Source organism: Oreochromis niloticus, linkage group LG17 (assembly GCF_001858045.2).
Source record: "Oreochromis niloticus isolate F11D_XX linkage group LG17, O_niloticus_UMD_NMBU, whole genome shotgun sequence".
Taxonomy (NCBI): Eukaryota; Metazoa; Chordata; class Actinopteri; order Cichliformes; family Cichlidae; genus Oreochromis; species Oreochromis niloticus.
The window spans coordinates 20,483,687-20,555,775 of record NC_031981.2 but is presented as its reverse complement, the minus strand read 5'-3'; the positions used below and the strand labels follow the sequence as shown (position 1 = coordinate 20,555,775).

Below are 72,089 nucleotides of genomic sequence, written 5' to 3'. Positions count from 1 at the left end.
CCTGGGAAGCAACAAAGTACAAATACTTAAGTACTGTACTTATGTTGCTGTACAGGAAGTTGACTTGATTATTTATGTTTCTGACTTTTTTACTTTTACTCCCTACATTTTACAGCAAATATATGTACTTTATATTCCTTACACTTTTAGACAAATATACTAGAAGACAATCCTATTAGTGTGTCACTATGTTGTATGGTATCACATGCAAAGATGTAAAAGACGCTAACCTATGTAATTTATGCACAATATATAGCGCCATAATTAGTTGGTTAAAGTTAGGCCAGTGTGGGTGGGTTTTTTTTTGGTTGGTTTTTAAATGAGTGCAGATTGCCATAAGCTGTGAGTTTTCTGCTCAGTCCTTGTGCCTGAAGAGGCATGTTTTTTTGTTTGTTTGTTAAGCGACTTAAATGAACCTAACAACTGGTTTGTGGAGTGTCCTAATGGATACTAATTGAAAGTTTTTGCTCAAAATGTCATTAATTTGTATGTAGGGGTGAGAAGAGAGCGATGAGTGTCTACATTTTCTCCAGCCATCTGTAAAACACATGGAAAACTCTGTCATCTTTTGGGCCTGCTTTTCAGCCAATGGTGTTAATCCACTATGCCCTCCCCTTCATACCATCGCAATCAAAAGTTTACCTTGAAAAATGTCAAAAACTCATATTTTGCATTGTTGAATCTTAACAAGGTTCCAGGTAGAGCTTCAACATGCAACATGAACAAATGGGAGTGAGACAAAAGTCAAAAGTGGAAGACCCCCAAAATTTCACCAGTACTAAAATGAGTACTGAGGATCCAATTGGTTGTCTGTCAAAACACTGGACAGTCCTCGACCCAAAGTATCTTGTAACCAGTAACCATCAGACATTTGAGGCTGAGAGGCTTCAAAAACGAATAAGCATCTTTAACAGCCTCGTCTCCTTGAATGCCACAGAACTAACTGTTTGGACTTTGCAAAACAGCACCAAACATGGGATTGAAAGGTGGAAGAAAGTTTTATTCTCTGATGAGAAGTATGGCGGCACAGTGGAGGGGGCACCATAATGGTCTGGGGTGCTTTTTCCTTTAGTGGAACAATGCAGCTTCAGGAGGTGGAGGGGCATCAAACGCCACTGGCTATGTCTAGATGTTACAGAGAGCATCCCTCGTGACTGAGGGCCCTCGTCTGTGTGTTAACAACTGGGTTTTTCAACAGGACAACGTTATAGTATAGTATTGTGATATCCTATGACTGAGGAACCATGGAGACCCAGAAGCTTGTGCAGTGGGGCCAACACTGTGGACAAGTTTGGCAAGAACGTATTATAGAAGTTGAACAACCCCAAATAAGCTTTGAGCTCTGTCACTGATTTTGGGGGTGGCGCCTTCTGCACTGCTTTCACTTTTGCTGGCACTGGATGTAAACCGGTCTTATCCACCCGATGTCCTAAAAATGTTACTTCCTTCTCCATGAATTGACATTTGCTCCTTTTTAAGCGTAGGCCCGCCTCCTCCAAGCGCTGCAGCACTCCATCCAGTGTTTGAAGATGTTCTTTGTCATTCTTTCCCATCAGGATGATGTCATCCAGATACACTGCGACATTGGTCAGACCTTGCAACACACTCTCCATGGTGCGCTGAAAATTCTTGGAATGGGGTATTGTTCTACAGGCGACACCTTGTTAACAGTCACTTTGTTGTCACCACAAATTCTGGCGCTGGAGTCTGGCTTTAGTATGGGTATGATGGGTGTGGCCCACTCTGAGAATTTCACTGGTTGGATGATCTTCTCCTCCAACAGTCACTCCAGCTCCTGCTCCACTTTCTTTTTCATAGCAAACTGAACTGATCGGGGCTTATAGAAGCACGGTTTGGCATCGCTGGCTACATGTATCTTTGCTGCAAACTCCTTCAGCGTTCCCAACTCATCCTTAAACACTGTTTTATGTCTGGCCAGTATCCGCTGTAAGGCATCATCTCTGCCTTCTATCTTATGTACAGGTTGCCAGTCTAATTGGAGGGCCTTAATCCATCCCCGACCCATCAAACTAGTTCCAGCCCCTTCAACCACCACCACGTCCAGTTTTTTTTTTACTGTCTCTGAATTCCACCTGCACTTGGGCTGCTCCCCACATGGGTACCTTGTGGCCTCCATACGTTCTCAGTTTGATTCCACACTTGCTTACTTTGGGTGCATTACTGCCTTCAAAAAGTTTTGTAAATGACTCCTTCGACATGATAGTGTAGCCACAGCCTGTGTCTATTTCAAATGTCACATTCTGTCCATTTACTTTTAGCTTCTGTCTGATGGGTTCCTCCCTTGGGATGCTAATCTCCTCATGAACATTATACATAGTCACACTACTTGCCTTTATGTGGTGCATTTCAGCTCCTTCCTCCTCACTCTCCACATTCTCCTCTTCTAAGAAATGTGCTTGTTTACCTTGTCTGCCACGCCCTCCTATTTGTTCCATTTTCAGTCGGCAGACCCTTTTTATGTGTCCCACCTTTCAACAGTTGTGGCATTTTTCTGAAACAAACCTGCAGTCCTTGGCCACATGATTTAGCCCTTCACATCTGTAGCACTTCCTGAAAACCTGTTGTGACGTCGAGCCGCCATCCTCCATCTTGTTCACCGCTCCTAATCCTTTAGTGAATCGCGACTGTTCCGTCATGCTCTTCAAGTCCACAATGTCTCTGTTAGCATCCTCCATTGCTTGAGCAAACTTCAGCGACTTTTCAAATGTTAGTGAATCCTCTGCTAACAATCTGCGCTGTATCCTGTTGTCGCTTATTCCGCATACTAAACGATCCCGCAGCATCACCGTCAGGGAATCTCCAAAGTTACATTCCTGTGCAAGCATCCTCAGCTCCGCTACATAATCGCCCACACTTTCCTCCAGCCTTCTATTCCGTGTGTTAAACTTCCTCGATGCACAATTTCACTCGGCTTAGGGTGAAAATGATTGTTCAACAATCCCACCAACTCAGCATAAGAACGATCCCCTGGCTTGACTGGACTGAGTAGGTTCCTAATCAGGGCGTAGATCTGTACGCCCACACAACTCAACAGTACCGCTCGCCTCTTCTCCTCCTCCTTAATATCATTCGCCACAAAGAAGTAATCCAAAATCTCACAATATTCCTCCCAGGATTGCAACTCGCCGTCGAACGGCACCACCGAGCCCACTGTGGTAGCCATTATTCCACACCGAGGGTTATGCTCCGCTTCCAACAGATGCTAGCGCTGTACCACTTGCCAGCCTCACTTCATAAGTCACTTATCACGGCGTAACTTCACAGCAACACCTGGCTTTTACCCTCGTCGCCATATGCGATATCCTATGACTGAGGAACCACGGAGACCATGTTTAGCTCACAGTTACTTCTTTTATTGAGAGGGCCGGGGCATGCGCCACACACACTGAAAACTCTCCAACAACTGTTGCCCCCTGGTGGACAAATCCCTGCCACAACATAACAGTATACAAGGGACTTCTTCCAGGAGAATAACATCACTCTTTTTGACCATCCTTATGTTCCCCCCCCCCCCCCCCCCCGACCATACATACATAGCAAAGACATGACGTGGGAAGACAGGTCGGAGGCAGGTAGTAATTTGGAAAAAAACAAAACAATGAAATGTACAATACAATGGGCAAGTGGAGGAGGGAAAAAATAGACCTCTACTCATACTGGGCTCCTTATGGGAGGTCAGCATGAGAACAGAAAACAAAAAAACTCCTCTGCACAGAGAGCACATAAATCTCCACATCATAACACCATAAACCACATGACAAGCAACTGGGGTGGGTAAGGGGGTGAGAGGTGAGCCAATGTAGACACAGCCATCTTGCCAAGCGTTATTAATCCAGTGCTGGGACTTAGACCTGCCGTCTGATTTCGGCCTTGGAGATAAGCGTTCGAAGGCGTTTGGAATCCAGGATGGGGGATGCGTAGGATGGGAAGGAACAGTCTAAACACTGTTATCAGGGTGAGAATTTGTTTTTGTTCAGGTCTAGCCTTGAGACAACTGCTGGTGCCGATATGGTAGCCGCATGAAATGATGGTGGTTTTCCTTTAGTGCGAACAACTGCATGTCAATTTTACATTTGATCTAACAGTCTGTCACTGGTCTCTCAATCTCCCATTGGAGAGCCGTGAGCTTCTCTGAGATTTTATCAATTTTGCGCTCAAAGAGCATAGTCTGAGTACTCACAACCGCCGTGAGCTTCTCCAAGATGTTATCTGTGCTGCGTTCAATGAGCCAATTTTGAGAAGTCACGACCCGTCCCATCGTTTCAATCACAGCAGGCAGCCTTGTGGGGTTTTGAACAGCTGATTCCACTTTCTTTAATCTTCGATAAGCTTCGATAAGATCCCCTTCGTGCGGCCGTCTTCACCACTTGGAGAAATGTTCCCATTCACCTCGTGAAAACGCTTTGTGGTCCTAAAGTTTTGATCAGCTGTAAAACAGCCTGTTTGATTTTAAGCATTGTTTTCAATAAATTGCAGGCTCAAAAAATGTTTTGTTTCACTCCCATTTCTTCTTGTTGCATGTTGAAGCTCTACTTCCAACCATGCAAAATATGATTTTTGGCATTTTTAAGTGGTCTTAAACCTTTGCTCAGGACTGTGTAAACTGTATTATAGGCAACAACTTCATTTTTCAGCTTGAGAGTGATCCCAAACACACACAAAAAGTATACATGAAACATTCATGGAGTGCCCTCCCTTGAGCCCAGACCCCAATATTTTGAAGCAGTGTGGGATCATCTTGACTGGAACCAATAACAGTCAACATCTGAAAGTTTTTCACAAGTTCAGACTGTGTTAAAAATTAAAGGTTATACCAAATATTGATCCCCAAGCTCTATTTTTATTGAAAGCCATGGGTGCCAAAATGAATTAAATAAATACATCATTAAATAAGTAATTAAATGTTAATTAATTATTTAGTCCAAATTTCCAGGGACAGTCTTTGTTTTCCTGATGAACATCAGTAATGTACTCATAGACACAAATTTCTTCCTTTTTCATGTTGACTGCAAACAATTTTACATATATATGATCTTAAAACACCTAAACCATAATTGATGACCTCATATCAAATTTGTACGTAGACTGAGACTGTACCTAGACTGTTTGAATTTTGTTATACTATCTAATCTTTATTCACAAACTATTAAATATCAGAAATTCTGCAGCTGAGAGAATAAAAGTTCAACTGTCGGGAGCAGGTTATATTGCTTCAGTTTAAAATCAGTTGGAAGCGCAACATTTTTAACTGATTCGTTTACTTACAGGATGTTTATGTGATCACAATGAAGGGTTTCTTTTGGGCTTTCATGTTCAGAAACATATGTAAATAAAAACCAGTCTTCTATCTTGCTTATTATGATTCTGATATAATTATAGAATCTCTGAAAAAATGTAAAAGTATAGATATACAGAGTGACAAGCTTAAAATGAATGTGCCTCCACAATATTGCCCCTGATGGATTCAAAAGACATTGCCATCATTTTTCCTAAATACTGTTTAGTGGCATACATCACAGATAACAGATATCCTTATGGTCAAAGACCAGCTGAGGACCAGCCAGATGGACATTCTAAGTGGCTTTAACTATAAGGAACATTTGACATTCCAGTTCAATTTTATAAAACCAACCTGAGGTTTTGATGTGCATTCATATCCTCTTGAAGACCTGCATTCACAAGAATCAGGGTTTTGGTCGTGCCAGTCCTTAGCATTCACTATTCTGCAGCATTTGAACTGTTAGCAAATGAGGGAGGGACTTTGATAAATGAAAATAATCAACAAAATTCTACACTACTGTGTTTTTATTAGTATGATGAGTATAAAATCATTATCACTGCAAAACAATTAAATCCAGAAATTAGTGAATATCTGTATTACATGCAATCAAACATTTCTTTGACTGCAACGGTGAAAAAATTATCTAACTCAAATTTGAAATTGCTGGATAGCAATGTGCATCTCTGGGGCCTTCCAGTGCTACTGCTAAGTATGAACAGACTTGACTTTTCAAATGTGAGACCTCGCTCTTACCCAGAAACCAAACAGCAGTTTCCAGTGGAAAAGCTGACAGAGTTGAAAACATGACCAGGAGTGTGGTTGTCTTTTGTTTTATAATAATGCACTTGTGTAAGACTGGCAGCATCAAATTGTTCTGACCTGGTTTCTTTCAACAGCTGCAATGATGCCAAAGATCATCATGATGATCATTCCAGTCCCCATGAGGCCTGCGAACTGTACGTGGAACAATACTTAGAACATTAACCAAATCATCATTTTGTTCTACTTTTGTTCATTGTAAAATTAACAACAAAAAATAAACAGGTATCAATTTCTTTGTAATGTTGTTTAATGTGGACTCTTGTACTTACTATTGTGAGCATGTGGACCTTCTCAGAACATGCAGCATAGATTCCCAGGATGGAGACACCTAGGGCGACAATGGCAAACAGAAATATCCAGCCCAAACCTGGCATAACCATATTTGACATGTCCTCCGGGAAAATAGGGAAACAACACAAACAAAAATAAACAAAGCATCATTTCTTGGAATGAACAACGTCAGATAAAAACTTTGGTTGTAAGATTCAGATAAATAAAAAGCTAGACATTTTAAATGAGAATAAGAAAGAAAAGTATTTCTTTGTGCCCCCCTTTCCCTGTTAATGCCCTACCTGGCCCCCTGGCAAAACTTTGCTAGACCCGCCCCTGCACAGTTACCAGCTTTTTTTTTTTTAATACAGTCAAATAATCTCTAGCTGTTTCTAAATTGGTACAGGTGGATTCAAAGGTCATGTTGTTGTTGTTTCTTACCTGTGTGCTGCTGGCAGTGCGCTTTACTACCAAGGGAATAAGTGTACATCCCAGGATCTGAAGAAACAGAATCACAGTATGTTAGAATATGTGACCAACTTGTTTGCTTATTTTTCAAACTGTGAATAAATAAAACCGTAACTATCAAATTTGATTTTCATACAGAACATTTAAAAACTGAGCTTTAAATTTTACATAACTCTTAAAGAAAAAAGAGTTAGACATACATTTTCTAATGCTCATAACTTTTTAAGGTACGTGTCATACCATCAGTTAAGAAAGCACATGATTTTTCTTTTTATTCCTCGTGGTTGAGATCAGAGCTTTTGTCATTCCAGCTCTGCGACACTTGAGGGAGCCAGAGAGCTAAAAAATGGCTCATTTGCTGGCCCAAACACCCACACACAAAAAGTGTCTTACATTTATTCAGATTAAACTCTTCAAACTAGATTACTAATCTATATAATATGATTAGACTTTGTCAAAAAAATTCCACAAACATGAAAATATTTCTATTTAGAATTTTGTATTTAAAGATTAAAATAAATAAAAAATATGGAAACTGAATATGTTATTGTCTAAACATATTCCTTCCTTCCTTTGTAGGTGTAACACCTGTGCGTTACACCTAAAAAGGAAAAATGTCTGTTTTAAAATTGTTTAAAAATTTAACAGATTATTCTCTTGAACAAAATCTGTTTAATTTCATGCTTTTCAATTAACTTATTTTATGAAAGATGTATTTTCTATAGTTGTTGATTTGATTGCATACATTTTTAAGAAGTTTTTTGTCTGACTGGAGAAATATATATTAAACGCTTTAAACGCTTCACACTCGCTTTGCCTTTTGGTTCCATTACATTTTTTAAATAATGTGATCAAATCTCGGGGTGTTATTTATACATTTAAAATCTATTTGCACTTAATGAAGATTACAAATTCTTTATTTACATCAAGAATTTTAGAAAAAGTCTGTTTTCTTTTCTTTGAACCTTGGCCTGGCTGGGGTTTTTTCAGGGTTTTTTTTTTCCTCTTTAAGCATACCAAAGCTAGTAAAAGCTGAAAATCTTTTTTCTATCTCTTTTTCTTTCAACCCCCAAGAAAAACCACAGACATTGAAATAAAATTAGAAACACACAAAGTTTCCACTTACTGCAAAAAATGAGTTGAAGCCAATAAAAACACGCTTTAGCGGTGGATTAATTTTTCCCATTTTCGCTTTGTACAGGATGACTAACAACAGGTGAAGCAGACTGAATGTAGTGGAGTGTGATGATGTGTAGCTTTGTGCACTCTGATAAACTTACCTGAAAGTGAAAGTCACTGCAGGAAAACACAGAAGTAAACTTCACATGTGAACTTTACCCTTCATGAACTACAACCTGAAAACTGGAAACCATTTTCTTGTTTCATATATGGACTGTTTTTCTTTTGTTACTACTTGATGCTGATGTGGCTTGAAGAAACCTTTGTTTTTTTTAAGAGATTAATTCTTTATAAGACATCATTTAATACAAAGTTTTGTTTTTTAACAAAATGACACCAAATGTTATTTAGATTTTAATTCAAATACCACCAAAAGAATCATGTATAAGAATCCACACAAGTGATCAAACCACATTAAACAAAGAATAAGAAAACATCAAATGAAAAGTGAATATCCTGATGAACTATTTCTTAAGTTCATAGCTAGGATGTGTGATTAACAAACATGCAGAGTTCAAAATGAAGTCCGTGGACACTTAAGATACGATGTAGATCGGGGGCATCAGACTTAAAGCCCAATTCAATTCTATCTGGCCCGTGCGATCATTTCATGAGTCAGTTATTAATGGCTCGTTAGTTTGTGGGAGCCTCTATTCAGGCTTCAGCCCTGTTGAGAATCCATACAGGGATGGATGGGCACACCATATGAGCCAATTATGTGAAACAAGGAAGAGGGCAAATGTTCCACAGCAAGTGTAGTGGTACAGGCCACAAACAAAGAGAGAGAAGGCGCTGGATTAAATGCAAGCGTGTCACAAAAAGTCCAAAAACGCGCAAAAACGTAAAATGGGCATCTGTGTCACGATTTGCAGTGGCAAATCGTGTGGAGAGAGTGAGAAGTGGACCCAAATGCAGGCAAACAGAGACAAAGGAGGATGATAAGAAAAGGCGAGCCTTTATTGATGGCTGAACAAAGCTACAAACATGTGGAATAGTGAAAACTTACCCAAAAACTAAATTGGGAAAACTAAGAATAAAATAACACAAACATGAAACTGGAAACAAGAAACTAGAACTAGCAAACGTGGAAACTTGAGGGGACTGAAAGCAGAGGTAACACAGGGGATGACAAGCAGAGACAAGACTCTCAAAACACAAGACACGGTTAGACACTGAGGGAGGTAAAACATAATCACTAACAGCAAGGAACTAAACAACCTAACATCAGAGAACCTAACCTTAGAATATTGTTTTAACCCGAAAACAATCCAATAGAGACTGAGCAGTAACATAAACACAAGAACCTTAAGTGATACAAAACCAAGGAATATCAACCATACACAAAAACACATGGACACTGGGCCACCAGACCCAGGACCATGACAATCTCGCTGCATTTCAATGATATTGGAGACTGGGCTTTTATGAATACACTGAATTAAGAAATTGCTCCTTTGAAAAAAAATAACTTTATAGTTCAATATTCAATATTAGATAAAATAAACTTATACAAAGTGTCTTAAATGGCTGAAAAGCAGAAATGCTTGCATCTAGCACAGAGCAATGGATCAGGGTCTGAGTTTTTAAATGAGTCTCACAAGCCTGAATGTTCACTTGAAGCCATTTATAATTATAATTCTTAACTTGTTTGATCTGCTGCTCACCACAAACAACTATAAGTAGACATTTTGGACTTTTAAGTGTATTTGTATTAGTTTTACAGCTTTACTGATAATAACCTCCCTTAGGGCCATTCATACTACACAAAGTCATAAAGCAATAAACAATTTCTGTGTTTTGTTTTTTGTTTTTTTTTCTTACAACTGGACAAAACTGGACAGTCTGGGCAATGAGCTCCCAGAACTTTTTCTGTAATTTTACCCATTTATTTCTTACATTAAGTCCAAAAAGTCATGCAGACAGATTTCTTTCTTTGTCACAGAAGCTTTCTTCATCATGTAAAACAACTGTTAAACATGTGACTTCTTTACACTGACACAAAGGGGAGTTTCAGTTTCACACACAGCCCACTCAAGATCAAAGTGGGCTGTGTGTGGCCTATAATGTCAAATGAGTTTGATACCCCTGGTGTAGATGATACAAAGTGACAGACTTCCTGTTCACATCTGTCAAAATATTGTAGTAAAGCCACACTGGTTTACACCAGGAGTGCAACACACTGTGCCACATGCACAAATGCACAAATTGCTATTGTTTTTTCTGTGGGTTGTGTGAGGCTACACATACATATTGATGTCTGACACATTAAAAGCTGTATTTTTACACACATTACAGTTGGGATGTATAGAATGGCTCTGATAGGAAAGAAAAATACTCATGTGCAATACCACTTAATTTCTCATCGCACCCAAACTTCGAAACAGGCCTGCAACAAATACTATGCTTCAGGTTTTATATGTACAAGTAAATTTGTGTGTGTGGCACACTGGTACAAATTTAGTTTAAGTTGATGATAATTGTTTTGGCTGTATCCAGAGGTATTTCAAAGGTGAAAGCCATCCCATTTTAAAGGCATAAGACGTATGACTTAAACAATAGTTGGAACTTAGGAGACCTGGTGTTTTATTTTGAAATCTTTATTTATATACCATGTAGTAATTGTTACAGTGCTTTGTTTTATTTTCATTCAATTCATAAGATAGCAATGGTTTCCAGTTCATTTTATCTTCATCTTTCCTAAATAAATACCTGATCAAGGACAAATTTTGTGTAAGATACAGTTGTAGTGGTCCTTATTAATCTAATTAGAGGTTATTGGTATGTATATAATAGTAGGCCCAGTCTCATTGTACTATACACCCTAGCTTTCACCATAGCTAAGTGGGATCTGGGTTACAGTAACTTTCCACAAAATATCAATATGAGAACTGATTCTAGAACACAACTATCTGGCATGAGAAGAATCAATATTTTAGTATCAATACGCACACAGCTACTAACGAAAAGAAATTACACAAAAATTGCTCTGTGGATGCACTGCTGAGAAAAGCCCTCAATAGTTCACATGATAGGGCAGGGCAAGTCCTCATATCAGTTTCACCCGAAACCTCTAGTGGTAACAACCCATGCCTTTTTTTCACATTTTGACTCATGTGATGATGCACATAGGTAGGTCAATGACCCTCTCAAGGGACAATTTCCACTACAGTTCAAATACCTGGGACTCTCCATCTTTTGGTCTTAGAACTGAAGAAGCTTCTTGAATGAGAAGTCAACAACCTTCAAAAAGTCACCTTCTTTTTATGCTCTCAAGAAACCTTCACTTTCACTCTTCCTGCTATCCCTTTGTCACAAATCATCTCTGACACTTGTTTCCATGCACTTCACCTTGCCTGCACTTTCTTCTTAATCTCTCTTGTGGACTGTTCATTGCTTTGAATGGTTGATCTCAGGTATATAAACTCATCTATCTTCACTACAGTATCTCTATTCTTTGCATATAGACCTTTCCACCTGTCTCCCTGTCATTCACACTCAAGTATTCTGTCTTGCTTCTACTGACTTTCATTCCACTTTACTTTTTCAAGCGCCTTGAGGCAACTGTTGTGATTCGGTATCATATAAATAAAATAAAACTGAAGTTAACTGAATTCTCTCTACTGTATACCTCTACCTCTTCGAGGTACCTTCTATCTGCTTCCTACTGTCACTACAAATCCCTGTCATCTGCAAACATGTTAGCACATGGAGATTCCTGCCTAACCTCATGTGCCAACTTATGCATTATTAACCACTGAGCAAGAAGGAGCTTTTTATTTATCAGTTGCCATGGTGAATCATGGCTCTGTTGATGATGGCCTGCTTTCTCTTCTCTACTGAGTTTAAAAACTCAGTTTGTTAAACATGCTTCCTCGGCTCCAGTTCACCAGCAACCTGGCAAAGTTAAATACAACATGCTGGTTATTTTGGAACTTGTAGGCCATTTAAATTAAAATACACAAAAAGCTTCAAACACGTTCCTACATCAGCTTATGAAACTGTCAAGGTGTTTCTAGACACAAACTCATGTCTTTGTGTCTCTGGAGGTTCAGTTAGATTAGGTATTAAAAACTAGCTGGTTCTTTGACTAGTAACTATCCTGTCAACAGGATAAATTAATGACACTGAAGGTGGTCCTTCAGTTTTTCAGTAAGAACTGCCACTTCCTGGTCACCCACAGAGAAGATGTGGCATTCTCATGCTGCAGGTGGGTGCAAGCTTTCAGTGTTTGTGTGCTGGACTTTTTTATGTGGTTTTTCATACTGTGAGCAAACTGTGTGAGAGTTTAGAATCTGCAAGATGGAGCTGTAGCTGCTGCTCTGCATTTGTAAAGAAAAGCTTCATGGCTAAACACAGCAATGTCTTCATAGAACCACTCATTATAAATGAAGTATGCAGGAGAGTGCCTCTGAATGCACAAAAACATCCAGCATTGAAACATATGGGCAACAGCAGCAGAAAAACACACTGCGTGCCACTGCTGTCAACTAAGAAAAGGAAACTAGAGCTGCAGTTCACACAAGTTTACTAAAATTGAAGAATAAATGATCACAAAAACATTGGCTTGTCTGATGAGTTCCAATTTCTGCTGCAATATTTAGATGGTAGGGTGAGAATTTCATATAAAAATGAAAACATGGATTCAAGGGTTCTTTATTGTCATTCGCATCACATGTTTACATGAGGTGGAATGAAATTACGTGCAAACGGTCCTGGAGCGAAAGAAACAGAATAATGAAGAAACAGAATAAAAAGAAAACAGAATAACAAGTAACTAGAAAGCGAAAATTTCAGAAGAAATTTTAAGTGTGCCTATGCCGCTGCTAATCAGTGTAGTTTGCCATTCATACGGCTACATAGAGCAAAACTCTGCAGAGCAGCCATTCTCCACCATGAACTATGGTAAAAACAAACACCGCTCGCACCTCACAGATGACAGCTTACAGTTTTGGGTAAAGATGAAGTGACTTTGTACAGCCCCGATTTGCAGACGTTGTGTACAGAGGTTCATGAGCAGAAGTCCCATTGTACCACGGCAGACCCGACAATGTTTGCATGAACACGCTTTGAAGCATTACGTTATGGACCACTTTTCACACATGGTTGGTGTACCCACACAGCCGGCTGTAGCTTTTAAACTCACAGCCCGACACACACCCAAAAAACAGCCGAGAGAGCACAGACTACGCCCGAGAGGCGTGATTGCCGATGCCGCTCAGGTGGGTCCACGTCCCCTGCAGGGGCACTGCAGACCACGCCCCGCCACACACATCAAACACGTAAAATAAATATTTATGCACTTTCGCATTCACTTTTTGTTTTTTGTTATTTTTACACAGTGTTCTGAATGATGAACAATGGTCTACAGCCAATCTTGTGTATTATTATACAAACTCTGGTTGTAAGATTCAGATAACTATTTAATAAAAGCTAAATATTTTATATGAGAGTAAGAAAGAAAAGTATATCTTTGTGTCCACCTTTCTCTGTTAATGCCCTACCTGGCCCCCTGGCAAAAGCTTTGCTAGATCCGCCCCTGCACAGTTACCAGCTGTCAGCTACACAAAAAAAGGAGCTTGGTGTTTATTTGTCTCTCAGAAACAGTTCATAACTTCCCTTCAACTCATTCATGTCACCTAAAGGGTAAACCTGTTTCTCCATCACCAGTTCAGCTCTGATGACTCAGTAAGGACATCTCCTGGTTTGGACCAGCCCATTTTTCAGCTGTGGCACTAGAAATTATCAGCTGATACTAAAAATTAAAATCAAATGAATTCTAACAACAGCTGATCAAGCTCAAACGTGCTGCTGTTGTTTAGCGCGATAAACAAGAGCGAAAAGCCGATCATTGATCAGTTTCATGGTCGAAGTTTCAACAGGCGAGAGAATGACAGGGGAGGCTTCGTAACGACAGAATAAATCGTAATATTTTCTCTGAATGTGGGACGATTCCGTTTGTACGGCAACTCTCACGAACTAACCCTTATGAATAAAATAAAATTCAACGTCAGTAACTTAGCGCGCACACAGCTGTATAGAAACTCCTGTCGTGCTAGCTAGCACGCAGTACGATTGTAAAAGGTCAGCACAACAAAAATAAACTACACCTAAACTCGGTTTATATCTGACCCAAATAGAGTGCAGTTCATAACTTCTTACCTGAAATTCAGTTCACCTCACGCTCCTGCCTTCGGTTTCCAGCATCATCGGCCCATATAAACGAAAAGTAAGTCCAGCTAAAACACAGACTGTTTTTTTTTTTTCCCGACTGTTGGCGAGTGATCGGGTGTTGAAACGAGTTTCAGCCGCCTCACTATAAGCCAAGCCTGGGTGCTCCCGCTGCAAAATAATAATAATAATAATAATAATAATAAATCCGACGAATAGTAATAAGTGTGCCTCTTGGCATAGGCACACTTAATAAGTAGTATAAATAAATAGAGTGTAACAACCTGATTATTATGAATGCAAAATATTAATATTATTAAAGTAACACAAATATAATAGAGTGCAACAACCTAAGTACCAGTATGGAGTATAGATATAGCAACAAACGGTGAAGGTGTCAGTAAGTGTCAGTAGTGCTTAGATGCACATCACTGTTTGTAATGCATCCCACCTCACCTGTGTCATCCGCAAACTTCACAATATGACAGCCTGGATGGTTAGGTGAGCAGTCATATGTAAGCAGCGTGAACAGGAGGGGACTTAGCACACAGCCCTGAGGGGAGCCAGTGCTGAGGACTATGGAAGACATTGTGGATCCTCACAAACTGCGGTCTGTTGGTCAGGAAGTCCAGAACCCAGTTACAAAGAGAAGAGCTCAGTCCAAGAGTCAGTAGTTTGTCAACTAGTGTCTGCGGGATCACAGTGTTGAAAGCAGATGAGAAGTCCACGAAGAGCATACGGACGTAAGAATTCTTCTGCTCCAGGTGGGTGAGGGTGGTGTGAACTATATAAGAGATGGCATCTTCTGTTGATCGATTCTACCGGTAGGCGTACTGGTGTGGGTCTGAAGTGACACTGATGGTGGCTTTGATGTGGGCCATAATCAGCCTCTCAAGCATTTCGTGACAATCGGCGTGAGGGCTACAGGCCGATAGTCATTTAAACCTGTCACAGCAGAGCTCTTGGGGACTGGGATGATGGTAGCGGTCTTCATGAAGGTGGGGACTGCTGCCTGGATGAGGGAGGAGTTAAAGATGTCTGTCAGAACCTCAGAGAGCTGATCAGCGCAGTTCCTCACCACCCGCCCAGGGATGTTGTCTGGGCCGGCAGCTTTGCGGAGGTTAATCCTTTTCACTTCAGTTGCGGTCACACTGAGGTTTTCTTCTTCTGGTGGTCGGGAGAGTCTGATGCTGGGCGGGGGTGTGTTAGGGTCCTCAAAGCGGGCATAGAACCGGTTGAGAGCCTGAGGCAGAGAGGGGTCCCTGGGGCACTGTGTATCCCTGTTTTTTTTTGTCAGTGATGCACTTAATACCCCTCCACAAACTGCGTAGATCCTGGAAAGAAAAATGACCCTGAATCTTCTGTGCATATGTGGCTTTGGGTCTCTTGACGCCTACGGTCAGTTCTCTCCTAGCCCTCCTGTGTTTCTGTGCATCACCAGACCTGAAGGCAGCATCCCTGGCTTTCAGCAGGGAACGGACTTCTGCATTCAGCCAAGGTTTCTGGTTTGAATAGCACATCACAGACTTGGTGGTGGTAACATCCTCCGCACACTTACTGTTGAGGACAGCAGATGTATACTCCTCCAAATCCAGCTTCCCCTTATACACAGCAGCATCCCTGAAGACCTGCCAGTCTGTGCATTTAAAACAGTCCTGCAGTTCAGAGTCACCGTCATTGGGCCACACAGTGATGGTTTTCTGTGTGGGTTTGGAGCGTTGTAGTGGGGGATGGTAGGCAGGGACCAGCATAATGCAGATGTGGTCGGAGAGGCCGAGGTGGAGGCGGGGTACTGCCCCCACCTCGACAATACCCTGTATCAGTGAATCAAGCAGTGATGTGCCTGTATCAGTGAATCAATCTGTGGTAGTGAAGTTTTCTTTGGTTGATCTAATATCATCTTAATGATTTGAATGCCAAGGCCTATCTTGAAGAACATCAGATCTCTTAAAACACTTCAATAAGAATAGAATAGAAAAATAGAATAGAATAGAATAATCCTTTAATTGTCCCACAAGATGAAACAGCAGCAAAAATAAAAATAAGCAAAAATAAGCAACACTCACATAAACTTCACACTGGAGGATCTCAAACTGAAATAAAATGCTACACAAACATTACTTAGTGACACTTATGTTCTATTTACCGGATTATGATTTGCTGAGCAAGTGATTGGTATCTTGGATGTGCAGGCATCACGTGAAATGTGAAAATGGATCAGAACCTCCAGTGATAAAGTGCTAAGTCACTTTATCGAGGACTGACACTCTTATAAAAGCATCTTTTAATGATGTCATGTACACCCATTAAGTACAGTTTACATAATTTATAAGCTCTAAAATAATGTATTACATAAATAAATTTATATCTGTATGAATTTGATTTTTTTTCTTTGAAGCATGTTGCCATTTTGTGACTGCAGGAAAGTCAGCAGAGAACATTTGTCTTTAACCTCAAGCATGAGTTGAGGTTTTGGTAAACAACATTTCTGGCAGAAATTATTTTCACATCAGTTTCTGAACCACAAAGGGGACGAATGAGATGAGAAGAATATAAAAGCAGGTCAATGAAAATTCTTGTAAATCTTTGTCTTTTTGTGGTTACTTAGAAATAGGTCATGGTGTCTGTACAGCTCCCAGTCTGCAACCCATGCCTAGCAAGCCGCATGCAGCTCTTTCGCCCCTCAGCTGTGACTCCTGCAAGCTTTTAGTGAAAAAATAAAACCAAGAAAATGTGTTGTTGAGCGCTGATTTTTTTTTCTTTGCTTGTTTGTTTTTAACAGAATGATTGTACTCACAAACCCCTCCACCACAAGGTTTGCAATTCAAGGAGGGGTGTGTGTCCCAGGGATCCCACTGACGATGTTCCCCAGGGGCTTTTACGCCTTGTGGGGTATCCCATGGCAAATTGGTCCTGGGTCCAGGACCAGACAAAGAGCGATTAACAAAACTCCTATGAGCAGAAGATCAAGGGACTAGTTCACCCTGCCTGGAATAGGGTTACCAGGGCCTCGCCCTGAAGCCAGGCCTGGGGAGGATGACCAAGGATGAGCATCTGGTGGCCAGGCCACCCACAGGAGGTTCCACAGCAGTCATGTGCAACATTTGTTGGGCAGTGGCCAGGAGTGGAGGCCCTGGGGGACTGTTCCCCACCCAGCTATCGAGACTAGTGACTGGGACATGGAATGTCCCTCACTGGTGGGGAAGTAGCTGATTTAATGCGTGAGGTTGAAAGGCACCAGCTAGATATTGTCAGGCTCACTCACCGCAAGAAGGGTTTGTTACCTGCGCCTTCAGGTAAGTAAGTAAATAAGTAAAATTTATTTATATAGCACTTTTCACAGATAAAAAACACAAAGTGCTTCACAAAACAAGGAATCAAAATACAACATATAACAATGTAAAACAATAAAATACAACATAAAAAGAACAAATTAGTTGAAAGCTTGTCTATATAAAAATGTATTCAGCTGCTGTTTAAAAGAATCAATGGAGTCTGTACAGTGGAAAAACAGTGGAAGAGAATTCCACAACCGTGGTGCCACTGCCTGGAAGAACCGATCACCACAAATTTTAAATCAAGTGCTTGGGGCCACCAGCGGTCTGACCTGATGACGTTAGAGCTCGGGAAGATGAATGCAGTTTCAGCAGGTCACATATACACTGGGGAGCTTGACCAGGTAGGGCCCTAAGGCTAGTACTAAAATTTTAAAATGAAACCTAAAATTTACAGGCAACCAGTGAAGGGAGTCCAATACTGGAGTAATGTGAGACCTTCTGTTGGTGCCTGTTAAGAGTCTTGCTATAGCAAGACTGTCGTCTGCGCTTTTGTGCCACATGACGGTTCAGAGTACATGGCCTTCTTAGAGTCCCTGGGCGGGGTGCTTAAGAGACTTCAACACTCATGTGGGCAAGACAGTGAGACCTGGAGGGGCATGATTGGAAGGAACTGCCTGCCACATCTGAACCCTAGAACCTTGTTCTGTTACTGGACTTCTGTGCAAACCACAGTTTCTCCATAACAAACACCATGTTCGAACATAAGGGTGTCCATAAGTGCACGTGGCACCATGACACTCTAGGCCACAGGATGATGATCTATTTTGTAATTGTATCATCAGCTCTGCGGCCATATGTTCTGGGCACTCTGGTAAGAGAGGGGTTGAGCTGTCATTTTATCAAAGTTGGGGATTAAAGATGATTTTACCTATTTACTAACGAAGGTGTTTACACTGTAACATGCAACCACAGATGTTTTCTGATGGAATTTATAGCTTGAAATATTCATCCTTTGATTTTGAAGAAAGGATTAGAAAGTGATCAATTTAAGATCAATTAAAGATTCGAGATGATAAAAAAATGGGATCTTCCTTTTTGAATGGTTGTAAATCATGATCTTATGGCATAGTTTACAGCTTCTAGTTTTTTTTTTATACAATATTCTAGAGGTGTGGTGACAAACTCAGTCTACAATGTAATACATTTAGTTTGTGTCACGGTCCTGGGTCGGTTCGACCCAGCATTTTGAGTTTCTTATGTTTTAGTTTATTTTCTGCATTATGGATTGTTCCTTATCCTCTGGTGCTTTGATTGTGATTATAAATATGTCTTATTCTTGGTGAGGGATTAATTCTTATGTGTATGGTTTTTCTCGGGATTATTAGTTATATGCTGTTTCTTTGTGATACTGTTTTGATTATAATTATGTTCTGATTCTGTAGCTATATGATGATGATGATGATGATGATGATTATTATTATTTCTGGTTTAGGTTTTGTTATCTTGCCCTCATGTTTAGTTTTGCTTGTGCTTAGTCTTCTCTGCCCGTATGTCCCTCTGTCTGTCCATGGTGTCTTGTCTGGTCCTGTGTCTGTTAGTTTCCTGTTTTATTCTGAAGGTCCTTGTCTTACGTGAGTATGTTCAGTTTACATTTCCCCTGCCTCGTCAGTTGTGATTTTCCCCAGGTGTGTTTCCCTCCTGTCTCTCATCCCTTGATTACTGCCTCAGTGTATTTAAGCCCTGTGTTTTCCTGTGCTCACTGTCACGTCGTTAACGTCGAATAAGAGAACAGAATGGAGATGGAGACACCATGAAGGAGTATTCGTGAAGAAGACCACCACAGAACTAAATGAAGATCATACCTACACTGAGAGCCCAAGACTGATTGGGCCTCAACAGAGTCCTGATTCTTCTGATTAAGAAATTAAATGCTGGTTTCAATTTCCCTCTGGGAATTAGTGAAGTTTCTCTGATTCTATTTATGGAATGGTTTTCTCAATGCAAGTCAATGTAATGTTTAGAAATTTAGAAGAATCATTTTAGGTTAGGAGGTTTAGAGGGTGTAAGGAGAAGAGTGAGGTGTCAGGTAGGTGAATTCTGATAATGAAATTATATCCTAGTAGTGAAATGGCTTTCAATGGAAATCAAGACAATCCTTAGAAAGTAGGTTGTTCCATTTTGAAAGGCCATTATTCATGGCCTCATGGAATGGTTTATAGCCTATAACTCTTAAGTAGTCTGGAAGTGATCTTCTACACCTTTAACCATAGAAATGCTATTAAGTTTTGTCAAGAGAACTGTTTCTTCTTCAGTCTCCTTTTTTCAAACACTATCTGTCTGTACACCACTTTTCATTTTGAATGTTAGTCATGATTAATTTGTGGCTGTCTTCCACAGTGAAGCTATATCCTGTCTTCCTCCCTTAATCTCAACCGGTTGCAGCAAATGGCAGCCCCTTGCTGAGCTTGGTTCACTGGAGGTTTCTTCCTGTTAAAAGGGAGGTCTTCCTTGCCACTGTCGCCAAAGCATTTGCTCATAAGGGCCATAGTCAGTTTGTTTCTGTTTTCTTTGTATTATTGTAGGGTCTTTACCTTAAATTATTAAGCAGCTCGAGGCAACTGTTGGTGTGATTTCACATCTGACTATGTATAATCAATCACCAACCAATTAGATATCTTTTTCTGACTAGTTTTTGACCTTTATTTTTTATAGACTCATGGTTTCCTGTCTTGTGTGTGTGTGTGCGTGCGTGTGTGTGTGTGTGTATTTGTGTGCATGTGGTACCCTCACCTGGTGCTGCTTGGTCATGGACTGGCAGACCTATCTTTTATGATTTCAACATGCAATCCACTTGTCCACAATTCCAATCCACAATTCCCAATCCACTTGTCTTCAGATTCCTACATCACTTCATGTGGTTACAAGTCCAGACTCTGTATTTTTTCATTTTTAACTTTTCACTGCGAATTTGGCAGTTTTCTTCTCATGTGCCTCAGATTCCCTTGTTATACCAGCCTGCTTTTCCTTAATCATGGACACAAACCTGTGAAAAATCTCTCTGGTGGATTCCCCTAGCATGCTGTTTGTCGTGGTGTGTGGAAAAAGCGGACTCGAGCGCAGATCTCCTTGCAATGAGACAGTGAATTTATTTACAGAGTGAAACAATAACAGTCCAGTGAAATCCCTCGGCCGTGGCTCCCCGTGGTCCATTCACCCAGCTCCCGTGTTCTCCTCTCCACCTCCTGGTGCGAAAGACAAAAAAGGAGTAAACAGCAATCCGAAAGCGAGTTGGAAAGAGCACACGATCAAAACACTACTAACGAGCTTAGTCTAATGATCCAGCGCTGACTGAAGCCTGGTCACCGTGTTAAATACACCGGGGTCAGACGGTGGATAATTCACGGCAGCTGGTGAATGTTAATTAATCGGCGGTGTGCCGAAGCGCCAAACGGAGCTACTTCCGGGTCGGCGGACCTGCCTCCGGGGAAGCGCGGCTCCATCAAAATAAACACAAACATAAATGATCAGGTGGCCCAGCAGGGCTGGTCAGACCATGACAGCACCCCCCCCCCTTAACGGGAGCCTTCCGGCGACCTACCAAATTTGTCCGGGTGCCGACGGCGGAATTCTCTCACCATGCCATCATCAAGAATCGTGGACCGTGGCACCCAAGAGCGCTCTTCCGGACCATACCCTTCCCAATCCACCAAAAATTGAAAGCCCCTACCGCGACGCCTAGCATCCATAATACGTGTTATGGAGTAAGCTGGCGCGCCGTCGATAATCCGGGCTGGTGGTGGGGCCCTGGAAGGTGGGCATAACGGACTGGTCCGGACCGGTTTCACCTGAGACACATGAAACACATTGTGAATACGCATAGTGCGAGGGAGGGTCAAACGCACAGTCACAGGATTGAGGACCTCTTGCACAGGAAACGGGCCGACGAATCTAGGAGCAAGTTTCTTAGACTCAGTCCGCAGTGGGATGTGTTTAGAGGAGAGCCATACCTGCTGCCCGACACGGTAAACAGGAGCCGGAACGCGATGGCGGTCCGCCAGCTTCTTATTCTGCTCTGCTGTCCTGAGTAATGCCGCCCTGGTAGTCCGCCATGCCCGTCGGCAACGCCGCATGTGATGTTGCACTAAAGGATCCCAAGGTTGGTATCCCAAGGACGCCTCGAAGGGAGACACCCCTGTGGCTGTCGAGGTGCTAGCGTTGTGGGCATACTCCACCCAGGCCAAATGCTCGCTCCAGGAGGACTGGTTGGAGGAGGCAACGCACCACAACATCGCTTCCAGCTCCTGGTTAGCCTTTTCAGCCTGCCATTAGTCTGAGGGTGAAAACCAGACGACAAACTGACGCGGGCCCCCAGCTCAGAACAAAATTCCCTCCACACCTGGGAGGTGAACTGGGGACCCCGATCAGAGACAACATCTTGAAGAACGCCATGTAGCCGGAACACATGTTGTGTGAGCAGCTGAGCCGTCTCCAAGGCAGAGGGAAGTTTGGGCAAGGCCACAAAATGCGCCGCCTTGGAGAAGCGGTCAATGATTGTGAGTATGGTGGTATTACCTGCTGCGGGCGGCAGTCCTGTGACGAAATCCACGGCAATGTGCGACCATGGGCGTTTAGGGACGGGGAGCGGTCGCAGGTGGCCCGACGGTGGGGAGCTTGGCACCTTGTTTTGAGCAAAAATAGGGCAGGCAGCCACATATTCCCGGAAGTCCTTGGCGAGGGAGGGCCACCAAAACAGACGCTGGAGGAAGCTAAGGGTGCGATGTCGACCCGGATGGCAGGAGAATTTTGCCGTATGTACCCAATGGATCACCTTGCCCCGAACGGCCACAGGGACATACTGCCGGCCCACCGGGCCAGACCCAGGGTCAGGGTCCTGCTGCAGGGCGTTTCTGATCAGCCCCTCGATTTCCCAGGTGACCGCCCCGACGATACAGGAAGCAGGCAGGATGGGTTTGTCTCTGTCCTCTGCATCCCCCACCGGTGAGAATTGACGTGAGAGGGCGTCGGGTTTAGTGTTGCGTGAGCCTGGCCTGTAAGTGATGACAAGGTTGAAACGGGTGAAAAACAAGGCCCACCTGGCTTGTCTGGCGTTGAGGCGTTTAGCCGCTTGAAGGTAGGCCAGGTTCTTGTGATCCGTCCAAACGAAAACGGGGTGCATTATGTTGGGTTTATATTTTATTATTGTCATTTGTATTAAGAAACATGTAATCATTTGTGTTTAGAAGTATATAGTTGATGGCATATTGAAAGAAGGTCTCATCCCAGGAGGTCTGTAACAACTCTGTGTAGCATGAAGAGGGGAGTGCGTTCACTCCTCTTCAGAGTGTTCTGGCATAGATCACACACCTCCTAGGAGAGGTCGTATCTTTTCTTGCTGATATATGGTATAGCAAACACACATATATCTGTTTTAGTCTAAGTGCCTTTTGTTTAGATGGACCGCTAGACTCCTGGCACCAGCTTTGGGGAGTCTTCATGGGGTCATATCTTGACCCCACACACACACACACACACACACACACACACACACACACACACACACGGTATTCTTTGTCCACATGTATACATCATATGTTAATGACCCTATGCATATTCATGTAACCACAATAAAAGGAGTGCTATGGGGAACCTGGCTGAGAGTCTGATGGAGGTCAAGTGGGTGGAACGACACTTGGCTCCAGGCAGGTCTCCCTCATGCATGAGTACTACAAAGAACTTTGCCTACTTGTGTCTTGTTTCTGCTGTGTAGCAAATTGTCCTGAACGTTCCAGCGAGTAGGTTTATGCTATAAACCTATCACATTATACCTCGATGGAAATCCATGCTTCTGTACAGCCTCAAGCAAGAACGTCAGTGCTGTAGAAGCCTTGTTGTTGTTAGCTGCTTTCAAGTACAAGATCTGAAAATAAAGAGCCATTATGGAAGTACTAGTACTAGCATCACATTTTCTGCTATTTTAGTGAAGAATGCAAACCTTCCTTGAGAAGCCATCAACAACACCAAACATCACAAGTCCATATCTGTAAAGAGACAAAGACACAGTCCCTAAGACTTCAGCCACTGAGTATAATTAATTAATTGCATTTTTCACCAATAATCAAAATATAAAACATTACAAGTTAGGACTTGTCAAATTTGAAAGTGGATCACACATTTCTAAATGCATGCAAAGGCTGGTGAACTTCTCTTAATCTGTTAGAATTTAGAGAAACTGCTAACTTGGTGGTAAAGTAATGGCGTAATGTAAAATACAGTTTTTGCATATGCATGAATGAGTTAAATATTAATGAGCCCAAATGTGCCCTATGACTATTGAGTTATGTTAAACTTACCTAATTAACTTATAGTTGGTGTCAATGTGGAGCAGTGACAGAGGACCAGGAACACTGTATGTCCTTCTAATAACACATCCAAGATTTGCCATCCTTTCAAGGATTCCAGCACTGTCAACACGACGCATGGAATCCCATACTCTGTTCCACTGCACCCTGTGGCCCAGTGCCCTGAGGCGGCCTTTAACCATTCTGTAGCCTAAAAAGACATCCCATAGTGAAACAATTACAACAGCACATTGGAAGGCACTTATAGTACAGTAAATCAAACTACTAACTAATCATGACATTCAGCTAGTGTTATTCATGTAAATATGAAAGGTTGCTAGCAAGAAAAATAAAATAGAATCTTATTACCAGCATTATTTTTTACATGAATAACTAACCCAGATCTTTCGATTCCTGTTTTATGGCTGCAATTAAGTTGTCAAGTTCATCATCTGATAGTGAGCTGTAGGTTGCCGTTATTGAGAGGCCCCACTCTTCCATTCTTCGTCGGACTGTTTTCTGCGATATGCCCAAAAGCTTGGAGATACAAGAAACGGAGAGGTCCATCTTTAGTAGATCTTTGAGGTGGTCTTTGGAAACATAGAGCTTTGCCCTCCCCCGTTCACCAGCTGAGCTGTCAACAACAATGGCAGACCTTCTTGTATCCATATTGGAATGGATGAGGCAGATGAGGTGGTGAAGAGCTTCAACTACCTAAAAAATGGTTGCATTAAAATATTTAGTTGGATGGAATCCTAGAATTCAGTCTTACCATTTTAGTAACATTATTCTTATCCCCAATCTTTATATTGAAACACAGAACAAAATTTCATCTTGGATTTAACAAAGCAATGGATGACAGGTTTATTTGTATAGCATAATTACTACACTGTAAAATTAACATTATAAGATACATAAGAATGGCATATATTGAAACGATTTTTAAAGGTAACCAAAACTAAATCAAATAAACCTACCAGTGATGGAACATTAATATGAGCAGAAAGAGAACAGACTAGAGTTGATGCGTTCACGCAGAGGAACTCAATATGATCAAGGTCCAAGGGCTGCTGTTGGTAGGACTGCACCAGCCTATTTTGAAGGTTTTGGAAAACATGTCTTCCTAAAGCCACCTGAAAGAAGAAAAAATTTATGGAATTACTGATATCATATGAAGTGCATTGAAGGAACAATGAAATGTCAAACTGCGTAAAACTCAAGAAAACCAAATAATATTCTCATGAAAATCTTTTTATTTTGCAAATGTGCTCATAAGCATGTTGGCACTCCATGTTTGAAGGTTGAGAGAGTCATTCAGCGCTGTATTTGAAATATTGCAGGGACACAGAGTGCAGAGGGGTTTTTTGCAGCATGCTTACAAACACACGATAATGGTTAGATTAGTCTCTGTCACAGTCTGGCGGGGGCAGACTGTATGAATTGAAAAAAGGACCCAAAACGCAGACTCCAAGGAACAGGGAGCAAAACATGAATGATAACAAAAAGAGAGCCGTTTCATGAGGCTGGTAAAAGGTACAAACAAAAGGCAAGGCAAACTTAAGCAAAATTAACACAAACCTAAGCTGGGAAATCTAAACAAACAATAAGAAAAACCTAGACAAGAAACTTGGAGGCGAGGCGAGGCGAGGCGAGGCGAGGCATGGCATGGCATGGCATGGCATGGCATGGCATGGCATGGCATGGCATGGCATGGCATGGCAAACATGGCGTGGACAACAGACGACCGGACAAACAATGAACAGAAACACACAGACTAAATACACACAAGGCTGATTAGGGGAAGTGGAAACACACGGGGAAACAGCTGACACTGGTCTGACATAATGAGACAAAGGAAGCAAAGCTGACTGCACTGACATAGGACATAGACTTTCAAAATAAAACAGGAAACATGAGACGCAGACAAGACAATATAACCTTGACAACATAAGACACGCAGCGTGAAACACAAAGGGCAAAAGGAGACTAAAACACAGGGGTAGAAGACACAAGGGGAATCTAAATAAACAAATGAGCTTAGATAACCTAATGAACTAAAAAATAAACCATAAACATCAAAATAAACTAAAACTCAAAATGCTGGGTCCACAGACCCAGGAACGTGACAGTCTCTGGGTTAGGGAACAAGATGCCCTGAACTGGGCCTTAGAATCAGCATCTGTTTTTATTGTCACAGTATATAAACTGTAAAGCCCGTTTCAGCATTATCCTTTTTGGGAAGCTGGTTCACACAAAAGGCTGGCACTATAAACTTGTAATTTTAACTGCTGAAGCAAATTCAATCTTTTTAAATCTTTTTCTCCTGAATTCCTTCTTCAGTTTTTGAACACGACACATCCAGCAAAGCAAATATCAACAGACATTAGCTTACTGACACCAGATAGACACTGCACTACAGTTACTACAGAAGCATTCTTGGTCAATCTGGTACTGTATGACAGAGTATTTCTTAATGTCACTGCCTATAAGCTGTCATAAATCCCAAAACGCTCACTGAAGCTAGGTCCCCTAACTTTCAGTAGCTGCTGAAAGTTGTTGTATACAGTAATTACTGTAGTATTACTCTAACACAAACTCGGGGGTGACCTGGGACCAGTGCTAAGGTCAAGTCAGAGCATTTCAGTTCCAATTATTACCAAAACGACATCTCATCGGGATTAAACTTAAATCCAAACACATAATTCTCCATGATGCTGATGTTTAAGCAGACAGACTGTGCCACACAGGAGACTATTTGAACACATGCAACACTAGGGCTAATGTTGAGAGCCCTTTTTAAGCTAGCTTTTGGCACCGTGAAAAATTACAGTGTAGTAACCGAACATGATATTCAAAAATATATGTCTGGACAATTAGCTTGTTCCAGTAAACCATAAATTAAAGCTTACCTGCACCGCAGAAGCGCCACCGCCGTTCTCCATCTTCAAACTGTGTTACCCTTCCAGGACCTGAAGGTCCGTAAAGCAACCCCCCCCCGACAGCCAAACCCATTAGCTCTCTGATTGGATTGTTTAATTTGTGATTGACATGACATTGACCAATCAGCTTAAAGGAAGAAAAATAGGGTCAAAATTCACACTTGTAACTTGCAGGGTTTTTTTTGGCTAAGTCCACACACAAATCTTTTTTACGCACACTCAAATCTTTTTTACACATACAAATCTTTTTTACGCACACTCAAATCTTTTTTTACACATAAAAATCTTTTTTACGCACACACAAATTCTTTTTACACATACAAATCTTTTTTACACACACACAAATTTGTTTTACGCATACAAATCCTGATTTACAAGTACAAAACTGATTTAGAAGTACAAAATATTTATGACCACATTTTGAGCCCATATAACCCTGATAAGATATATAGCACTCAGAAATATGTGTTTCCTTGAATGCATCATAGTTTTCCCTTATCGTAGTTTTCTCGGGTGGCAATTTAATTTTCGGGTTTTCCCTGAGGTATCACCTGTAACCTGGCATGTGGTCGAGAAGAAGTATTACCAGAGGGAGAGAAGGGAAGCAAGCAAGGAAAATGTCCACGTTGCTGTGAAGCACGTTTTGTCAAGTTGGCAGGGAAGGAGAATTTTCTGTGGATATGTGAAGAAAATTGCTGTTAGGGGTGAATTGCAACAGAGTACCTACCTCGAGGGAGTTGGAGTGTTCCTCGGGCTTTTTCCTGAACTATTCTGTTTTTTTATGGCGTTATTTTATTCCCTCTATTCTGAGCGCAGATAATTAAATTTTGAAAGCACAAATGTTGCATGTTGATGAGAATATTATTTTTAGCGAACTAAATTCATTTCTGCGTGTAAGAAATGTATTTCAGTGTTTGCGATTATTCATATACACACAATATCAGCCCGCCTTGCTCAGTTGTTGGCATTCGCTGTTGGTCAGATCCCTGCTCTGCGTGCTCACAGACATCTGCGGACCTGGGCCCTGTTTCAGAAAGCCGGTTTAGTGCAAACTCTGAGTAAGTATACCCTGAGTTAACGAAAACTCTGGGTCTTCGGTTTCACAAAGCGAGTTTAGATTAATTCTGAGTGAGTTACTCTGACGACACACTCCGTGAAGCTAACCTGCCCCCTAGCAGGTTTACTTCAACTAACCCTGACTTTCTCCGCCTCTTTGTCGGAAACCTGACTGTAGGAAGTGTCAGACATGGCGTGCCCCTTCCTTGAAGAGCCAGTTGATGTTGAAGCCCAAATTCTCCACAGAGCTCTCCGCCGGGAGAGAGTGATTAGAACGCGTTTGGACAGCTTATCATTTCCTGATGATTTTCTGTGTGAACATTACCGTTTTTCAGCACAATCTATAATTTATTTGAATAACATCCTCAGGCCTTATATTGCTCATGTGACACATCGCGGACATTCTCTCAGTTCTGTACATATTATTTGTATTGCACTTCGTTTTTTTGCAAACGGGAGCTTTCTGTATAATATTGGTGACGCTGAGCATGTTTCCAAGGCTACCGTCTGTCGGGCAGTCAGGAATGTTACAGTTGCACTGAAACGTCTCCTGTACTTGTTTGTGGTGTTCCCCGGTCATAGACCACAAGATATATCAAAGAGGGATTCCACAAAATTGCAGGTATCAGGATGAACAAAACTTAATTCATGATGTGGTGATACTTGAACTACTACTTAAATTTTACATTTATTTTCAAGGTTCCCAGGTGTGATTGGCTGTATAGATGGCACTCACATTCCAATCATTGCCCCTTCAGTAAATGAAGGAGACTATGTGAACAGGAAGTCTTTCCACAGCATTAATGTACAGGTACATAGTTCCCTGTAGCCAGTGTTGGGAAGGTTACTTTTAAAATGTATTCCATTACAGAATACTGAATACATGCCCCAAAATGTATTCTGTAACGTATTCCGTTACGTTACTCAATGAGAGTAACGTATTCTGAATACTTTGGAATACTTAATATATTATCATGCTGTTTACAACTACATGAATGTCCTATTGCTGTGATTTATTACTGTTACTGAAGGTCCGCGGCTCCGAAACGTAGTAAAGGGACCTCTGGCTAATACGGTGGGTTCCGTGTCGGGCTGGTAGCCGAAAACTAGCTTTACTTTGTTGTCTGGGTCAACTTTGCTTGCGGGAGACAGAGAGAGGCGTTGAAAGGCTTCTCCAACGGAACTTATTTTTTCCGGAGGAAAACACGAACACAGTGTACAGTTGAGTCTTAATAGCTTACTTACAAATGGGCTCCTCAGGCACTCTTCTTGGCTGCTGTGGTTATTATATTTACATGCTTCCAGCTCCCGTTTTTGCTCCGTGACAGCTCGGACTTTTCCTTTCTCTCCCTCCCTCGCTCACAGACACATAACAGGTATGGTAGTCCATTCTCCCTGCAGCACGGACTACACTGCCCATCAGGCTACATGCTTTAGAGCTATGCCTGTAGCATTCTGCCTTTTAGCTTAGCACAACAACAACAACAAAAAAGCGCTCTCTCACCCAGGAAACACGCAGAGAGAGAGCGTCACCCTGTAACCATGGCAACCGTAACGCTGCCGCCTGGAACAACAGAACGTAGCTGTCAAACAAACCCAAACAGTCCTGACCCGCGACAATATGAAACAGGGAAGTACCGCCGTGTAATCCATTTATTTCAACAAAGTAACTGTATTCTGAATACCACCTTTTTAAACGGTAACTGTAACGGAATACAGTTACTCATATTTTGTATTCTGAATACGTAACGGCGGTACATGTATTCCGTTACTCCCCAACACTGCCTGTAGCATTTCAAGCTAACAAATTATTTCATTATAGTAATGGATGCTAATTTGTGTTCTCTGCACTGTGAAGATCTGATGCTGCCAACATTATCACAAATGTGGAAGCCAAGTGGCCAGGCTCTGTTGATGACTCACGAATTTTTCGTGAATGTACACTGAGCACAAAATTTGGACATAGTGAGTTGAAAATACTTTAAAATATATAAAGACCAGTTGCTACAGGGACATTTGAACTGAAGTGTATCCTTCTGTCTTAGGAGAGTTCACTGGCTACTTGCTTGGTGATAGGGGGTATCCATGTTTACCCTATTTGCTTACCCCTTACCCTGACCCTGAACTGGGCCCACAGCAGCGATATAATCTGGCTCATTGCAGGACAAGAGCCAGAGCTGAAATGACTATCGGAATGCTTAAGGCCCGGTTCCAGTGCCTTCAAAGACTCAGGGTCACCCCAGAAAGGGCATGTGACATTATTGTGGCATGTGTGATTCTTCACAACATTGCCACAGTTAGAGGAGAACACTGTCCTTCTGAACCAAACATCAGCAGTGATCCAAACCATGAACATCCTGACCCTCCCACGGACATACAAGATGGAAGAGCAGTCAGAGACACCATATGTCACAATCATTTCCTTTGACCCATCACCTCAACATGTTGAAAGAAGAATAAACAGATTTTTTTGTTCAACTGGCTTTATTGGTCGCCTGTATTTCCTGTACACAAAGTATTAATAAGTTTATTATTATGTTGTTCAAACACTGAAATAATTCGTCCATCTCTGACCACTTCACCCACCCTTAACTGATGTTCTAGCAGTAAAATCTCAATCTTGGTCTTTTGGATCTGCTGCTTGAAGTGTTCCATTTCCAAGTCGCATTTTTTTATTTTCTTGATCAAATAGGTCTTGTACAGCTGCTTTACAGGGAGCTATTGAAACACAGAAAATAGCATTGACATTCATAGTACATGCCTACTTAGGTTGGTTGTAAATCAGTGCTGAACATCTTACTGTGGAAAGGTTTGTTGGAGAAGTGGCTGGACCCTCTTCCTCTGCATTTCCATCATCACTCTGTTAGAGACATAGAAAGTCCATGGTTTTATTATAGTACCACATTTTATTCAATTGTTATATTTTCCATTGTAAGATGTAAACCTCATAAAGTGTCTCTGTTGCTTCCTCCTCTGTAACAGCTGTCAATGTTTCTTCATTATTTTCCTGTAGTAAAGAAATTAACAACATTGCTGTTCTACTGTGAACTCATATGATCTGTGGAGTATTAAGAGTACTCACAACTGCATGTTGGTCTGGCTCAACAGGAGGCTGCACCAGATGCAGCACACCATCACCATCAACTGATAGAATATGAGGTTTACAGGTCACTTATAACTTACAAGGGACCAAATGGCAATTAACAAACATATACCAATCACCTTAGACTTCATTGTCATTATGCTCTCAAAGACAACCAAGACTGAGGGAAGGCAAAATCAGTAGGAAAATAACTTCACTACAAAATAATTCATTATGGTAAAGAGTTTATCAAATGAATGAGTAGCACTGCAAAGGTGACTGTGAAGAAAGGATGTATGCACATCATGTATTATTTTGAATTTACCTCTTATGTAGGCACTTGTGTCTTGCGGGGTTATTGACTCAGAGGATGTCCCCGCAGAGATGCCTTCAGCCACAGGGCGCCCACTGTTTTGGCTGAGGGCCAACTGCTCAGCCTCTGTGAGTGGTGGTGGTGGAGGACCCCCACCTGTTTTTTGGGCCTCCGCTTTTTTTCTGTTGATTGGCTATAACAGGTCACATTTGAGCATACAGAGTAAGCAAATATGTACCTGTAATGTGCTCAGATAATTTCAATAAGTGCTTACAGAAAGAAAATTAATGTAGCCTCTAACTGCAATTGATTTACATAGGACAAACAGACCAGGCACTATGGCTCATAATACAATTACACCTTACCTGTTTGGACTATATTTTTATATTTCATTTTTACTTGCTGCCAGGAACGTTTGGGGCCTGTTGGGTTGCACCTGCGCTCACATCACATCACATCACAAAATAAAATGTATGAAATGACGAATAAAATGAAATATAATAAAATAACGTGTTAAATGGGTGGAAATCCCTAGATCAATTTTTAAATTAACACTCACGCATTGACTCTGTCGGCTATGTTTTGCCATGCATGCTCCCTTTCTTTTGCAGCTGAGGCTGTGTTACTTTTTTTCCGCAAAATTTGCATGTTATCGGCATATGCTGCCATCAGAATTTCGGCCTCAAGCGCTGTAAAATACATTGGCCGCGCCTTCTTTCCCTCCGTCTCCATGGTGACTCGCTTAATCTGTGCTCCACTAATCAGGGCTTTATGCGCGTGCTTAACTTGGGGTTAAAGCAACTCCGCGTTGATTGAACTAATTGTTATCAGCCTTTCTGAAACCGAATATTCCGAGTTGGACAGTTCGGGGTTACTCAACCCTGAGTATCATTTTTAACTCTGAGTTTTCTAAACCAGCTTTCTGAAACAGGGCCCTGCTCTCAGTGTGTCGTTCACGCTCACAACATCTCTGCTTCGTGTGCGCTCAACTCTCTGTACACATAAGTTTTGGGGATTTTTTTTATTAATTTTTATTTATCTAATGCCAGACAGTCATAAAGCACATAGGTACATTGAGAAATGATAGTCTCTTCTTTTCCTTTTTTATAACAATTAGTAAACATAAATGACATAGATGGCATGATATCTCCCCCCAATAATTTAAAGGTGAATATGTTACAGAAAGATAGGTTAACCCATACAAAAAACAAAACAAGATAAAAAAAAACAACAACCAAACCAAAAAAAAACAACAACAACAATAAAGTGCTAGTGCTTATCCTTGTGGATTAATATTAACATTAATATTAATCAACATTAATTAATATCGATATTAATAGCTACTTGCTCCTCAGTCAAAGTAAATTGATAATGGTGGAGTATCTTAAATGAAGTAATCTTATGAGGTGGAACAGCCACTGCCGGAAATAGCAGGAGAGTTTGTGCACGGTTGTATGATGGACTACAAAGAGATTTCTCATGCTGGTAATTTTTCTAAGTATTTAAATAGTGATTTCCAGTGAGTAAAAAACATCTATCAGATGAGCCTCTGAGGGAGAATTTTATCTTCTCCAATTTCAGGAGTCCTGTAACCAGACATTGGTTAATGGTGGCTGAGATGATTTCCACAACAACAAAATTCTTTTTCAGGCAATAAGAGAAGCAAAGCCAGTAAGCTTAACATTTATTTGGTAATTTGGTGGTTTGCCAAAAATATGTGGAGTCGGAGTTAGATTTACACTTTATAAATCTTAAATTATTTTGAAGAATTTGATGCCAAAATTCCGACATGCCCATGGGGCATGCCCAACACATACAGTGGCTTGCAAAAGTATTCGGCCCCCTTGAACTTTTCCACATTTTGTCACATTACAGCCACAAACATGAATCAATTTTATTGGAATTCCATGTGAAAGACCAATACAAAGTGGTGCAGACGTGAGAAGTGGAACGAAAATCATACATGATTCCAAACATTTTGTACAAATAAATAACTGAAAAGTGGGGTGTGCGTAATTATTCAGCCCCCTGAGTCAATACTTTGTAGAACCACCTTTTGCTGCAATTACAGCTGCCAGTCTTTTAGGGTATGTCTCTACCAGCTTTGCACATCTAGAGACTGAAATCCTTGCCCATTCTTCTTTGCAAAACAGCTCCAGCTCAGTCAGATTAGATGGACAGTGTTTGTGAACAGCAGTTTTCAGATCTTGCCACAGATTCTCGATTGGATTTAGACACCAGACAGGTCAGGGATAAAGTTATTGAGAAATTTAAAGCAGGCTTAGGCTACAAAAAGATTTCCCAAGCCTTGAACATCCCACGGAGCACTGTTCAAGTGATCATTCAGAAATGGAAGGAGTATGGCACAACTGTAAACCTACCAAGACAAGGCCGTCCACCTAAACTCACAGGCCGAACAAGGAGAGCTGATCAGAAATGCAGCCAAGAGGCCCATGGTGACTCTGGATGAGCTGCAGAGATCTACAGCTCAGGTCGGGGAATCTGTATCCCTACTTCAACAATAAGCCAAATGGTACTGAGCCTTGTTTACTGGTCTTATTTACTCTTACAGAGTCTGCTACTTCCCAAACCTAGTAGATCAGTGAGCATGAATCTGATTAAACCTGTGATAATTCTGTACTGGAAGGCCCTAGGTCTAAGATTTTTGATACAAGCCCAAGATTCAGATATTGTAGCTGTTATACTTGGGATGAAGAACTCTTTATAAGATAGAGGGACACATGCCCAGGTTACACTTGCACATACCTGACATTGTTCTTCCTTCTTATTCTACCTGACGGAGACCAGTTTCAAAAGATAAGCTGCATACAGCCCTTATGTTTAGTGTAGGTTTAGTTCATTGTCAGGTCTGTGCCTGTCGCGTTTCCTGTTTTACTTTGAAAGTCTGTCTCATATCAGTGTTTCTAGTTTTGCTTCACTTGTCTCGTTAGGTCTAATTTTTCCCAGCTGTATTTCCCTCCCGTCTCCCATGCCCTGATTACTCCAGTGTGTATTTAGTCCCTGTGTTTTGCATGCTCTGTGTTGCGTCGTACACTCTCTTTGTGCTGTGTTTGAGGTTTTGGTTTGTTTTTGTAAGTGTTAATTTCCATGAAGAGTTTTTCCAGAAATAAAAGCTGCATATCTGAGAGTCCTGCATTCGGGTCCTATCCTGCCTGCTACACAGCACATCATGACACAGCAACCACACGAACAATTTGTCCAAACGTCCACACCTGCACCTGAAAGTTATCAGTTTATTCCAATGAAATGTAAACATCACTGGATTTATTATGTGTAAAATATCAGTTATTAAGAAGAGAAACTGCTCTTGCCTGCAAGGTTCTTCTATAGGATGTTCAGCTTGTTGGCTCTGGAGTTGACCAAAGGGTGCTTCATTATGAGCAACACTTCACATCTGGATTTCCACTGCATGGAGCACAAATTATTTTTAGGATCTACAGCATCAGTTAAAAATCAATAAATTTTGAGAAGTCAAGTCTCTGAGTCTTTGTAATGCTTTTTGTCTTTTCTTGGTGTCTTTAGGTGAGATCCAAAATGGAGTCTTGCTACTTCTGAGCTTTTTAGGACTAAACAACTGTCTTGGAGTTGGGCTCTTGGATTTTTTTTCTTTGTTGCTTGTCGCCTTTTTGCTTTGTTGCCTTTCTCTCATCACACTTTGCCAAAGGGCTTTTCCGTGTTAGAGACCTTTTCTTCTTTTTTGTCTGTGCCACTGGAGACTCGTAGCTAGTCCCAAGGGGGCATCTTCTTTTACTCTGTCTTTGTTTTTAGTTGTTCCTTCTGCTCTCAAACTGTCTTTATTTTTATCTGCAGGCTCTGCTTTGTTCAAGCTCATATTTGTCTGTGTCCTGTGTGTTCAAAGCGTTGTCTTTATCTGTAGTCTCTCTGTGTTGCCCATGTCCTTCATCAGCTATGCCATATGTCCTTAATGCTTCGTCTTTATCTGTAATCTCTGTCTGTGCTCTCTTTTCGTCTTCTGTTGTATCTTCTGCTCTCAAATAGTTTTTTCTTTAGCTGGGGTCTCTGTGGTCCTGGTTCATTTTTCGCTGCATCCTTTGTGCTCAATGCCTTATCTTTATTTGAAGTCTCTGTATGTTGCCTATTTTCATCTTCAACTATGCCCTTTGTGCTCAATCCTTTGTCTTTTTCTTTAGTCTCTCAATGTGCTCTCAATCCTTTCTCTGTTGTATGTTCTGCTTTGAAATTGCCTTTTTCCTTGGTTGCAGCCTCTCTCTGTGATCTATGTTCATCTTTGTCTATGTTCTCTGTGCTCATAGCTTTGATTTTGTCTGTAGTTTCTGTCTGCAGTTGACTGGAAGCTTCTTTGTCTCCATCTGTTGTGTTCACCAGGGGACCATTTTCATCTTTGTCTTCTTCATTATCTGTAGTCGCTGTTTGTATATTTTTTTAATCTTGAATCAATCGTTCTGTGGTCAAGGCATTGTCTTCATCTGTTGTCTCTATCTGCGTTTGGTTCACATCCTCAGTTGTTTCCTTTGGTCTAAGAACTTTTTGTATTTTTCTTTTGATTGTAATTCTTGCTAAGAGAATTTTAGGAGAATTCCAACATTTATACTTCTTTTTAAGAAGTTGAGTGGTACTATACAAGTGTCCTGTGTGTCTTCTTTCTCCATGGCTTTTCCTTTTTCTTCAGCATTATCTTTGTCTTTAGTGGATCCCAATATACCTTCTGCTGTAAGGCCAATGTGTTCACAATTATCATCACAATCTCCCTCTCCACTCTTCCCCTGGCAGCCTTCTTATGTGAGTGTTTTCCAGATGTGTTTCCTACTGTCAGGTCAATAAAGTAACTTCACTGTTACTTTCATCTTTGCTGCTGTCTGTGTCAGTGATGTTTGCTTGCTGTTAGGTCTTCCTTTTCACATTTTCTTGTCTTGTGGCATTTTGAGTAGACTTTCTTTGGTCCAGCGTATCAAGAAGAAACTACAGAATACTCAAAATAATAATACAAAACATCGGGTCACAGACCCAGGACCATGACACCCTGGTTTTAAAGGGAGGGGTGACTGTTTTATATCATCCCTCTAAAAGGATAGGAAGAAAAGACACTGTATCAAAGTGAAAACAACTCACAAAAGCGCTGACGCTGCTCCTAATAAGAGAGAAAGCTGGTTTTCCTAGGATGCCAGCATCTTAGAATAAGGCCCTCCATTTGTGTTGGCAAAAATGAATTGTGATGATTCACCAGGGTATCTGTGGCGGTACACAAAGCGTTGAAACCATACATGTTCCCCTAACAAAAGAGGAATAAGTGCATGACCAAATGTTTCTTTAGCCTTGTGCTCTTTTTCCTGTAAAAGAATCAGCAGCTAAATTATGATACACACAGTGATTAATGTTCCTGGTAAAAAAAAAAAAAAGGTTTAATCAGGAGTTGTGAAAATATTTCCTTAATGATTTTACTGATTATTCGCCGGCCATTACCATTCGCTTCAGCAGTGCTAACTTCCTCAACTGTCATATTTGATATGACCCCTCTTCTGTGCCCAGTTGTGCAGATGACAAATCCAGCTAGAAGACCATAGAACCACTCTAGGTTCTCAGTTGTGGGATTTTTTTCAAGCTCGACTATTGAGTACCATAGAAGTTGCACGGTAAGACACAAGGGATGGGGGAATATTGTCAGGAAGCGCTGTGTGCAGGCAGGGGATGAGGACTCAAATGCAGACTTCACAGAGGCAAAAATGGGAACTCAAAAACACTGCTTTATTGCAGGCTCAGAAATAATACAAAACCATGTCAAAACTAAACTGGGAGAATTCTAGGTGTACAGGGAGACACACAGCACGAGGGACAACGTGACACTGAGTCACAGAAACACAGGGCTTAAATATACTGGGAAATAACGAGGGGAATGAGACAGGAGGGGAGCACAGCTGGGAGAAATCAGACATAACGAGACCAAAGGGAAGCGAAACTCAATACATTCACGTAGGGACAAAGACCTTCAAAGTAAAACAGGAAATGTAACACAGATGCGGACTGACTAAGGGAAAACAGTGCAACAAAGAAACACAGAGACCAACATAAAGGAGGCACAGAGGGCAGCTAGCTTTTAAATACTCAGAAAACTAAACAGAATACAAGCGACCCAAACTAAGACACTAGACCATAGAATAAACTGAGGCAACAAAGATAACTTAGAACATGCATCATAATACAAAAACCCTGAGACACAAGAAACTCAAAACACTGGGTCAGGAGATCCAGGATCCTGACAAGTATATCCCTAATACTGCCAGTTTTTTCTGAATTGCTACTACTACACTATTCATCTCGTTGGGACACGATTTGCAAATCTGAATCACTCATTTACCAAAACTCTAAACACATTCTCAACCACAAAACACATTTAGCAGTGTGGTGCACTCGTACCCAATATGATGCACACAGGCTACAGAAGTTAAACACAACTAACACACTGTTTTCATCACTTACACACTACCACACAAAATTGAAAACACATGTTGCGATCTCCTCTTCTCCTTTTTGTATGCATGTGCTGCATTCCAGACACAGCATACATTCTAGTATAGAGTATAGAGTTTACTTTTAAAGTTTACTTACTTGAGACCTTGCCACACCCCATCATGTGATTTGTTGACATCAACTGACCCAAGATGTGAGTGAGGCATTAAGGTGTCTGGAGGTGTGAGTACTGTTGTGTGCACTTGCTTTTATTTTACAGCTTGGCAACAAGTAAAAGCGGCCATTGTTGTTTTAGGTCCCAACACACCACGACTCAGGCCTGCAACGTGGTGTTTGTTAACACAGAGAGACTGTGGCAGTTAAGGCGTGTGTGTCGGTGAGAGTGTGTGTGGGCCCACAATATTATTTAATTATTTGGTTTCACTTGATGTTAAATACTTTACCATTGCTCAACAAACTATTAATTTGACTTAATTTCTTTTGTGTTATTGGAACTTATCCTTACTAAAGTGGAGTTAAATTACAATTGACCTGCTTGTGTGTGGTTCATTTTCCTATCGTCTATTTTAACGCACATTTCCTATTACAAGCAGCAAAAAGGGAGTATCAGTAGTAATTACCAACAGGAACCCAGGGCCCCTCTCAATAGAACGTTGGATGGGTGTTACACTTGGCTGATAATGACCCACACCCATTGTAGGGAGTTTCCCTGTAATGCAACTCAGGTTAGAATAAATGACACTCAGACAGGTTTTACAAATTAACGTGCACACGGGTGAGAGCTCGAAGGAGACTCACACACTGGAGCAGTTGTCAGCCTTTATTTATACTCAAGCATGTTTGCGTCTCAGAAATATGCAGGAAGAGATAACATACAACTGTGCAGACTTCCTGCTGAGCTTGCACAGTGTGCAGGCTTCCTGTTGAGCTTGCACAATGTAACTTCTCTAGTAAAAAGAGCAAACACATCTAGAAAACCTTAAATGAAATGTACTTCTAAACATAAACATAATAAAATCTTTCAACATTCCCTCCTGTTGTTTGATCTTTTCTCCTATATATATATACATAACAACTCACTAACACTGTATCAGTCTATGGCCACTTGTAAAACATTTTTAGCCAGGACATCATTAATTAGTGGGTTTTGTGAATATGTTATATCCAAATGTCTATCTCATTATCATCTTCTTCATTCTGTGGTAGGGTGATGTAAGCATTAATTGAAGCAGTTACCATTTTTGACACCATGTTCTTCAAACAAGGTATGACGCATGAAGTGGAAAGACACAATAACAATAGTAGAACACCAACTAAAACAAGTCCTTTAATCAGCAGGGACTTCCAAGAGCCGCTTAACAACCACGTGAGCCAGTCTTCTGTGTTTGTAACATAGTCTTGTTGTTGTGCATCCCTGAGTTGTCTAAGTGTTTTCAGAGCATCAGTCATGTTGGATGAGTGTACATTATCTAGAATGTATGTGCAGCATGTGTTGTTAAAGAGGACACATAGTCCTCCTTTCTCAGCGAGAATCATGTCTAATGCTACCCTGTGTTGCATTACTGCAATGCGCAGAGCGTCAATTTCTTGATTCTGTTTGTCGTTGATTTTACATGAAGCGTTCAGAAAAAGTCCAAAACGGTAGTCCAACGTCTCGATACGCAGGGCATGTTTCCCAACTCCGACCCATGGGAACAGGGCATGTACCACTTTCTGTCCAGTGGTCCAGAGCTTGAAATCCTGGGGGACATCTGATCCCCAGATCGGGTCGTGTGGTTGGACTGCAGAGACGTCTCGTCGTTGTCGTCGAGGAATCGTAGCGTTTCCCACAGTTATTTTGAAGGTGTGATCTGATATGAAGATGGGAGCGCAAACTCCGGTCCAGCCTGGGGGTAGTAGGAAATAAGCACGTTGTCCACATAGCCAGGCCATTCCTTGCACCCAGTAAGTGCCGTTAGAGCGGTTGGCTGTGTTCACAGGGGCACCTTCTCCATTTCCAGTGATCTGATTACAATTAGTGGTGCTTCCAAGCGGTCTGTTACCGTTGTCTTGCCGGTAGCACATGGAGTGGTTCTTCCCTGGGGTTTGGTCCAAGAACACTGGGAAGTGAATGGATGTGTTCCGGTTCGTCACGTTGAAGTTGATCCAGAAAAGTTGATCACACGTTCCATTATCTAATCCAGCGTTTTCAGTGGTGATCAACTCATATTGTGGTAGTCCCGTAAACATACTAAACAGGTTAAGCGAGTGAATGGTAGAGCTTGTCTCATTAATGATGATTTTCTTATGTTGATAGCCAATGCCCGCGAAACTGGCAGTGCACTTGGCTTGTGTTTTATTCATGTAGTCTCCATAAAAGGTGGGATGTGTCGAGGTGCTTGGCATGTGGGAGCAGATGTAACATGCAGTGTTGTTAGGCTCTCCCTTAGTTCTGTCATGTACGTAGCGATACCATGCGTTATTCATCCATGGGTGAATGTGGTCTTGTGTCATGTCACGGAGGTGTGAGTTGTCATGTGTCCATCTTGTCTGCAGGTGGTGTTGTTCATCTTCTTTCTTTCGGGTGAGTGTTAATAAACTCACCAGGAGTGCAACACTAGCCACTAGGAGGACGAGCTTCTTCATGATGACCAGACACACCTGTGACCTCTGATGAGTAGACTACCGGCAAGAAGTAGAGGGCGGGGTGTACCCAATCAGCCCTCCCTTCACCAATAGATCACCAGGAGTTAGGGGTGTCGGCGTCTAAACGTCTAGGTTGTCACTCACTTATTTGCAGTGGCTTTGATGGATCCAGGACGGTCTTTCTGCTATTTTGCAGGCAGTTGGTGTGGTGAGTAGCACTTGATAAGGACCTTCCCACCTTGGTGAGCTCCAATTTTTCCTTTGGAGTACTTTGATCAGGATCCAATCACCTGGTTTCAACCTGCAAGACACTGGAGAGATATCACTCGGCAGTTGGTTGTTTAGTACAATCTCTTTATTTACAAGCAATTTAGTCATCCATTCAGCTAGTGTAGTTTCTCTTATTGACTTATCTATGGGCTCACTTGTGATTGGTAGTGGAAATGGTCTACCGTGAATGATTTCAAAAGGTATGAGTTTCTGAGAACTTTGTGTCAGTCTCATCCACATTTTTACCAGGCCTATACACTCAGGCCATGGTCTCCCTGTTTCTTCCATGCATTTTCTCAGTCTCTGTTTTATCGTGCCGTTAGTTCTTTCCACTAGTCCGGCACTTTGTGGGTGGTAAGCACAGTGGTGTTTGATGCTGAATCCTAGTGCTTCAGAGACCTTGCTGATTACTTCATTAACAAAATGTGTCCCATTGTCTGATCTTATCAGAGTGGGGATGCCATATGTTGGAGTGAAATGGTTGCACAAACATTTTGCTACTGAGATGGCGTCTGCTTTTTTTACTGGATAAATTTCTGGCCATTTTGAAAATACGTCTATAATCACTAGAGCGTATTTTGAGCCTTGGCATTCATTTAGTTCAATAAAATCCATGTGGATTGTATGAAAAGGATGAGGTGGTGTGGGAAAGTTACCTCTTCTTGGTCTGAGGTTTCCCTGTGCATTATGTTTTTGGCAAATCATGCATGTTCTGACAAATTCCTTTGCTGAATTTTCGAAATTTTGAGTAAAGAAATGTTTAGAAAGTATATCTATCATTCCTCCTGTTGACACATGAGTGAAACCGTGTGTCACTAATGCTGCTGTTTTGTGTAGGGATTTTGGTAGTATTGGTTTACCATTACAAGTCATCAAATCATTTTCTAGCTGTGCACCACATTTTAACCATTTCTTTTGTTCTGCAGTTGGTGCGGCTTTTTGTTCGTTTTTAAGCACATCAAGTGGTATTTGCATTGAGGATTCAGACATTAATGTGTCTATTGTTTGTTGTGCTGCTGCTTTTGCGGCTTGATCTGCGAAGTTATTGCCTTTAGTGACCTCTGAGTTGTCCTTCTGGTGTGCAGCACATTTACATAATGCTAACTGTTTTGGCAATGTTATCACTTCCAACAGTGCCTTTAAAAGATTTCCATGTTGCACTGGATTGCCAGTAGAAGTAATCATACCTCTATTCTGCCAAATTTTTGCAAAATGATGTACTGCTGCAAAAACATACTGGCTGTCAGTGTGTATGTTTATGTCTTGTCCTTCATGCAGTTGACATGCACGTATAACAGCTGTAAGTTCTACGCTTTGTGCAGAGTGTGAGGAAGTTAGTGCTTTTGCTTCTAAAACTGTGTCTGCTGTGGTTACTGCATAACCTACACAGTTTCGCCCGAAGCTATTTTTGAACGCTGAACCGTCTACAAAGACGTTAACGAAACCAGCTTGTGGTGTGCTGTAAATGTCAGCGCGTGGTTTTGTTTCCTCATCTAGCTTCTTTATACAGCAGTGTGCGTCACCATCTTGCAGAGTGGGGAGAAGTGTGCTGGGGTTTAACTGGCCACACTTCTCAATTTTGATATGTGACTGTGAAAGCAAAATGCCTACATAGGAAAGTTGTCTTGCATGTGTGAGATAAGACAAATTTGCTTGCAACAAGATGGAGGTTACAGCATGTGGGACTTTGATAATCAATGTGTGTCCCAGAACGATATCAGCAGACTTTTTAACTGCCTCTGCTGCAGCTGCACAGGCCTGCACGCACGTAGGCAAACCTGATGCAACCGAGTCTAATTTGCACGAGTAAAATGCAAGTGGACGTTGCTTTTCCTCGAAGGCCTGCGTTAAAACAGCCTTCATGTAGCCTGCACCTCCGTCTACATGCAAGTAGAAAGGTTTGTCATAATCTGGCAATGCTAAAACTGTACGTGTTTGGAGTGCGAGTTTTAGATTGCTGAACGCTTTTTCTGCTTCTGGTGTCCATTCTAATTTATCTTTCAATGCTAGATTTTTACCATAAATTAGATTCTGCAAAGGCTGAGCTAAGGAAGCATATTCAGGTATCCAACTTCTACAATAATTGCAAAGACCTAAAAAGCTCATCATTTGTTGCTTCGTGAGTGGTTTTGGAGCATTTTGTACTGCTAGTTTTCTGCTGTCTAACAGTGTTTTCCCTTCCCCTGTGAGTGTGTGTGCGAGGTATGTGACCTTTGGGCTCCACAGTTGTAGTTTGTGCTGTGAGACTTTATGGCCCTGCTCAACTAAATGGTGTAACACTGTCATTGTGTTTGCTTTGCAGTCTGCTTGTGTGTACCCTGTGATGAGTATATCATCTACATACAAGAGAAACTGCCCCGGCGCGGGGAGTGTGCACAGTGACATGGACTTTTTTAGAGCCTCTGCGTACAGGGTGGGGCTGTTCTGAAAACCCTGAGGTAACCTTGTGTATGTGTACTTTTGACTCTCAAAGGTGAACCCGAACAGATGCTGCGAGTCAGGGTGCAGTGGTACAGAAAAGAATGCATTTGACAGATCTATAACTGAAAACCACTGTTCCTTGGGGGTCACTTGATTCAGAAGTGTGTGTGGATTTGCTACCACAGGCGGGATTTGTTCTGTTACTTCATTTATTGCTCTGAGGTCATGTACTAGACCAGGGGTCTGCAACCTTTTACACCCAAAGAGCCACTTGGACCCGGTTTCCACACAAAAGAAAACACTGGGAGCCGCAAATACTTTTTGACATCTAAAATGAAGATAACACTGTATATATTGTTTTTTTCCTTTGTGTGAACAAGGTAAGGTGAGGTGAGGCAAAGTGTGCTGCTTATGAAATCCACGAAGTGCTACAGAGAAAATTACATTTTATTTATGTAATCAACACATTTTGAACTCTTAAAGAAATATAACAAAAGCAAAGACACCCAGCTGAACTAAAATGATCCATGTAGCAAACAAAAACTGTTGTGAGCCGCCTCCCTTATGTCTCCTTTGGGCTGTTGGAGCCTTGACCTGACTTTTAAAAAATAATTGGTAAAAAAGCTCTATGCTGCTGAAAAATTAAAAATAGATATTTGCAAAATTCTGCCTAAATATGTATTTTACCTGGTTAATGCGTGCGGCGGGGGCGTGGTCTGCAGCGCCGCTGCAGGGGAGGCGGACGCACCTGAGCGGCACCCGCAATCACGTTTACACAGGACTGTAAGCTGTCATCTGTCGTCTGTGAGGCATGAGCAGTGTTTGTCTTTAACATAGTTCACGGTGGAGCTGCTGACATAATGTGGATCCGAAGATCCATAATTGGCCTACCTGGGGTTGAAAGTCTCGATAAATGCACGGTGTTTCGGCGGGAATACCGGCTTCCGCGAGTGTGACGCTTATATTGAGTGAGGAAAAAATAATAGAATATAATTTTATATTTATATTTCAATATCACAATAATCTTCCAATTTAGAACTACAAATTTAAAAGAACTAACATAAATAAAATACACTTCAGCGAAATACTTCTAATTTATTTTCCCAAACCACCCGGAGCCGCACTATAAGGACTAAAGAGCCACATGCGGCTCCGGAGCCGCGGGTTGCCGACCCCTGTACTAGACAGTACTTTCCCGTATTTGCTTTTTTCACTGGGAAAATAGGTGTGTTACAGGTTACTTTAGTTGTTTTTATTAAGATGCCTGCCTATTCCATGTCTGCAATTACTGGTTTTATTCCTGCTTTGGCTTCTGTTGTGAGGGGATACTGTGGTTTTACTGGCCTGTAAGTTGTGATAGTTTTTACTACAACAGGATCTGCTCCTTTAATTAGTCCTACGTCTGTTGGTCCTATAGACCACAGCTTTGCAGGTAGTTCTTCTAGTTCTGGATGTTGCTCTAAAGAGAGTGTGTATCAATCCTCACTAACTTCGTGCATGTGTGCATCTGCGCAGTCAGTCATGTGGGTTGCTGGCTGTGTTGTGAGTACCCACCCTAATGTGTACCTCATACATCCTGTTCTACGGCCCTGAAACCACCCTTCATGTGTTTCTTCAATTGTCTCATATCTGTCCCTTTCAACCTGAGTGAGGATACGGCCTAAGTCTTTCCAGTCTGTATTGTCATTGCGTGCTACTGACACATGTGGTTTTGGCATCCTGTTTAGCTCTTGTACCTTTTCTGGCTGTATTACAGAACACACTGCGTTGCCGCTTTGGGTAACATAAAGGTGTTGCAGTGTGAGTTTCTGCGGTCCTAGTCTGTGCACTTGTTGGTCATATATGGAGTCATGACCTGGGCTTTGTTTGAACCTTAAGGTGTTGTGGTAATCAGTAAAGTCTAGCTTTCTTGAATGAGTTGGCAAATAGCGATTTGCTATATGCTGCAAGGGTTCTAATGGAGGCAGGTCTAGTGTCCAATAATAGTGGGGTTCACCCTGTCCTTCACACACAGTAAGCTGACCGGCCTCAGGACTTTGCTTTTCATGCAACATTAGTTTAGCATACATGCCCTCTGGCCCTGGCACTACACCGATCTTTAGTTTTTCTAAAGCATCTCTCCCTAAAAGGTTGACTGGGCAGGATGGGTCATATATACATTGGTTCTTACAACTTCTGCCGCTTTCTTTGTGTACTAGCAACAATCCTTCTGTTAATGATTTAACACTGGTGTGGCCTGACGCAGATTTAACTATCAGGGTGTCACTTGAGTATTTAAAATTTTTGGGCTTTTGATTTAGCACGGTTTTACATGCTCCAGTGTCACAAGGTTGGCCACTGACATGGATTGTTACTGTGGGTTTGTGTTCAGAACCTAGGAGCAACTGTTCTATGTTGAAAATTTCTGTTTCCTCTTCTGTTTCCTGTTCTAGTCACTTACTCTGATCCTCACTTCTATTCCTACAGTCTCTTGCAAAGTGTCCTTCCTTTCCGCAGTTATAACAGCGATTGTCTCTATCATTTTTGTCCCTTCTATCTCCTCTGAAACCTGCTCTTCTCCTTCCTTTGTTCCTCTGCTGTCCCTGTCTCTGTCCTCTGTATCCACCAGCAAATGCCACGAATCCTGTTTCAGGATCCACAGTGAAAACACCTCCTTTCTCTTTCTTTTTTAGCACTCGGGTTGCATGTTCTGCATACTGCAGAGCATCTGTTAGGTTACCGGTGTTCATTGTCACCCAGTGTTTTTCAACATGGGCTCTAACTGGGGGAAGGAGACCGTTTAAGAATGCGTTCTTTAATTGCTGTTCGTATGGTCTCTCTGGGCCTTCTTCATAATCTAGGCCTGAATGCTGTCTAAAAACCGGGCGTAGCCGGTCGAGGAAGTCTGGTGCTGTCTCGGCTTCCTTTTGTTTTACTTCTCCTATTTTTGCATAATCTGCTCTGGGGGCCAGGCGGACTCTAATCCGCTCATACAAGTGTGTTATGGCAGTTTGTAAGTCAGCAGATACAGGAGCTAGGGCCCAGAGGTGTGGATTCGAGTCACATGACTTGGACTCGAGTCAGACTCGAGTCATTAATTTTATGACTTTAGACTTGACTTGAAAAGAGGTTGTAAGACTTGTGACTTGACTTGGACTTTTACACCAGTGACTTGGGACTTGAATTGGACTTGAACCTGTTTACTTGAAAAGACTTGATATTTTACCCAAATCTAAAATTTAACATACATATTATATAAAAAGTGTGGACCATTAATTCACTTTATTCATTCATTCATTCTTACCACACTCCGTATGTATTTGAGCGTGGGCTGTAGCACAGCCAATCAAATTAACCAGATTTGAAAAAAACAAGAACAAAAACGCTCGAGCCAAAAATGCTTCCAAGAGTAATTTCTTTCGGGTACATAAACTACGAAGTAGTCAACAAAAAACGAAATGCAATATGCAAAACATGCAAGAAGAGAATCACAGACGGAGATGGAACAACTTCCAACTTTGTCCGACATTTGAAGTTGAATAAAGAACGGTAGGTGGTGCTTTTTTTTTTTCTTTTTTTTTTGCTACGATGAAATAGCTGACTTAGCTAACTTCATCTTATTAGCAAATGTTCTTCGGGCTACGTTGATGATACTGTTTGGCTTTAACAGGTATGATATGTTTGTCATGCTATTTTAAATCCGGTCCTGCAAGCGCATCCAAGAATAACATGCAACTTGTTAGCTCAGAATTGTCGGTGAATGGTGAGCAGGGTCCGTTTCAGAAAGTGGGTTCTGTAGCTGTACTCAGGGAAGAGAGTTTCTGTCCGTCTCCTCCCCATCATTAACCCCGTAGATTTAACCCAGTTTAGACTGACAAATATTTATTTTACCATCACATCACAATTCAAAATCACTGTGTTTAATTTGCAATTAGTGTATGGTCGTGTTTAACTTTTGCGTGTCTGAGCCAGGGAAATTTTTTTTTGGTTAGAAAATCTGGCCCACCTTAGTGTGTAATTGAGTAGTCCTGCTATACATGGCCTTTTTCTTCTGTCATTTATGTCAATACATCAAATAAAATATTTTGATCTTATGTTATTAGCTGTTGTTTATTTGCAAAGGTTATTCTCAACAGGGATGCTAGACAAAAACGGCGTTTACTACAGACAGCCTAGCATACGCTCTCCACTTGCGAGTGAAAAAAGAAAAAGAAAAAACACCCCTTCCCTATTGGTGTTAGAGTTTACCATGTCAGCCAATCAAAAAAATGATAAGGCAACATGTGACATTTGGTTGTTTAGGGAGAAGGGGAAGTTTTTAGGAGTGACACCCACGACGGAAAGCGGGCGAGCGAAAGAAAGAGAGAGAGAGTTTTCATATGTGAGACATTAGTGACGTTTAGCGTGTTTGGAGGCTAGAGTTAGTTTGTTGTGTAGTTATTGTTTTGTATTGTGTGTCAGTTAGACTGCTGAATTTCATATTTGATCTAAAAAAGCTGTCAAAGGCAGATTCCAGTGTAAACGCTGTCTCCACATAGAAAACTGGACTGTTGCACCTCCAGTTGTCAGACCTGCAGGGTTTAGGTCTGTGGTGTTCTCCTCTGTCTTATACTGAACACAAACTACATTTTTTGGACTGGCACAAATAATTTGTGTGCCTTCTTATTTGATGCAGCACACCTGATTGTTCTGTAAATAGATTTAAATGGTTATATAAAAAACGCCTGAGGCCTTGGCTGCATTTTTAGGTAAATAGTACCATATAACTTTGTTGTTTGGAAAACTTGTGCATAATTTTTAGAAATGTACAATTTCTATTTGCTTTTCAAGTTATGAAAATGATTCGTTAAACATGTAAAAAAATATAACTTTTTTCTACTCGGATTCTGAATTTTTTGTCTGAATTTAGATCAACTGTGCTAATATAGTATACCAAAATGAAAAAAATAACTCAAATTTCAGATATTTGAGGTTGTGCTGTAAATAATGATACCAAACAAGGCAAGAAAAACATATTTTAAAAGTGAAATATAGATGTAAAATCAAAAGTAGTCAAGAACGGCCAATTATACCCGGGACCCCAGAGGGTTAAAAAAAAGACTTGAAAGGACTTGAAATTCAAAGTTTCGGACTTGGGACTTGACTTGAAGGTTGTCTGTCTTGACTTACGACTTGACTCTGACTTGCTTAACTTTACTTGAGACTTGACTTGTGACTTGAGGATAAAGACTTGGGACTTACTTGAGACTTGCAAAACAATGACTTGGTCCCACCTCTGCTAGGGCCCTACCATGTTCGTCTGATCCTGTAAAATCTTCCCTCACTGTTCCCATTTTTAATCCTAACAAGTCTTGTATCACTTGGAGCATTTCATGGCCATTTAAATACCACTGTCTTCTAATTAACTTGACAGCTTCTCTCCACTGTATGAAGCCTTCATTTAAAGGTGGGACATCTTTGAGTACATTCTGTCTATCTTTTTGTGACCATGGTCTAAAAACAAATATGTTTGGGTTCTCATCTCGCTCATTATTTGCACCACCGGTCAGCTGTCCAAATCTAGGATTAGGTGTGGCTATCATTGAGAATAATTCAAAGGGTCCTGGGGGGTCAACACTTCCTCCCATGTCCCTGCCTGACGGATCTTTCCCTATGTCTTCCTGTGGATTTTTATTTACAGTCATACAGTTTAATGCGTTTCGGGCTTGAGCATAGGGGTTAGGTTGGTTGATAAACGGATTTTTTGATTGCGGTTCTGGTGCTGACGGCATTGATACATAAGGGGGTGGCTGTGGGCTTTGTAACGCTGTTTCTTTTTTCTTTTGCTTTTTTTGTCTATTTTCACTACGTCTTTCTTCCTCCTCTTTCCATGCTTTAAAATATTGCAACTCTTGAATACGTTTTGTTTTCTTCTTTGGATTCTTTTCAGTATTTATTTCTACTTGGAGGGTTTCTTTTAATTTAGTCAATGCGGAGGGGCTACATTTTCCCTCCCATGTGGGACATTTAGTTTTTTTTGGATTTCTCCATCTACATGCACTAATTTGTCTGGCGCCTGGACATTTTTTCTCTAACCACTGCTCGTCAGCAGTGAGTTTTGAAGCTTCGTTACCCATTTTAATCCTTTACAACTACACAACTGCGGCACCTTCTCTGGCACGAGAATCGAGAGAGGTAGTTGACACCGCCTTCTACTTTCAAGCTATTCTTGAAAGCGGTGTCAGCTTTACGTGATAAAACACGACCTTTTTCTCTCTTCACCAGTACTTGGGTGGCCAACAGTAATCAAATTAATGGAATAGTTCAGCCTCCTTATTGTGCTGTAAAATCAACTTATTCCATCAACACAAAAATAAAACAATAAATACCTTTATGCGCGCGCTAACTTTACCCACTACAGGGGAGCTACCAGTCCTATTTCAGACGAGCTCTATTTTATTTTAAAATGCTACCAGCCTTCTTCAGGCGAGCTTTTACATGCTACCAGCCCCTCTGGGCGAGCTTACACGGTTTTACGCAACGTGTCTCAGAGTGTCAATATTCACCTGCTTGTTGAGTTATTGCCGGGTTGTCAGGTCCTCCTCATCGACCCCCACCGTCGTGGACCACTTCTAAAAACGCTGGCCAGAACCCGAATTCACGTCTCTGGTCTTTTATCCTGTACCTAGACAGGAGCTTTCGACAGACTTCAGCGCGGGCTTCTCACGACGTCAGGACTCGATGAGGTTTTCCCGTGGGATCACACAAAAGTGTTATGTTCCTCCGGCTCGGAGGACCAAGAAATGTAGGGAGTTTCCCTGTAATGTAACTCAGGTTAGAATAAATGACACCCAGACAGGTTTTACAAATTAACGTGCACACGGGTGAGAGCTCGAAGGAGACTCACACACTGGAGCAGTTGTCAGCCTTTATTTATACTCAAGCATGTTTGCGTCTCAGAAACATGCAGGAAGAGATAACATACAACTGTGCAGACTTCCTGCTGAGCTTGCACAGTGTGCAGGCTTCCTGTTGAGCTTGCACAATGTAACTTCTCTAGTAAAAAGAGCAAACACATCTAGAAAACCTTAAATGAAATGTACTTCTAAACATAAACATAATAAAATCTTTCAACACCCATTTTCACACCTTGGCTGTGATGTGATTAGGCACATGATCAATAGTAGGTCAATGAGCCTCTTTATGGGCAACTCACAGTAGGGTTTAAAATATGAGACTCTCCACCATTTGGTCTTAGAAATTAAGAAGTTTCTTGGATGAGAGATGAAACATCTTCAAGAATTTCAAAGAAGTCTAGTTGCTTTTCTTTCCAAGCTCCTTAGATTACCATAACCTGGACGACTGAGAACCTACACAGATATAAATGTTTTAGTGGTAATTTTCTAGTACACACATGCTGTCACATGTAGCCATGAGGCAGGCTGAAGGTGGACCCAAATGCAGGACTCTCGAGAGAAGGCTTAAACTTAAAAAGCGACTTTAATGCAGAAATACGAAAACATTACACTACGAAATTCAGGTAACGCTGGAGCCAGGAACTAACTAACCTGTACATCGGGGAAGGGACACAGAAATCACAGGGAACACAGACTAGAGACTGGACAAGACACAGGGAAGGCAACCAAACCCTTAAGAAGAATACTTAGTGGAAAAAGACATTTACTAAGATTCAAGGACTGAATTATCATCCAAAACCTAAAGCTCCAGCATATAACCAAAAACATAATTACAAGAACACTGAAAAATGGTTAAGAAATCTCTTAAGCAAGGGCAAAGAACAAATGAACTCAAAACGACCCAGGAGCTCTGACAAAAGCTCAGTTTACTCAAATGCACCTTAACTGGACAATGCTTTGTTTTGGTTTGGTTTTACAATTCAACTATTGAATAACCACAGAAAAACTATTTTAAAATGAAACTATGACTGAAGTGCTTCCTGCATCCAAAGAAACAACAAAATAATTTTTTAAATACATTAAATTGTTTTTATATTCCTTTACAATCACAGGCAGGTGTCAGGTTAAATGCCATTCTGACTGGATCATTTAATGCGAGGAGGTTTTGGCTTTAATGTGAACATAATAATAATAATAAAGATTATTAACCTCCTTTTTGAAATAAACAATAAACTTGCCAGTTGATAAAGAAGTTAACTAGCTTGTAACTAAGATGTTTTTTGTTTCCTATACCACCATAGTGCTAGAAAAATTACCTCCAATAAGATTTAAAGTAAGAGAAGACTTTTTGTCTCGTGATGTATGAGTCATGTCCTTCAGCTTTTTTCTTCCGTTTGACACCATCCAGAAATTTAACTGGAAATTTCCAAAATTAAATTTAGTTGAAGTTTTCACTTGTTTTCTTCTTTTTTTGACAACAACCAGTAAAATCTACTATCCTCCTCAACAACTTAATTCTCCACAGATTAAAAAAGATTTGGAGTTTCAGTATACTTTCTAAAATGTATCTGCATAAGATTACTACAATACTACGTGACATCAAACAACATAAAAGTGATATGAGGATTTTGAAAAAAAAAAAACATGTTTGGTTTTTTTATGTTGCACATAAAAAAGCTGCGAGAGAGAAAAGTGCTGCAGCATGCCACGGTACCATAAAAAACACACGACCGTGTCCTAACCTCTGAGTCTGTTTGTTACAGCCTAACTTAGGAAAGCTGCAAAGGTTAAAGTCAGAGAACATAAGTGTGCGGATCTTTGTGTCAGTAGCTCCTCATGGCATAAACGGTTCCAGCAGTGTCATTATGTTTGACCTGATGAATCATGAAGATGGTAATGAGCAGGCCCAGCAGCTATAAAGACAGGCAGATGAACAGGTGGTTAGTTCACAAAAGACTCAGATTTTTTTTTTAAGTGCAGCTCAATAATGGTAGTGGTGAGACCCACTGAGGAGTATAATGATATAACTGCTATTGCTCCAACATTGCAATGACTACCTTTTACTCTGAAGCTTGTTACTAGGTATGTGGTGGGAGATATGCTACCTGTATCAACTTGCTATACGCTGAAGTTAATACACTTAAGATTCACAGTTCAAACTGTCACAGTGGAAATGGTCTTAAATATTAGATACTTGTTTTTAGATCTGTATTATCAGTGTTGGGGAGTAACGGAATACATGTGCCGGCGTCACGTATTTAAAATACAAAATATCAGTAACTGTATTCCGTTCCAGTTACCGTTTTAAAAGGTGGTATTCAGAATACAGTTACGTTGTTGAAATAAATGGATTACACGGCGGTCTTTTCTTGTTTCATATGTTAGGCTTTGCTCTCTCTACTTTTGGTAATTCCACCTGATGAGCCCAGTTGTAAGTAAGCTATTAAGACTCAACTGTACACTGTGTTCGTATTTTCCTCCAAAACAATAAATTCCGTTGGAGCAGCCTTTCATCAACTCTCGTGTCTCTCGCTAGCAAAGCTGACCCAGACAAGCTAGTTAGCTAGCTAGTTTTCGGCTACAAGCCCGACACAAACCCGACATGTTAGCCAGAGGTCCCTTTACTACGGTTCGGAATCGCGAACCTGTTTTATATACGCACGGAATAGTTTTCTATACGAGATCGCTGCAAAAAGTGCAGCCTTACCTAATGTCCACCCTACTGTTACTGTAAGATTTAAAAATATAGTTGCTATTTGTATGGCGAGTAGCCTTCAGTAATAGTAATAAATCACACAGCAATAGTACATTCATGTAGTTGTAAAAAGCATGATAATATATTAAGTAATCCAAAGTATTCCGAATATGTTACTCTCATTGAGTAATGTAACGGAATACGTTACAAAATACATTTTGGGGCATGTATTCTGTAATCTGTAGCGGAATACATTTTAAAAGTAACCTTCCCAACATTGTGTATGATTAATAAATAATGGTGACCAAGCAGACCTCAACCAAGTGTAGTACAGTATCACTAAATATTATTTTATTAAATAGTAAAATTTCTTAAAAAGCACAAATTAGTTACAAAGGAAAACAACAGTGGCACTTACTGCTATAACAGCAAATCCAAAGCAGAAGCCAATACCGATCTTGATGTAGCCATCCATCAATGAAAAGATGATCTCCCCACAGGACTGATGAAGAGGAGGAAAAATAGTAATTATCTGGAAGAAACTGACAAGCAGACAGTATAGCATTTGCATTGACTGGTAGCTTAACTGATTGGATACCTTTACATAGATTTGATCTGGGCCTCTGATCCCCTGCAAAAAACCGAGAACAAAATGTGGATGAAAATAGAAAAAGTCTATTCCTTATTTTCTGTTACATATTATAAAATATAAACTACTGTGGGGCATATGATAGGGAGATTAGAAAACAACAGATTTACAAACAAGGCACAAAGCCTACTGTACTAAAATCACTGAATGAATTGTGTTTTTATTTTTGAATGGTCACCTAATGTGTGACAAAAGAATTCACTAGAATGCTAATGATAGTTTGGACTCCTACCTGTCTGTGAAAGTATATTTTTAGCCTTGAAAGTTATACTGCAACTTTAAAGGCAAAAATCAACTTGGTGTGTGCTAGGCTTTGTCCAAGGGCAAAGACCCTGGTAGACTGATTCCTAGGAGCCTAGGTCAGCGCATGTGGTTTAGAGGTGCCAGCTTGATATAATCGGGCTCACCTAATCAGGCCTGGACTTTGAAACCAGTTTCATAGGAGAAGGGCTGGAGTATGTGCCAGTCTGGAATTGCCCTTGGTGAGAGGCAACGAGCTGGGGTGATTATCTTGGTATCCCCTGGCTTGCTACCTTTACATTACAGTTTTTCCCAGTGGATGAAAGGATTGTTCCCTGCTCCTTTGGATCAGGGATCAGGTCCTGACTGTCGTCTGCGTAAACAAAAGTTCAGAGTACCTGACCTTCTGGGAGTCCCTGGGTGGGGTATTTAGGGGGTTCCTGATTCCAACCGTCTCAACAAACGCCATGTTCAAACATAATGGTGTCTATAAGTGCATGCATAAGCACTACCCCCCTGCTGAACGAGCTGAACACTTTCTTTGCTCGCTTTGAAGTCCAAAACAGCACCACTGCACAGAAGACCCCACCCCCTCCTGGCGACCAGGTGTTGACTCTGTCCCCGGACAGCGTGAGGAGATCCCTCACCAGGATCAATGCACGTAAAGCTCCGGGTCCTGACAACATTCCTGGTCGTGTACTGAGAGACTGTGCGGTGGAACTCACTGATGTCTTCACAGACATCTTCAATATATCACTTATCCAGGCTGTCGTCCCCACATGTTTTAAAGCCACCACAATCATTCCGGTTCCAAAAAAGTCATCTCCCTCCTGCTTTAATGACTACCGTCCGGTTGCACTTACTCCCATCCTGATGAAGTGCTTCGAACGACTAGTCATGCAACACATCAAGACTGTCCTGCCCCCCTCCCTGGATCCCTTCCAGTTTGCGTATCGGCCCAACCGCTCAACCGATGATGCTATCTCCACTGCTCTCCACTCAGCACTCACACACCTGGACAAAAAAGACTCATATGTTCGAATGCTGTTCATTGATTTCAGTTCAGCATTCAACACTATAATCCCCCAACAGCTCACTCAAAAACTGGTCCAGTTGGGGCTTAACACCTCTCTGTGCAACTGGCTGTTGGATTTCCTCACCGGAAGACCTCAAGCAGTACGGGTCGGCAGTAATACATCCAGCACCATCATTTTAAACACGGGGGCCCCGCAGGGATGTGTGCTGAGCCCCCTCCTCTTCACTCTGCTGACCCATGACTGCACTCCATCATACAGCTCCAACCTCTTCATCAAGTTTGCGGACGACACAACGGTGGTGGGTCTCATTAGCAACAGGGATGAGACCGACTACAGAAGTGAGGTGAGACGCCTGGCCAAGTGGTGTGTTGACAACAATCTCTCTCTGAATGTGGAGAAGACGAAGGAGATTGTTGTGGACTTCAGGAGAATGCACACCCAACATGCTCCTCTGACCATTGACGGAGCGTCTGTGGAGAGAGTGAGCAGCACTAAGTTCTTGGGTGTGCACATCACAGAGGATCTCTCCTGGACGTACAACACCACAGCACTGGCCAAGAAATCACAGCAGCGTCTCTTCTTTCTCCGCAAACTAAGAAGAGCAGGAGCACCAGCCCCCATCATGTACACTTTCTACAGAGGCACCATAGAGAGCATCCTGTCGAGCTGCATCACTGTGTGGTTTGGAGCCTGCAATGCGTCCTGTCACAGAACCCTCCAACGCATAGTGAGAGCTGCAGAGAGGATCATTGGTGTCTCTCTCCCCTCCCTCCAGGACATTTACAGCACCCGTCTCACTAAAAAAGCCCTTTGCATAGCGGCTGATCCCACGCACCCAATGCAAAGCTTCTTCAAGCTGCTGCCGTCAGGGAGGCGACTGAGGAGTCTCCAAGCCAGGACCAGCAGACTGAAGGACAGCTTCATCCATCAGGCTGTCAGGAAGCTTAACTCCCTCCCGATTCTGCCCCCTCTCCCCTCTCTCCTCCACGGTCTCACTGAACTCTGTCACACACACACACACACACACACACACTCTCTGACTCACTCACTGGCCTGCACCAGTTATTAGCCACCTGTGGAGCATTGGACTGCCATTACCTCATAAGACTTTGTTCTGTTACACTACCTCCTACCGTACATTACCAAATCTCCATTTGCACTATTTGCCTATTTGCACTACCCTGCCTGGTCTACACTGAATGTCATCTACCGTTACCGTTACCTGAATATTGTATATTGTATATTGTATATTGTATATTGTATAGCTTGTACTGTATTTATTCAAATTTTACTTTTTAATTATTTTACTTGCATTTTTAATCTCTCTCTTATATTTAAATGTTCATTGCTACTTCTTCTAGGGTTTGAGAGTAACGGAATTTCTATTCTCTGTATGTCCTGTACATATGGCAGAATTGACAAATAAAGTTGACTTTGACTTTGACTTTGAAAAAATGTGGCACCAGGATACCCGAGGTCGTAGGTTGATGATATCCTTATAGTCAAGACTGGCCAGGTAGCAATTCTAAGTGCCCGTGTCTGCAAGGCTCTGACATTCCAGTTCAGTTTTATAAAACCAACCTCAGGTTTTGATGTGCATCCATATCCTCCTGAAGACCTGCATTCACAGGAGTTGGGGATTTGGTCACCCCAGTCCTTAGCGCTCACTATTCCACAGCATTCGAACTGTTAAAAAATGAGGGAGGGACTTGAAAATGATCAAAAAATTCTATACAATTTTGTTTTTATCATTATGATGAGTATAACATCATTATAACTGCAAAACAATGAAGTCCAGAAAATGGTCAACGATTTTCTGTATCAGATGCAATTAAACATTTATTTGACTGCAAGGGTGAAAATATTATGTAACTGAAATTTGAAATTTTATGCCATGTGTTTGTGCTGCATAGAGATGTGCATCTCTGGGGCCTTGCATTGCTACTGCTAAGTTTAAATCGCTTCCTCTAAGTTCCATTTCTGCAGCTTGCACAGTCGAATTTATGATTTTACTATGGACAGACTTGACTTCTCAAACGTGAGACCTCAATCTGACCCAGAAACCAAACCAGTTTCCAGTGGAACAGCTGACAGAGTTGAAAACATGACCAGGAATGTGCTTGTCTTTCTTTTATAATAATGAAGTTGGATAGCGTCAGACTGGCAGCATCAAATTCTTTTGTAGCAATGTGAGGAAACAAGGAACTCAAAAATTGACTTTAAGCAGCCATGGAATGTGCTATGATGAACCTGCTGACCACCACAATCTTTCTTCAGCATCTACTCAAATCTACAGATTTGGTTTCTGTGACTTATTTTCTTTCTCAAAAGCTGAAGCGCTCTTATTTTGAAACAGATCCATCGCACGGTTGCAGATACCTGAGTGCAACTTGTCAGAGCAGAACTTCCTCAAAGTGATCAGAAATAGCAGCAGCCAGCAGAGAGGCAGTTCAGAGATGTTTAAGGAGACAGTCTTAAAGCTTAATTTGGCCAAATTCAAAGTAGTTATGTTTGGGGTTTTTTTTAATTTCATGAGACTCTTTGATCACATCTTGTATGCTTCTCCAAAATCCTCTAGGGGTAGTAGAATGGGTACGCTCATAGAGGTTAATAGTAGAAAGAACATTACAGTTGGCTGTAGCTCCTTTAGAGAGGATGTGAATTCTTGTTTTTTCATGTAGGCACCCACTTCTTCACTCGTGGGACTTGTGAAGGCAGCCTTCAACTATGAAAGAAAAATAACACTTTAGCATCGCAATAGACAAATGAGAGAATATATTACCAAAAAAATTAACAGAGAAGGACAAAAAGCCCTAATAGGCTTAGAGAAGATTCTGTGCATTAAACTACTTTCTGCTCATGAATAAAACAATTGCATTAGCATAGGGGTAGAGTAAGCAGGGGTAGGGTTTATTAATTGTAGCTGAGAGACCCAATTATATGTATTGCTGTGGTGGTGGTGGTGCAACTTGCTAAGAGATTTTTAACCAAGTGTTAATAGAGGTGTAAGTACATATTTGAGCTTGTATGTATGGTTTTGACCCTGTGTGGATTAAAAATTAAATTATTAAATTTAAAAATTAAATATTTAAATTGTTAAAAGCTCAAATGTAACATGGAAGGCATGCCCAGATAGATAGTATTAGTGTAGAGAGAGAAAGAGAAACTAATAGGATTGAGGAAAACAAAATTGGCATCATCAGATGTGCCAGACAAAGAACAGATGACCTGGTTTCTTTCAACAGCTGTAATGATGCCAAAGATCATCATGATGATCATTCCAATCCCCATGAGGCCTGCAAACTGTATGTGGAACAATACTTAGAACATTAACCAAATCATCATTTTGTTCTACTTTTGTTCATTGTGAAATTAACAACAAAAAATAAACAGGTATTACTTCCTTGTCTTGTTTGATGTGGATTCTTGTACTTACTATTTTGAGTGCGAGGACTTTCTCAGAGGAGGCAGCATAGATTCCCAAGATGGAGACACAGAGAACACCAATGGCAAACACCAATATCCAGCTCAACCCTGGCATATCAATAGATGACATCTCCTCCAGGAAGATGGGGAAATAACACAAACACAAATGAGCAAAGATTAATTTCTTTATTTGTTGGAATTAACAATATCAAAGAAAACTGTCCAACTCTCCGGTCCACCTCAAACTGCTAGCCAGCTAGCTATAATGGGCGATGGCTCAAGCATTTCAAAACCTGAACCAGGCCATACCATGACCTACGTGCAACTTGTCAACAGTAGCACTTTTGTCAAAATGAATATGGCATTGTTATGTTAAAGTAGCACTTTAAATTTACAAGAATTTTTATATATTTTAGCATTGGTTTAGTCAGACCAGTTTTAACAGACACAAAGCTGTGACATATTACAAATATGTTTTGTGGCAAAAAACAATTAAAAGCTTTCCATGAAAAACATTTTGTATCTTACAGTTACATTTAAAATTATTTAAAATATTTGAGGTGGTAGGTACTGGAGTCCAATTGAAATGGAAAGCATATTTGATTAGCTGAAAGCAGTGACCCAAAACATCACTCCATTAAGACATCTCTTTCATTGCTTCATGTTTCTGGTGTGATAACGTTATTAGAACTATCCTGTTTTTTTCTATTGACTGAGAGTTTAAAAACTCCCCCTGGCTACAGCCTCCACTTCATCTGGATAGCTGCCTGGTTCCAAACAAAAACTCCATGTCCTCCACTTCATTTTGTTTTAAACATTTCTAAATAAGTAGTATGTATTTCAGATACATGCTTTTACAGAATTACTTTGATTACACATCATGTCCTGAGTAAACCTTGCTCAGTGCTAAAGAATTGAATGCAAACCAGCTGCTTTTCATTTCAAGATCCTAGAACCTATGCCAGCCACTTCCTGTGTGCATCCTGGACAGGTTGTCAGCTTGTGACAGGACTAACACAGTGAGACAGACTAGCATTCCCATTCACAATCATAATGTAGAATCACCAAGTAACCCCACTACCTGCATGTGTTTGGACTTTGGGAAGAGAGAACCCGCACAGACATGAGGAGAAGAAAACAACAAACTCCACACAGAAAGGCCTGATGGTAGATTAAAACTTAGGACCCTCTTACTGTTTGATGTCTGAGGAATCGAACAAGTCTTATTACATCTGATGAATCCAATAAAGGCAAACTAAAAGGACAACTAGCAGTGACTGTTAACCCAAGGGAGATACCGAGCAAGGAGAGCATTATTCCGGCATGCTGCAGTATGCCAAATATGAAGACTAGAGAGGTATTTTTATTGTTTATGCTAACTTTTCAGTCTTTGCAGTTGCAATCCTGACAGTGTTGAAAGGTGTTGTGGTTTGTCTATATCCACGGGCCTCCCAAGATTGAAGTAGTGAACAATACTGAAGTCTTCCTAAACTGATCCTATGTTTTTTTACCAATGACTTGTCATTTTAATTTGTTTTATATGCAGTGTGTCATCTTAAATATATGGAGTTCCTGGTGTTGTTTAGTTGCCACTGTGACCATTAAAAAGCATACACTATATTGCCAAAAGTATTTTCTTCTCTGCCTTGACGCGCATATGTACTGTTAAGATGAAAATTATCTGAAGTGTCTCAATGCTGTGCTTTTTATTAATAAGTGTCATATGGTCATATAGTGTAGTATTGAATGGACGCGGCCCTGATAATAAAGGTATTAGACTATGTGTCTTTTAGTGGTAGAATGCTGGAGACTCTCACCCACTCTAGTCTGCAGACGCTGATAACAAGGAACCACCTGCAAGTGGAAATTTACTAGAAGGGAGTAGGGCAAAGTCGCACACTCGCCGGAGCTGAGAAAGATGTTTTGCAGCTAATAGACAATGACCTCTGAGTACGCTATGCAACGTGATTACTGAATGCTTGTGTAACACTGTTGTTTAGACTAGAGTGGGACAGCCTGTAATAAAACTGTTAGACGTACACCGCCATTTCGAGATCCGCGGCAGAGTGTCATGCAGGACGCATCTCCCTTCTAGTAATGTTTTGTAAGAGAATAAAAGTGTTAAATGATCTACTAAGCAGTATGTTTTCTTTCATCAGATGCCTATGAGGAATCAAAAGAACTCAGTGAATATTATATATCGGTTATATAAGTTATCTCGTCTTGATGCATTCTCAATCATCCAGGAAAGTAAATCTCCAAAAGTTGAATCTGTTCATCTGGACGTAGCGTTTTGTGGGAGAAACGTTTCGTCACTCATCCAAGTGACTTCTTCAGTCTCAGCTGACTGCAGGTTTCCCCAAACCTTATAAACAGTACATTTGCATAATGACTGAAACCAGCCCACTGAAGGAACAATGGGCTGTGAGGTCAGTTCCTTAATCATAATTATGCAAATTCCCATGACCATTGATCAACAATCACTGACCAAAACCCACTGATCAAAGAACACTGATCAATGGCCGTGAGTACCATTCACAGAGAGTTGGGGAATGGCTGCAATCACAGCATTGTAAGATGGCGAAAGATGTACCCTTGCCTCCTTGACTCCGCGCTCAAACCAGCGTCTAGTACTATTTAGTGACCTTCTCGATACTAAATGAACAGAAGTTCATTCAGTACATTATAGAAATAATAATCATAATCATGACAATAAAAAAAAAAACCCTCAGGCCTTTTCTGTTTGTCTCAGAAGCTTCCGTTAGGTAAATCTCTCTTATTGTTCACTTGTCGATTGGTTTACTTATTCTTTACTAGCCAGTTCAGGCTTTTCAGTCCATCTTAAGCTGTCTCAAAAGCATTCTCTCAGATCAGAAATCAATTTGTGCACAATATGTGGAGTTTCTGGGTATTTGAGGCATCCTAAATAATTAAATGTTGCTCAAATTTCCGGACTCTTCAGCATTAAACATCAGCTACCTCCCCTGTTTGGCCATCTCACTCTTTTGTCAAGTCATTTTTGCCTTGCACATTTTTCTTGATTACTTATCCTGGCACTCCTCTGCTACGTCTACTACTTTCTGCCATTAAAGTTTGTCTCAGCAGGTTTGTCAAACCTGTTCAATATTTTCACTGGCATGTCCTTTTGTATGTTTTCATGTTTCTTCTGTCTTTAGTGCTCTAAATATTTAGCACCATCTTCGGGTTTTGGGAGTACTAGCATTGATAATAGTTAGCAGGAGTAGCCCTCCTGAGTTTCTGCTGATTCCTGTCCTCTACTGGGATGAATCAAGCATGCGTCTTATCAGGTTAAATTGGCAATACATTCATCACTCTTGGTGGCGCTGTCACTTGGTGTTCGCTCGCTTTGTGGTAGAGTATCACTTCCTGTTCCTGCTCAAACACAGTGGTGTTTCTGAGTAGCTTTTCTGCTTAGCAATTTAATTTAAATCTTTTGATACATCCCTTCTTCATAGTATAATCTTAACGTGCTTCATCTGAATCACCCTTTCTGTGTACTCACTACCTAATTTGTAGCCAAAGTATTCACTCACTGTCTCTTTACTGTTTCGCTAGCTTAGCTTAGCTCGTAGCCGACTCGTTAGCACCATGGCTACTTCACCTGTCCCTCCTGCACTTTCCTGCTCATTGTGTCAGATGTTTAGTTACTCCTCGGCCTCCTTTAGCAGTAATGATACCTGTAACAAATGTAGCATATTTGCAGCTCTGGAGGCCAGGATTACTGAATTGGAGACTCGGCTTCGCACCCTTCATTCACCCGTAGCTAGCCAGGCCCCTGTAGCTGGTGCAGCCGAAGATAGCGTAGGCCCCGCTAGCTGTTCCCCGGCAGACCCCAAGCAGCTGGGGAAAGAGGGCAGCTGGGTGACGGTGAGGAGGAAGCATAGTCTTAAACTGAAGCCCCAGGTACACCACCAACCTGTTCATGTGTCTAACCGTTTTTCCCCACTCGGCGACACACCCGCCGGGGGTCAAACTCTGGTAATTGGTGATTCTGTTCTCAGACATGTGAAGCTAGAGACACCGGCAACCATAGTCAATTGTCTTCCAGGGGCCAGAGCAGGCGACATTGAAGGAAATTTAAAACTGCTGGCTAAGGGTAAACGTAAATACAGTAAGATCATAATTCACGTCGGCAGTAATGACACCCGGTTACGCCAATCGGAGGTCACTAAAATCAATATTGAATCGGTGTGTAACTTTGCCAAAACAATGTCGGACTCTGTAGTTTTCTCTGGTCCCCTCCCCAATCAGACCAGGAGTGACATGTTTAGCCGCATGTTCTCCTTAAATTGCTGGCTGTCTGAGTGGTGTCCCAGAAACGATGTGGGCTTCATAGATAATTGGCAAACCTTCTGGAGGAAACCTGGTCTTGTTAGGAGAGACGGCATCCATCCCACTTTGGATGGAGCAGCTCTCATTTCTAGAAATATGGACCAATTTATTAAACCCCCCAAAATATGACTATCCAGAGTTGGGACCAGGAAGCAGAGTTGCAGTCTTACACGCCTCTCTGCAGCTTCTCTCCTCCTGCTACCCCCCCAAAAACCCATCTCCATTGAGACTGTGTCAGCTCCCAAAAAGACAAAAAACAAACTAAAAACCAGCAATAAACAACTTAAACATAAAAAATCACAAAGAAAGAACAATACAGTATCCACATCTGAACCAAAGAGTAAAACAGTGAAATGTGGATTATTAAATATTAGGTCTCTCTCCTCCAAGTCTCTGTTAGTACATGACTTAATAATTGATCAACAAATCGATTTACTCTGCCTTACAGAAACCTGGTTGCAGCAGGATGAGTATGTTAGTTTAAATGAATCAACACCCCTGAGTCATTCTAACTACCAGAAATCCCGAAGCACAGGCCGAGGGGGCGGTGTGGCAGCAATTTTTCACACCAGTCTATTAATTAACGAAAGACCAAGACAGACTTTTAATTCATTTGAAAGCCTGATGCTTAGCCTCGTCCACCCCAGCTGTAAAACTCAGAAACCAGTCTTACTTGTTATCATCTATCGTCCACCTGGGCCTTACACAGAGTTTCTCTCTGATTTCTCAGACTTTTTATCTGATTTAGTGCTCAGCTCAGATAAAATAATTATTGTGGGTGATTTTAACATCCATGTAGATGCTAAAAATGACAGCCTCAACATCGCATTTAATCTGTTATTAGACTCAATTGGCTTCTCTCAAAATGTAAAAGAACCCACCCACCACTTTAATCACACTCTAGATCTTGTTTTAACATATGGCATAGAAACTGGACATTTAACAGTGTTTCCTGAAAACCCTCTGCTGTCTGATCATTTCCTGATAACATTTACATTTACAATAATTGATTACACAGCAGTGGAGAGTAGACTTTATCAAAGTAGATGTCTTTCTGAAAGTGCTGTAACTAAGTTTAAGAATATAATCCACCCACTGTTATCATCTTCAATGCCCTGTACCAACATAGAGCAGAGCAGCTATCTGAACGCTACTCCAACAGAGGTCGATTATCTTGTTAATAATTTTACCTCCTCTCTACGTACGACTCTGGATACTGTAGCTCCTGTGAAAACTAAAGCCTCAAATCCGAAGTACCTGACTCCGTGGTATAATTCTCAAACACGTAGCCTAAAGCAGATAACTCGTAAGCTGGAGAGGAAATGGCGTGTCACAAATTTAGAGGATCATCATTTAGCCTGGAGAAATAGTTTGCTGCTTTATAAGAAAGCCCTCCGCAAAGCCAGAACATCTTACTATTCGTCACTGATTGAAGAAAATAAGAACAACCCCAGGTTTCTCTTCAGCACTGTAGCCAGGCTGACAAAAAGTCAGAGCTCTACTGAGCCAACAATCCCTTTAACGTTAACTAGTAATGACTTCATGAACTTCTTCACAAATAAAATTTTTATCATTAGAGAAAAAATTACCAATAATCATCCCACAGATGTAATATTATCTACAGCTACTCTTAGTACCATTGATGTTAAGTTAGACTCTTTTTCTCCAATTGATCTTTCTGAGTTAACTTCAATAATTAATTCCTCCAAACCATCAACGTGTCTTTTAGACCCCATTCCTACAAAACTGCTCAAAGAAGTCCTGCCATTAATTAATTCTTCGATCTTAAATATGATCAACCTCTCTCTAATAATCGGCTATGTACCACAGGCCTTCAAGGTGGCTGTAGTTAAACCTTTACTTAAAAAGCCATCTCTAGACCCAGCTGTCTTAGCTAATTATAGGCCAATCTCCAACCTTCCTTTCATATCAAAAATCCTTGAAAGAGTAGTTGTCAAACAGCTAACAGATCATCTGCAGAGGAATGGCTTATTTGAAGAGTTTCAGTCAGGTTTCAGAGCTCATCACAGCACAGAAACAGCTTTAGTGAAGGTTACAAATGATCTTCTTATGGCCTCTGACAGTGGACTCATCTCTGTGCTTGTCCTGCTAGACCTCAGTGCTGCGTTTGATACTGTTGACCATAATATCCTATTAGAGCGATTAGAACATGCTGTAGGTATTACAGGTACTGCACTGCAGTGGTTTGTATCATATCTATCTAATAGACTCCAATTTGTTCAAGTAAATGGAGAGTCCTCTTCACACACTAAGGTTAAATATGGTGTTCCACAGGGTTCAGTGCTAGGACCAATTCTATTTACATTATACATGCTTCCCTTAGGCAGCATCATTAGAAGACATAGCATAAATTTTCACTGCTATGCAGATGACACGCAGCTCTATCTATCCATGAAGCCAGGTAACACACACCAATTAGTGAAACTGCAGGAATGTCTTAAAGACATAAAGACCTGGATGGCCGCTAACTTTCTGCTTCTTAATTCAGATAAAACTGAGGTTATTGTACTCGGCCCTGAAAATCTTAGAACTATGGTATCTAAGCAGATTCTTACTCTGGATGGCATTACCTCGGCCTCCAGTAACACTGTGAGGAACCTTGGAGTCATTTTTGACCAGGACATGTCCTTCAATGCACATATTAAACAAATATGTAAGACTGCTTTCTTCCATTTGCGCAACATCTCTAAAATTAGAAATATCCTGTCTCAGAGTGATGCTGAAAAACTAGTTCATGCATTTATTACTTCCAGGCTGGACTACTGTAATTCTTTATTATCAGGATGTCCTAAAAACTCACTGAAAAGCCTTCAGCTGATCCAAAATGCTGCAGCAAGGGTACTGACAGGGACTAGAAAGAGAGAGCATATTTCTCCTGTTTTGGCTTCCCTTCATTGGCTTCCTGTTAAATCCAGAATTGAATTCAAAATCCTGCTCCTCACATACAAAGTCTTAAATAATCAGGCCCCATCTTATCTTAATGACCTTGTAGTACCATATCACCCCATTAGAGCACTTCGCTCTCGCTCTGCAGGCTTACTTGTTGTTCCTAGAGTATTTAAAAGTAGAATGGGAGGCAGAGCCTTCAGTTTTCAGGCCCCTCTTCTGTGGAACCAGCTTCCAGTTTGGATTCGGGAGACAGACACTATCTCTACTTTCAAGATTAGGCTTAAAACTTTCCTTTTTGCTAAAGCATATAGTTAGGGCTGGACCAGGTGACCCTGAATCCTCCCTTAGTTATGCTGCAATAGACGTAGGCTGCCGGGGATTCCCATGATGCATTGAGTTTTTCCCTTCCACTCACCTTTCTCACTCACTATGTGTTAATAGACCTCTCTGCATCGAATCATATCTGTTATTAATCTCTGTCTCTCTTCCACAGCATGTCTTTATCCTGTTTTCCTTCTTCACCCCAACCGGTCGCAGCAGATGGCCGCCCCTCCCTGAGCCTGGTTCTGCCGGAGGTTTCTTCCTGTTAAAAGGGAGTTTTTCCTTCCCACTGTCGCCAAAGTGCTTGCTCATAGGGGGTCATATGATTGTTGGGCTTTTCTCTGTATTTATTATTGTGCTATCTACTGTACAATATAAAGCGCCTTGAGGCGACTTTTGTTGTGATTTGGCGCTATATAAATAAAATTGAATTGAACTGAATTGAATTGAATTTCATGCCAGTATAGTAGCATTTCCCTGAACTCATTGCAGTAATACTTTTCTTTCTTCGCTGATCATGAACTAAAGGTGGATTTTCAAAAGGGTCTGACTTTAGAACTAACATAATTTTCAGTGTGTTGTTTTACACAATGTTCACTTCAGATTGTATAAAATGAATTAATTTTTATTATATTCAAATAATCTCTGGCTTGTTTCTGAATTGGTACAGGTGGATGAACACCATAAAACATGAAGTGGATTCAAAACTCATGTTGTTGTTTTTTACCTGCGTGCTGCTGGCACTGGCCTTAATTGCCAAGTAAATAAGTGTACATCCCAGGATCTGAAGAAACAGATTTACAGTATGTAAGAATATGTTAGTAGCCTGTTTTATTTATTTATTAATACCACTTTTTTTTTAAAAAAACTTGAAAGTTAAGCAATCACATCAAATTACATTTTTATACAGAGCATTTAAAATTCTACTCTTTGCACTGAACTTTATATTTTACGTGAAGCTTTTGAGGGAAAGAGAGTTTCCCTCAAAGAGAGTAACATATGAAGTTATGAGAATTAGAAAATGTAAGACACATGTCATACCATCACTTAAAAAGGAGGTATTTATTTATTTGATTAGCGTTCAAATATCTCAATGAATACAGAATAAAGATCTACCACAAAGCAAGAAAGCACGCGACAAGGCTAATCAAAAGGTATTGGCTGAAACACATGCTTATTATGCCAACCCTTTATACAAAAAATCATTTGGCATGCAGCTCATGTATATAAGGCTCGAAGCAAAAGAGTAAAACAAAACAAACAAACAAAAAACAAAACAACAACATTTAACTACATTAAATTAAATTTCATAACAATAATCAAAACAAAACAACCAAGAGTTTCAGTGTTATTATTTTTGCTCTTTTAATTCTTGATTTATATATTTTTCTAATAATCTAGTTTTAAACATGTTTTTAAACAAGGAAAATGAACTACACCTTTTTAAATCACTGCCATAACTATTCCACAAGTTCTCCTCCTCTAACAGAAACACATCTCTGCTTTATGTTTAAAAGTACTGTATATTATATAATACTTTTAACTAATATCATGTCAATACCAAAACAGTCAGTTGACTTTTTATTTGTAAGTGTTTTCACCATGTTAAGTATTTAGTTACAGCACCATGGAGGACAAATTCTGAGTAATATGTTTATTTAGTTCATTACTGTTTCTTGACTCTGGAATTTCTTTTGCTGAATTATAGCCAATGTGTACAAAGAAATCATTAAATTCGTTTGCAGTGTCTTTAGTTTTATCAAGCACAATATCTTTATCTTTTGTAAAATAGTCTGGATAATTCTTATTTTTTTAGCCCTTTTTGATTATACTATTTAATACACTCCATGTTTCTTGTGTGTTACGTCTACTTCGCTCCAATAATGTGTGGTAATATTATTTCTTACTAGTTCTTATCATATTTACTAATCTATTTTTATATGACTTGTACTTTGTTTCAGCATCTTTTGTCCTCTGTTTAATAAATCTCTTATATAGATTATTTTTCTTTTTACATGCGTCTTCTATCCCCTTTGTGATCCATGGCTTATTTGATCTGTGATGCTTTCTAGTGATTTTCATTAAAGCATTAAAGGACAATGTTTTTCATATAGTGAGTTTACAGTTGACAAGAATGCATCATATGCACTCTTAGGGTCTTCATTTGCACAAACATCATTCCAATTGTGTTCCTTTAAGTCCACCTGGAGGGCAGCAGTGGCTCTTGTTGTTCTATGTTGTATCATGTCAAATGTTTGATTCTTTTGTTTAGTTTTGATCAAAAGAAGATTACAGGATTTGTCATTTTTATTCCTCATCAGAGCTTTTGTCATTTCTGCTCTGAGACACTTGAGGGACTCAAAGAGCTGAAAAATCGAGCTCTGGCTGGCCCAAACACCCACACACATAAAAAAGTCTCACATTTAATCACATTAAATATTTCAAACTTAGATTTATCTTTTACTTTATCAAAAAATTGTTACAAGCAACTTTTAAAAAAAACTTCTTTAAGCTTCACTTTCTATACTTTCCCTCACACTTTTTGTTCAATTACATTTCAGGATGTAGAGAGGTCCTGGTGGTTTTGGATTGGGGAAGTTTACTGAGAAATTAATAATTTGTCCAAATATATTCACTTGTACACATTCTTGGTGCACATCAAAATTTTAGCAAAAGTCTATTTTCTTGTCCTTAATGTAACTCTGGTCCTGTTTGTTTTGTGTTTATATTTGTTTCTTCTCCACAATAGAAAAGATAAGGAAAACCAACCCCGTGAACCAAATACAACATAGTAATTCAAATAAAATTAAGTGTAAACAAATAAAATGAGATCAATAAAAAGTTTCCACTTACCGCAAAAAATGAGTTGAAGCCAACAAAAACACGCTTTAAGAGTTCATTAATTTTTCCCATTTTCGCTTTGTGCAGGGTGACTCACAAGAGGTGAAGCAGACTGATTGCAGCTCAGAGTGTGATGATGTGTAGCTTTGCGCACTCTGATAAACTGGCCTCAAAGTGAAAGTAACTGCAGGAAAACCGAGAAGTAAAGCACAAGTAAAGATAAACCCTCACATGTAAATTTTACCCTTTATGAACTGCAACTAGAAAACTGGAAACAGAAACAAAACTGATTAAAACTACAGTAAGATCAAATAAGAAGAAAATAAGAAGAAGAAATAGAATTTAAACCATGAACCCTCTGCTTAGCCCACCATCTAATATGTCTAATATCTGGTATGTTTTATTCTTCTTACTACTCTGTATTCCATTTCTGATGTACCTGGAAGACGACTTTGACTAGCAAAAGTCTCCTACTTTTTGAAAGATATTAGTCCTCAAAGACCTCATTTAATAACATACACAAAGATTGCTAGATAGATTTTTTAAACACTGAGAGCAAAAAAAATCATTTAACATTTAATTCCAATAACAACAAATAAGTCATGTTTAAGAATACACACAAGTTACAAAACCATATTCAACAATGAATGAGAAAAGAATGAGAGAACATGATGTGAAAAGTAAAAATATTCAGATTAAATATTTCTTCAGTTCATGGCCACAATCTGCAATAAACAAACATTCAGAGCTTAGAAAAAGGTCCGTAGACAATGAAGATTCTGTCTAGATGATCTAATGAGATGTTTCACAGATGTTAACAGGAAGTCTAAATATTACAGTAATGCTACACTGGTTTTAACTTAAACTGTAACAAGAAGGACTCGAAGCTCGATAGCTTTTAGGGCTTCATTTACAATGTGTGTCTTTTCTTTGATGTGCGGGCAGCTTTTCAGCTGTCTTCTCCAGCTCACTACACACCACACAGCTCTCTCCTTTGTACCCTTGCAGCTACTGAAATAGGGATAGGGAAGTATGGAATGGTTAGTGCCATGGATATCAGCTGTGCTGGCCAATCTGCCCTTGCATACCCCCCCCCGGTAGAGCATATTCTCTCATGACAACCTCCCTAATGTGTGCAGGTTTGCTCTCAGGTCAAAGTTTCATCAAATTTCACCCTCCGTCCAGTTTCGTTTAATTAGGTTAAACACCCCTCTGGCTTCCTGTTGAACAATAATTCAAAGGGAGAAAATCCCATGGAGGCCTGGGTACTTCCCACATTGCAGACAACAGAGGGTCTAACCAGTGATCCCAATTGCATTCATCCTCTTGAGTGAACTTAAAAATCATCAACTTTAAGGTCTTATTCAGCCACTTCATCATCCCGTCAGTCTGAGGGTGGTAGACACTGGTCCGAACAGATCTAAGTAAATAAAATTGTCTTTATATAGACAAGGATCACAAAGTGCTTCACAAAAAAAAATCCAGCCATTGCTGCTGTATAAGCAATGGTGTGACATGAGAGTACTTAGAAGATTTGGTCAGAAGCCTCCCAGCAGCATTTAGAAAAACCTGTGGATATTCCGGGGAGTTATTTTGCTAAGACAAGTGAACAATGTCATTGCTGTATATCCTGGTGGTGTGGCTCATTGAATTGATATCTCGTTCACTCTTGGCATATAGCTTGGATGGGACCGGTCCCTTCTGGGGTTGCTGGAGGATCAGGACTGTATGGCCTTTGGTTAGCCTTTCCAGGTGTCTCTCTTCGATTAGCAGCTGGTTCATTTGTGCTGCAAGACGCTCATTGAGTGCAGTCAGCTTCTTCAGCCAGTAGGCATGAACCATGTCGTGGCCTGGTGCTGTCCAACTCTTCATATTGGAGACCCTTTCTTGTATGTCTGCCACTGTGATGGTTACTGGACCCTCTTCAGGGAGGTTGCCGTGGTCTGTTCTTATATCGATTAGCCACTGAGTATTGCTGTTATGGGTTGCGTCCTTCTCCCATATACTCTTCCAGTATTGCTCCATCTCCAGCCTTGTTCACCATGTGTTGGTCAGTCACATTTACACTGCTCTGTGTCTGCTATCTCAACATCCGGTTCCCCTTGAACTTGGCCAGTATGATCCCTTCCCATGATGTTTGAATGATATTTCTCATTGCGCAGTTCCTTTTCAGTTTGATTTTCCTGACCATTGTTAATCTCGTCTGAGTTTGTCTCTACTGGTGGGGGTAAGGAGTTGTCACTTCTGAACGTGCATGGATTATTTCGAACCTTGAGCTTATTGTCTCATTTTGCACATTTGAATGACTTTGAGTTTGGTCACAAATCCTAATAAATGTCTCTGTTTGGATTGAGGGAAGAACTGAAATGCATTTATACTCATCCTCTGACTCTTACATTCCTAAGTCTTTAGGTTCAGAAGGGCTCTGCCGAGTTTTAGGTCAACATGGAGGTTTGGGCTTTGTCTTAACTTCATCTTCAATATCTGAGCGATCACCACATGCAAGTAAAAGGTGTCGATGAAGAGTCCTGCTTGGACCATCACCTTTCTCTGGTTGGATCACATACACAAGGACATTTTCCAGTTTCTTAACAACATGGTACAACGGTACAACACGAACACACGGTCCGTGTGTTCCCATTTATCGGCAAGTTTATGTTTATTGCACAGACAAACATTCTGGACTAAAACTCTGTCACCAGCTTGAAGTTTGGACTCTGTGACTTTCTTATCAAATCTGTTCTTGTTTCGCTCAGCTACTCTTTTGGAGTTTTCAAGTGCAATCTGGTAACTTTCCTCAAGCTTAACTTTAAGCTTGCGCATATATTGGGAATGAGATGTTGGTGACTGGCAACCCAAAGGCGAGGTCGACTGGTAGCTTGGGTTTATGGTCAAACATTAGCTCATAAGGGCTAAACCCACTAACCTCTTTGAAGAGTTGTAGGCCTGGGTAAGAGGTTTGACAAAATCACGCCAATGGACATTTTGCTCAGCCTTCAGAGTGCCCAGCATACCAAGGAGGCTGCGATTGAATCGCAAAACGGTGTTACCCCTTTGGTGATAGGGTATCCCGTTTCTCGTGGGATGCTTGGGGGGACTCAATCCTTGGTTTCACTGCTACGCAGATGACTGCCAAATTTACTTGCCTTTAGCACCTAATAGTCCAGGCTCCATCCAACAACTTTTAAACTGCCTTGAAGATATCAAGGCTTGGATGGCTCTGAAACAAAACAGTGGCTCCCAAACTTTAGAATACATTGCCTTTAAATATTAGACAGGCTCTCACGGGCTGCAGGGGGCAGACCGTGGGGGGGGGTGTTTGGTGGACCCAAGAGCAGACACAGGCGAGGAGACAAACTAAGTTTCAAAAATAAGGCGAGCCTTTATTTGGCTGATAACAAGAGTGTAAAAAATAGCATGACAGGACAGCACGACACAGGCTGAATGAAACACAGAGACACATCAAAGAAAAGACACATTTTAAATAAAGCCATAAAAGCTATTGAGCTTCGAGTCCTTCTTGGTTTAGGTTAAAACCAGTGTAGCATTACTGTAATATTTAGACTTCCTGTTAACATCTGTGAAACATCTCATTAGATCATCTAGACAGAATCTTCATTGTCCACAGACCTTTTTCTAAACTCTGAATGTGTGTTTATTGCACATTGTGGCCATGAACTGAAGAAGTGCCTCAATTCTATGCTTTATATTAACTAAAATGCCATATAACCATATAGTCAGGG

At 40.9% G+C, this 72,089-nt stretch overlaps 2 protein-coding genes and 3 long non-coding RNA genes across 9 annotated transcripts; 1 reads left to right on the top strand and 4 right to left on the bottom strand.

Moving 5' to 3' along the window:
• Window positions 1–20,575: 20,575 nt before the first annotated feature.
• On the bottom strand, window positions 20,576–26,836 carry LOC106096468 (uncharacterized). 2 transcript variants are annotated; one of them, XR_003214694.1, is made up of 9 exons: window positions 26,735–26,836; window positions 24,803–24,958; window positions 24,481–24,539; window positions 24,224–24,362; window positions 23,838–24,036; window positions 23,480–23,525; window positions 23,313–23,404; window positions 21,495–22,535; window positions 20,576–20,729 (listed from the first exon to the last, which is right to left on the bottom strand). It is a non-coding gene; the product is annotated as an uncharacterized LOC106096468 (long non-coding RNA). The 2 variants fall into 2 exon arrangements; XR_003214695.1 differs by lacking the exon at window positions 20,576–20,729 and having other exon boundaries at window positions 21,721–21,817; window positions 22,060–22,535; window positions 26,735–26,834.
• A 2,844-nt stretch (window positions 26,837–29,680) lies between these two features.
• LOC109195003 (uncharacterized) lies at window positions 29,681–30,799 on the top strand. The gene is made up of 2 exons (XR_003214696.1): window positions 29,681–29,785; window positions 29,866–30,799. It is a non-coding gene; the product is annotated as an uncharacterized LOC109195003 (long non-coding RNA).
• Window positions 30,415–30,947, bottom strand: LOC109195004 (uncharacterized). Its single transcript, XR_002056690.2, has 3 exons — window positions 30,903–30,947; window positions 30,765–30,827; window positions 30,415–30,680 (listed from the first exon to the last, which is right to left on the bottom strand). It is a non-coding gene; the product is annotated as an uncharacterized LOC109195004 (long non-coding RNA).
• A 9,643-nt stretch (window positions 30,948–40,590) lies between these two features.
• Window positions 40,591–68,504, bottom strand: LOC102076081 (tetraspanin-8). Of its 4 annotated transcripts, none has more exons than XM_025899877.1 (9): window positions 68,359–68,504; window positions 66,233–66,289; window positions 57,932–58,054; window positions 57,724–57,798; window positions 57,125–57,220; window positions 56,077–56,181; window positions 53,168–53,200; window positions 52,988–53,071; window positions 40,591–40,619 (listed from the first exon to the last, which is right to left on the bottom strand). In XM_025899877.1, the coding sequence occupies exons 1-9, from the start codon at window positions 68,416–68,418 to the stop codon at window positions 40,605–40,607; spliced, it is 648 nt and encodes a 215-aa protein (XP_025755662.1). In that variant the 5' UTR covers window positions 68,419–68,504; the 3' UTR covers window positions 40,591–40,604. The 4 variants fall into 4 exon arrangements, with proteins under 4 accessions (XP_025755662.1, XP_019202841.1, XP_019202840.1 ...); XM_019347296.2 differs by lacking the exon at window positions 40,591–40,619 and adding an exon at window positions 49,280–49,775; XM_019347295.2 differs by lacking the exon at window positions 40,591–40,619 and adding an exon at window positions 49,782–51,787.
• On the bottom strand, window positions 44,192–48,861 carry LOC112842697 (uncharacterized). The gene is made up of 2 exons (XM_025899876.1): window positions 48,261–48,861; window positions 44,192–46,016 (listed from the first exon to the last, which is right to left on the bottom strand). Exons 1-2 carry the CDS (start codon window positions 48,747–48,749, stop codon window positions 45,432–45,434), a joined length of 1,074 nt encoding a protein of 357 aa, XP_025755661.1. The 5' UTR covers window positions 48,750–48,861; the 3' UTR covers window positions 44,192–45,431.
• Window positions 68,505–72,089: the final 3,585 nt, after the last annotated feature.

Excerpts from the sequence above, each read along its gene's own strand:
- LOC112842697 (XM_025899876.1), bottom strand. The coding sequence starts at position 48,749 with ATGCCGTCAGCACCAGAACCGCAATCAAAAAATCCGTTTATCAACCAA. Across the intron at positions 46,017-48,260 it reads CAGACGAACATGGTAGGGCC|CTAGCTCCTGTATCTGCTGA; the intron begins CTAGCAGAGGTG and ends CACCTCTGGGCC.
- LOC102076081 (XM_019347295.2), bottom strand. The coding sequence starts at position 68,418 with ATGGGAAAAATTAATGAACTCTTAAAGCGTGTTTTTGTTGGCTTCAAC. Across the intron at positions 56,182-57,124 it reads TAAAGGAGCTACAGCCAACT|TTCGAATGCTGTGGAATAGT; the intron begins GTAATGTTCTTT and ends ATTTTTTAACAG. Across the intron at positions 53,201-56,076 it reads GATGCACATCAAAACCTGAG|GGGATCAGAGGCCCAGATCA; the intron begins GTTGGTTTTATA and ends GGTTTTTTGCAG.